General features: G+C 46.8%; 1 long non-coding RNA gene and 2 pseudogenes across 1 annotated transcript; 2 read left to right on the plus strand and 1 right to left on the minus strand.

Annotated features, from left to right (window-relative positions):
* Positions 1-21940: 21940 nt before the first annotated feature.
* On the plus strand, positions 21941-58904 carry LOC139232933 (uncharacterized). Its single transcript, XR_011588115.1, has 3 exons — positions 21941-22296; positions 48579-48639; positions 58543-58904. It is a non-coding gene; the product is annotated as an uncharacterized lncRNA (long non-coding RNA).
* On the plus strand, positions 25219-25980 carry LOC139232932 (exosome complex component RRP42 pseudogene; annotated as a pseudogene).
* On the minus strand, positions 37325-44074 carry LOC139233048 (exosome complex component RRP42 pseudogene; annotated as a pseudogene).
* Positions 58905-72089: the final 13185 nt, after the last annotated feature.

A 72089-nucleotide genomic window follows, 5' to 3' on the forward strand; every position in this document is an offset into this window, starting at 1 on the left:
TCTAGTTGGTTCCTCAACATATTGGTCTAGAAAATCATATCTTATACACTCCAGGAAATCCTCCTCCACCGTATTGCTACCAGTTTGGTTAGCTCAATCGATATGTCGATTAAAGTCACCCATGATAACTGCTGTACCTTTATTGCACGCATTCCAATTTATGTTTGACGCCATCCCCAACCTCACTACCCCTGTTTGACGGTCTGTAGACAAATCCCACTAGCATTTTCTGCCCGTTGGTGTTCTGCAGCTCGACCCATACAGATTCCACATCATCCAAGCTAATGTCCTTCCTTACTATTGCATTAATCTCTTTAACCAGCACCGCTACCCCACCTCCTTTTCCTTTCTGTCAATCCTTCCTGAATATTGAATATCCCTGGATGTTGAGTTCCCAGCCTTGGTCACCCTGGATCCATGTCTCCTCAATTCCAATTACATCATATCCGTTAACAGCTATCTGCGCAGTTAATTCATTCACCATATTGCGAATGCTCCTCGCATTGAGACACAGAGCCTTCAGGCTTGTTTTTTTAACACTCTTTCTCCTTTTAGAATTATGTTGTAAAGTGGCCCTTTTTGATTTTGCCCTTGATTTCTCTACACTCCACCTTTCCTTATCTCTTTTCTACCTTTTGCTTCTGCCCCCATTTTACTTCCATCTGTCCCCCTGCATAGATTCCCATCACCATGTCATATTAGTTTAAACCCTCTCCGACAGCACTAGCAAACACTCCCCCTAGGACATCGGTTCCGGTCCTGCCCAGGTGCAGACCATCTGGTTTGTACTGGTCCCATCTCCCGCAGAATCGGTTCCAATGTCCCAGGAATTTGAATCCCTCCCTCTTGCACCATTCCTTAAGCCACGTATTCATCTTAACTATTTTACTCTGACCAGTATGTGGCACTGATAGCAATCCTGAGATTACTACCTTTGAGGTCCTACTTTTTAATTCAACTCCTAGCTCCCTAAATTCAGCTTGTAAGACCTCATCCCGTTTTTTATTTATATCGTTGGTATCTATGTGCACCATGACAACTGGCTGTTCACCCTCCCACTCCAGAATGTGCTGCAGCCGCTGTGAGACATCCTTCACCCTTGCACCAGGGAGCCAACATATCATCCTGGAGTCTCAATTGCGGCCGCAGAAACACCTTACAATAGAATCCCCTACCACTACAGCTCTCCCACTCTTTTCCCTGCCCTCCTGTGTAGCAGAGCCATCCATCATGCCACGAATTTGGCTGCTGCTGCCTTCCCCTGATGAGTCATTTCTTCCAACAATATTAGAAACATAGAAACTAGGTGCAGGAGTAGGCCATTCGGCCCTTCTAGCCTGCACCGCCATTCAATGAGTTCATGGCTGAACATGCAACTTCAGTACCCCATTCCTGCTTTCTCGCCATACCCCTTGATCCCCCTAGTAGTAAGGACTTCATCTAACTCCTTTTTGAATATATTTAGTGAATTGGCCTCAACAACTTTCTGTGGTAGAGAATTCCACAGGTTCACCACTCTCTGGGTGAAGAAGTTTCTCCTCATCTCGGTCCTAAATGGCTTACCCCTTATCCTTAGACTGTGTCCCCTGGTTCTGGACTTCCCCAACATTGGGAACATTCTTCCTGCATCTAACCTGTCTAAACCCGTCAGAATTTTAAACGTTTCTATGAGGTCCCCTCTCATTCTTCTGAACTCCAGTGAATACAAGCCCAGTTGATCCAGTCTTTCTTGATAGGTCAGTCCCGCCATCCCGGGAATCAGTCTGGTGAACCTTCGCTGCACTCCCTCAATAGCAAGAATGTCCTTCCTCAAGTTAGGAGACCAAAACTGTACACAATACTCCAGGTGTGGCCTCACCAAGGCCCTGTACAATTGTAGCAACACCTCCCTGCCCCTGTACTCAAATCCCCTCGCTATGAAGGCCAACATGCCATTTGCTTTCTTAACCGCCTGCTGTACCTGCATGCCAACCTTCAATAACTGATGTACCATGACACCCAGGTCTCGTTGCACCTCCCCTTTTCCTAATCTGTCACCATTCAGACAATAGTCTGGCTCTCTGTTTTTAACCACCAAAGTGGATAACCTCACATTTATCCACATTATACTTCATCTGCCATGCATTTGCCCACTCACCTAACCTATCCAAGTTACTCTGCAGCCTCATAGCATCCTCCTCGCAGTTCACACTGCCACCCAACTTAGTGTCATCCGCAAATTTGGAGATACTACATTTAATCCCCTCGTCTAAATCATTAATGTACAGTGTAAACAGCTGGGGCACCAGCACAGAACCTTGCGGTACCCCACTAGTCACTGCCTGCCATTCTGAAAAGTCCCCATTTACTCCTACTCTTTGCTTCCTGTCTGACAACAAATTCTCAATCCATGTCAGCACACTACCCCCAATCCCATGTGCTTTAACTTTGCACATTAATCTCTTGTGTGGGACCTTGTCAAAAGCCTTCTGAAAGTCCAAATATACCACATCAACTGGTTCTCCCTTGTCCACTCTACTGGAAACATCCTCAAAAAATTCCAGAAGATTTGTCAAGCATGATTTCCCTTTCACAAATCCATGCTGACTTGGACCTATCATGTCACCTCTTTCCAAATGCACTGCTATGACATCCATAATAATTGATTCCATCATTTTACCCACCACCGATGTCAGGCTGACTGGTCTATAATTCCCTGTTATCTTTCTCTCTCCTTTTTTAAAAAGTGGGGTTACATTGGCTACCCTCCACTCCATAGGAACTGATCCAGAGTCAATGGAAGGTTGGAAAATGACTGTCAATGCATCCACTATTTCCAAGGCCACCTCCTTAAGTACTCTGGGATGCAGTCCATCAGGCCCTGGGGATTTATCGGCCTTCAATCCCATCAATTTCCCAACACAATTTCCCGACTAATAAGGATTTCCCTTAGTTCCTCCTCCTTACTTGACCCTCCGACCCCTTTTATATCCGGAAGGTTGTTTGTGTCCTCCTTAGTGAATACCGAACCAAAGTACTTGTTCAATTGGTCCGCCATTTCTTTGTTCCCCGTTATGACTTCCCCTGATTCTGACTGCAGGGGACCTACGTTTGTCTTTACTAACCTTTTTCTCTTTACATATCTATAGAAACTTTTGCAATCCGTCTTAATGTTCCCTGCAAGCTTCTTCTCGTACTCCAATTTCCCTGCCCTAATCAAACCCTTTGTCCTCTGCTGAGTTCTAAATTTCTCCCAGTCCCCGGGTTCGCTGCTATTTCTGGCCAATTTGTATGCCACTTCCTTGGCTTTAATACTATCCCTGATTTCCCTTGATAGCCACGGTTGATCCACCTTCCCTTTTTTATTTTTACGCCAGACAGGAATGTACAATTGTTGTAGTTCATCCATGCGGTCTCTAAATGTCTGCCATTGCCCATCCACAGTCAACCCCTTAAGAATCATTCGCCAATCTTTCCAAGCCAATTCACGCCTCATACCTTCAAAGTTACCCTTCTTTAAGTTCTGGACCATGGTCTCTGAATTAACTGTTTCATTCTCCATCCTAATGCAGAATTCCGCCATATTATGGTCACTCTTCCCCAAGGGGCCTCGCACAACGAGATTGCTAATTAATCCTCTCTCATTACACAACACCCAGTATATCTGTTTTGGAGGGAGATGACCACAGGAGACCCCTGCACTACCTTCCTTCCACTGCTCTGCCTGATGGTCACACATTCCCTATCTGCCGGAGTAACCTTTACCTGTGGTGTAACCAACTCACTAAACATGCTATTCACGGCATCCTCAGCATCGAGTCCATGCTTAGCTCTAGTACCAAAATGCTGTATGTCAGGAGCTGCAACTGGACACACTTCCTGCACACTTAATAGTCAGGGGCACTGGGAGCATCCCTGACTTCCCACATAGCACAGGAGGAGCATGGCACAGTTCTGGGCTCTCCTGCCATGACTTAACCCTTAAATTAACTTAATTTGGCAACAATGCCAAAGGTTACCTACTGATAAGGAAATAAAAAATATGAGTTCCTATTACTTTCAATGAGAAAACCCCCTAAAACACCCAAACACAACATAATAAATAAATAAAACATTTCATATTTAACATTTATTGAAATTAAATGTAATTAAATGTTTTAGAAAAAAATATTCTTTGGAATTTGTTTTAATGTCTTTTAATAGTGTTAAAAATAAACTTACCTTAATGGACAGGGATTTTACTATAAAAACTAGCAAATAGCCCAATCTCTGCCGCCTGGGTGTCCTTCTCCCGGGGAAGCTGCTTTGCTGCGCATGCACATCGTGTCCCAAAAATCGGCTTCTGCGAGGACTCGCCGGATCCGTGTGCACTTCGTACGGACCTGTCGAGGTCGGAATTTTAGGCCCAGTGTTGTAAAAGAAGAAATCTGTTCACAAACCAAGAGAAAAGAGTATTAAGGACAAAGGATTCAGGACAGAATTAATTCAAAACCATTACCACATAAGAAAATTTAACCCTTTGAGCATAAACTGCTACTTCATTAATTTAGTACAAAGATCTCATTTTGAATCAAAATTATTTCCACACTAAGAACAATTACTCTTTAATTTTTTATTGATCTGATCTCAGTGAGTACTGTAATGATTATGTTTACTGTGATATTAACTAATTATTTTTAATATGTAATTGTGTCTGTTCAATGCTCAATAACTTGGCTATAAGTAAGGTTTAAATGATCTTCAAACATCCATGTATTGTATTCCTATTGTTTTTGAATCAGTTTTAATCCAAATGCCTAAGATGAACAAAATCCAGCAATCTTAATAGCTGGCTGGTATGTGGAGATCATGTGTGTGAGAGAGAAAAGGAGAAATAATTTATATAGCGACTTTCACAATCTCAGTAGGTCTCAAAGTACTTTGCAGCCAATGAATTACTTTTGAAGGCAGTCACTGTTGATTTGCAGGCAGGCATGGCAGCCAATCTATACACAGCAAGGCCCCCAAAACAGAAAAAGAGATAAATCTGTTAGGAGGTGTTGGTTGAGGGAAAATGTTTACCCAGGAACCCAAGTGAATCTCTTCAAGAATGTACCATTGAATCATTTATATTCACCTGAACAGGTAGACGACACCTCAGTTTAACATCTCATCCCTTCTACAACGCAGCATTCCCTCAGCACAGCACTGAAGTGTTAACCAAGAATATACATTCAAGTCCTGAAGTTGGTCTTGAACCCACAGTCTTCTGATTCCAGAGGCGAGGGCGCCAGCACTGAACTGAATATTTCACTGCATTTCAGAATCTGGGACTCTTAAAAACACTTTGACTAGTTATGAAAAGAAAGACTTGCACAACCACAGGACATCCCAAAGCGCTCCACAGGCAATGAAATGTAGTGACTGTTGTATTGTAGGAAATGCAGCAGCCAATTTGTGCACAACAAGCTCCCACAAACAGCAATGTGATAATGACCAGATAATCTGTTTTAGTGATGTTGTTGAGGGATAAATATTGGCCAGGACACCACGGAGAACTCCCCTACTCTTCTTCAAAGTATTGATTTTTTAGATCGACCTGAGAGGGCAGACTGGGCCTTGGTTTGTGTCTCATCTGAAAGAAGGCACCTCTGATAGTGCAAAGCTCCTTTAGTGTGCTCAATATAGATAGAGTTTGTGCTCAAGTCTCAGTAGTGGGACTTGAACCCACAACCTTCTGACTCAGAGGCAAGAGTGCTACCAGCTGAGTCTTGGCTGACAAGTATGGCAATGTAAGCAAAACTGAGAGGACTATAATAATGCAGTGAAATACCTTCCAGTGAGAAAACCTTCTCACACTGGTGGGCGGTTGCAATGTTTATCCCTGTGGCTTACTGCCAGTATGAATTCTGAGCCACTGCAGACACCAAATCAATGAAGTCAATAATTCCACCCCATTCTATCATTGCAGCCATATCAGATGATGCCACCCAGACATAAAATAACATCAGCACTGCCAGATATCTTCCACACCTCACCCCATCTTCACATTTTCAATTTATCTATAACATCTTGGGGGTTATTTTCAGGAAAGGGTGAAAACAGGCGCAAAGTGAGCCAAAAACAATTATAGGGAACATTGATGTCCTGTACCTGCAGGGGGAAAGGAGCTCACCTCGTCCTCCTGTCCCTCTCTCCTGCAGCAGCCGGTGCTGCACGGACTGGCCTCAGCTCCACCCCCCATTCCTCCTCCAGACAAGAAGGACCCCGAGCAAGATCCCCAACACCAAGCACTTCCTTTCTCCTGGTGACTCCTATAAGGTCTCCAATAAGGTAGAGTAGCTCTCTTTAGGTGAAGTTTTCAGAGAATCTCCGGGAAGAGTGTTGGTGATTTCTTGACAAAGTGTCCCAAATAGGCTCCTGATGTTTCTGAACATTCCTTTTCAAACACAGTGTAGTCAGTCAATCTCAATCAGCAAGTGAGCAGTGAAAGCTGGACATGGCTTCCAGTAGCGCTTCCAATTCTCACCAATGACTTCTTTGCTCCTGTTCAGCTGGTCGCTGTTAGAAGTCATTAATTGCAGTGCTAGCCAGCAAAATGGGATACAGTCTCTTCAATGTCCATTAAGAGCCAATTTAATTATCAGAGTCTTAAAGATCCTCGGGATGGCCGTTCCTAGCACACATTTCAACTCCTTTACAAAGATGGAGTCTTGCACTAAAGGTGGGCTAAACCGGCGTTGCAGCTAAGGACCCCATCTTGGCCACCTTGGAAGTTCTTTAGCGCCTAAAATATCGAGGGAAAATCACCCACCCCTTGTTTAGTTCAATCATAGGTAGTCCCTCGGAATCGAGGAAGACTTGCTTCCACTCTAAAAATGAGTCCTTAGGTGGCTGATCAGTCCAATATGAGAATCACAGTCTCTGTCACAGGTGGGACAGATAGTCGTTGAGGGAAAGGAATGGTGGGACTGGTTTTCCGCACATGGCAATGCGAGCTGCGAGGAGGATGCTAGGAGGCTGCAAGAGGACTTGGACAGGTTAGGTGAATAGGCAAATGAATGGCACATTATCCATAATGTGGATAAGTGTGAGGTTATCCACTTTGGTGGAAAAACAGGAAGGCAGATTATTACCTGAATGGTGACAGATTATTAAAAGGGGAGCTGCAACGAGACCTGGGTGTCATGGCACATCAGTCATTGAAGGTAGGCATGCAGGTACAGCAGGCAGTAAAGAAAGCTAATGGTATGCTGGCCTTCATAGCGAGGGGATTTGAGTATAGGAACAGGGAGGTCTTACTGCAGTTGCACAGGGCCTTGGTGTGACCACACTTTGAGTATTGTGTGCAGTTTTGGTCTCCTAATCTGATGAATGATATTCTTGTTATTGAGGGAGTGGAGCGAAGGCTCATCAGACTGACTACTGGGGTGGCAGGACTGGCATACGAAGAAAGAATGGATAGAATAGGCTTATATTCACTTGAATTTATAAAATGAGAGGGGATCTCATAGAAACATATAAGATTCTAATGTAATTGGACAGCTCTCGGCAATGAGAGACTCGAGGTGCTCAGCGCCCTCCCGGATGCACTTCCTCCACTTAGGGCGGTCTTTGGCCAGGGACTCCCCGGTGTCAGTGGGGATGTTCCACTTTATCAGGGAGGCTTTCAGGGTGTCCTTGTAATGTTTCCTCTGCCCACCTTTGGCTCGTTTGCCGTAAAGGAGCTCCAAGTAGAGTGCTTGCTTTGAGAGTCTCATGTCTGGCATGTGAACCATGTGGCCTGCCCAGCGGAGCTGATCAAGTGTGGTCAGTGCTTCAATGCTGGGGATGTTGGCCTGGTCGAGTACACGAGCGTTGGTGCGTCTGTCATCTCAGGGGATTTTTAGGATCTTACGGAGACATAGTTAGTGGTATTTCTCCAGCGACTTGAGGTCTACTATACATGGTCCATGTCTCTGAGCCATACAGGAGGGCGGGTATTACTACAGCCCTATAGATCATGAGCTTTGTGGCAGATTTGAGGGCCTGGTCTTCGAAAACTCTTTTCCTCAGGCAGCCGAAGGCTGTACTGGCGCACTGGAGGCGGTGTTGAATCTCATTGTCAATGTCTGCTCTTATTGATAAGAGTCTTCCGAGGTATGGGAAATGGTCAATGTTGTCCCGGGCCGCATCGTGGAACTTGATGACTGCGGGGCAGTGCTGTGCAGCGGGGACAGGTTGGTGGAGGACCTTTGTCCCACGGATGTTTAACGTAAGGCCCATGCTTTCGTACACCTCAGTGAATACGTTGACGATGACATGAGTTCAGCCTCTGTATGTGCGCAGACGCAGGCATCGTCCACGTACTGTAATTCGACGACAATCCTCCAATCTCTTAGTTCAATATCCTGAATATGTTAGCAATAAAGTTGACTTTACATTTACTGATTGTGGTCATACAGATGGTGTTGTTAAACACGCATTATAATCAGTTTCCACATGATTTGCTCCTGATTTTTAGGAGCAACTGGTGTAGAACGGAGTATCTTAGAAATTGGAATTCTCGTCATTTAGTTTGCTCCAGTTCTAGTCAGTTAGAACAGTTTCACTTTGGAACAGGATTTTTTTTTCAAAAGGGGGCGTGTCCAGCCACTTACGCCTGTTTTCAAAGTTTCGTCAGTGAAAACTTACTCCATTCTAAGTTAGTTTGGAGTAAGTGAAGATTTTTGTACGCTCGATAAAACCTTGTCTACACTTTAGAAAATCAGGCGTAGGTTACAAATCAGACATAGGGAATGCGGGAGGGGGGGTTTAAAGGGAAGTTTACACTTCAATTTTACAAATAAAGAGCCATCATCAATAATAAATGATAAATACATCAATAAATCAACCAATAAATCAATCAAAAAAATTAATAAGAAATAATATTTTTTTTAAAATCAATAAATAAAACATTTTCTACTTACCGACTGCAGCACCGGGAGCCCTCCAACAGTGTGCTAGGATGCCCCCCCCCAGTGTCTCTATCTCTCTGTCTGTCTGTGTCTCTCATTCTCTGTCTGTCAGTGTCTGTGTTTCTGACAGCGAGGGAAGGGGGAGGAGGGGTGTAGAGGGAGAGAGGGGGGAGCAGAGGGAGGGAAGGGGGAGAAGGGGATAAAGGGGAGATGGGGAAGGTGATTGGGGGGGGAAAGGAGATGTGGGGGGAAAGGAGATGAAAGGAGATGTGGGGGGAAAGGAGATGAAAGGAGATGTGGGGGGAAAGGAGATGAAAGGAGATGGGGGGGAAAGGAGATGGGGGGGGAAAGGAGATGGGGGGGGAAAGGAGATGGGGGGGGGGAAAGGAGATGGGGGGGGGGAAAGGAGATGGGGGGGGGGAAAGGAGATGAAAGGAGATGGGGGGGAAAAGGAGATGGGGGGGGAAAAGGAGATGGGGGGGAAAAGGAGATGGGGGGGGAAAAGGAGATGGGGGGGGAAAAGGAGATGGGGGGGAAAAGGAGATGGGGGGGGAAAAGGAGATGGGGGGGAAAAGGAGATGGGGGGGGAAAAGGAGATGGGGGGGAAAAGGAGATGGGGGGGAAAAGGAGATGGGGGGGGAAAAGGAGATGGGGGGGGAAAAGGAGATGGGGGGGGAAAAGGAGATGGGGGGGGAAAAGGAGATGGGGGGGGAAAAGGAGATGGGGGGGGAAAAGGAGATGGGGGGGGAAAAAGGAGATGGGGGGGGAAAGGAGATGGGGGGGGAAAAGGAGATGGGGGGGGAAAAAGGAGATGGGGGGGAAAAAGGAGATGGGGGGGGAAAAAGGAGATGGGGGGGAAAAAGGAGATGGGGGGGGAAAAGGAGATGGGGGGGGAAAAGGAGATGGGGGGGGAAAAGGAGATGGGGGGGGAAAAGGAGATGGGGGGGGAAAAGGAGATGGGGGGGGAAAAGGAGATGGGGGGGGAAAAGGAGATGGGGGGGGAAAAGGAGATGGGGGGGGAAAAGGAGATGGGGGGGGAAAAGGAGATGGGGGGGGAAAAGGAGATGGGGGGGGAAAAGGAGATGGGGGGGAAAAAGGAGATGGGGGGGAAAAGGAGATGGGGGGGAAAAGGAGATGGGGGGGGGGGAAGGAGAAGGGGGAGGGAGGCTGAACGGGCTGTGCCCGAGACTTCGGGCAGGGCCCGTCCCCAGCACCAGATTTACAGGTAGGTGGCGTTGGGTCGGGTCGGGGGGGTGGTGGGAGGGAGGTCGGTTCGGTTCGGGTCGGGGGGAGGGAGGGAGAGGGAGGTCAGGTCGGGGGGGAGGGAGGTCAGGTCGGATCCAGTCCGGGGGGGGCGGGGGGGAAGCGGGAGTTGGGTCGGGTCGGGTCCGGGTGCGGGGGGGGGGGGGTGGGGGGAAGCGGGAGTCGGGTCGGGTCCAGAGGCTGGGGGGCGGTGGGGGGGGAGGGGGAAGCGGGAGTCGGGTCCGGTCCGGGGGCAGGAGGGGAGAAGCGGGAGTCAGATCGGGTCCGGAGGTGGGGGGGGGGGGGGGGTGTGGGGGGGAAACGGGAGTCGGGTCCGGTCCGAGGTTGGAGGGCGGGGGGGAAGCAGGAGTTGGGTCGGGTCCGGGGGCCGGGGCGGGGGGGGGGGGGGGGGGGAAGCGGGAGTCGGGTCCGGTCCGAGGTTGGGGGGCGGGGGGGGAAGCAGGAGTTGGGTCGGGTCCGGGGGCCGGGGCGGGGGGGGGGGGGGGGGAAGCGGGAGTCGGATCGGGTCGGGTCCGGTCTGGAGGCGGGGGGCGGGAAGCGGGAGTCGAGTCGGGTCATTAGGAAGCAGGAGCTGGCTGTGGGAGGAGCCTTATTCACGCAGCCCCAGTGAGGCCATTCGGCCAGGGCTAGGGCCTGCGTGCTTCAGGCCCCTCCCACACAGTTTCGGACGCCTGGAGCTACTGAACATGTGTGCCCACTGTAATGCGCATGTGCAGAGATCCCGGCACTGTTTTCAGCGCAGGGACCTGGCACCGCCCCCTACAGCTCCTGCTGCGCCGCGCCAAGGGCCAGAGGACCTGCAGGAAGGTGGAGAATCTGGAGGTTTTTTTTAGGCGCACTTTGTGGCGTGAAAAACGGGCGTCCAGGTCGGGACTGCGCCGTTCTCGGCGCGGCTCGAAACTTGGGCCCATAATTCTGTTCACATAAACTTGACAATGTAATTATCATGCCAGAGACAGAAAATCATTTTGTAATTACAAGGTTAATCAATTTTAATAATGTTCAGTAATAAATGCAATATTCAGGAATAGGGTAGCTAAAAGCCACAAGAAACAATTTGCACGCAACCGATTCAGCGCTTTTATAACCAGATATTTTTTCAGATTCATATAATGGTTTAACTATAGTTTTACAGCTATGACTGAAAATAATCACACCACCAACTTGAATAATGATGGGCTGTTCAAATTTAGGAGGAGATGTGAAAGATGTCATTGACCTTGATATCTTGTTATTCTGTGGCCTACCAAACAGCGTCTGGACATCAGAAAGCTGAATTATTGCAGACAATCATTGAAACACACCGTTTCACTGAGAAGTAACTGGGTGAATGGACAGCAAAGTGCCACTCAGTACCAACTATCATTGAGCATCACCTAAACAGTGACTGAACAACCTCGCAATCTGAGGAAGAGATTCCAGCATATCTGGCAAAGTTGAGTGAGAAGAGGGAACAAAAGGAGGCATTCAAGGTGTTATGTATGTAAGCCTGTAATTACCATGTCTAAACACTAGAGGGCATATCCCCTATTCAGTAGCTCCAGGCACCTGAAACTGTGTGGGAGGGGCCTGAAGCACACAGCCCCTAGCCATGGCCGAATGGCCTCACTGGGGCTGTGTGAAACTCTTTTGAGTTTACCTGCAAAACATAAAAACATTAAACGGTGCCACCCGACCTGGGTGACACTCCAGACATTTTCAAGGCCCCTTTTTTTTTTTTTTTTTTTTGGGCGCTAAAATCAAATTTTTCCAGTGCCCCCTATAAAAGGGAAGGGGGACACTAAAAGCACCGGCAATTAAAACAAATTAAACTTAAAAAACGTAAAATCAAATTAAAATTTGGTTGCCGGGCGTGATGATGCACTCCAGTCCCTCCGGTGCCCACCTCTCGCGGAAGGCCGCGAGCGTACCGGTGGACACCGCGTGCTCCATCTCCAAGGACACCCTGGACCGGATGTAAGAGCGGAAGAGAGGCAGGCAGGGCTGTGTGAATAAGGCTCCTCCCACAGCCAGCTCCTGCTTCCTAACGACCCGACTCGACTCCCGCTTCCCGCCCCCCGCCTCCAGACCAGACCCGACTCCCGCTTCCCCGCCCCCCCCGGCCCCCGGACCAGACCCGACCCGACTCCCGCTTCCCCCCCGCCCCCCACCCTCGGACCGGACCCGACTTCCGTTTCTCCCCCCCCCCGCCTCTGGACCCGACCTGACTCCCGCTTCCTCCCCCTGCCCCCGGACCGGACCCGACTCCCGCTTCCCCCCCCCACTGCCCCCCAGCCTCCGGACCCTGGGGATCCCACAATCCCTTGGGAGCACCTGTATAGAAGGAGGCCTCACAGGCTGGAGAGGCACCCTGAGGTCTGCAATAAAGGACTTCGGTCACACTTACTTTGAGCTTGCAGTATCTAGTCTGATTCCTTATCCAAGACATAACAACTGGCGAAGATTTACAGATAACGAACCCCAATGCAACAATGCAGAGAACTGTGGGCAGCCTGGAGAACTTTTTGGAGGAAGATGATTGGGAAACCTTTGGGGAGCGACTTGAACAATACTTCGTGGCCAACGAGCTGGAAGCAGAAGTGAATGCTGCAAAACGAAGGGCGATCCTCCTCACTGTTTGTGGGGCATCAACATATGACCTCATGAAAAACCTGCTCGCTCCAGCAAAAAAAAAAACACAGACAAGTCGTACGATGAGTTGTGCACAGTGGTGCAGGAGCATCTAAACCTGAAGGAAAGCATGCTGATGGCGAGGTATCGGTTCTACACGTACAAGAGGTCTGAAGGCCAGGAAGTGAGGAGTTATGCCGCTGAGCTAAGGCGCCTTGCAGGACATTGCGAATTTGAAGGACACTTGGAGCATATGATCAGGGACTTCTTTGTACTTGGCATTGGCCATGAAGTGATACGGCGCAAACTTTTGACTGTAGAGACCCCAACCTTGAGTAAAGCCATAGCGATAGCCCAGTAGTTTATCTCCACCAGTGACAACACCAAACAAATTTCCCAGCACACTAGTGCTGCTGCAAGTATGGTGAACAAAGTAACGTTGTTTTCGAATCGAAATGTACATGGCAGGACTTACACTCCTGTAGCTGCACGTCCGCAGATGACTCAGAGTCCACCATCAAGGGTGGTGAATACAAGGCAATTAACACCTTGTTGGCGCTGCGGGGGTGATCATCGATTCCATTCATGCCGCTTCAAAGAATATGTTTGCAAGCGCTGTGAAACAATGGAACACCGCCAACATATGTGCAGGTGAAATGCAAACCCTGCTAATCATGCAAACCATCATGTTGCAGAGGAGGACAGATCCACGGTGGATCATGATGAACCAGAGCCTCAGACTGAGGAGGCAGAGGTACATGGGGTGCAAATATTTACCACAAAGTGTCCCCCAAAAGGTTGAATTAAATGGACTCCGCGTCCATGGAGCTGGACATGGGCGTAAGCCAGTCCATAATGAGTAAAAAGACTTTCGATAAGTTGTGGGGTAACAAGGCTTCAAGGCCTGTCCTGACTCCCATTCGTACGAAACTTAGAACATACATCATCGGCACTCCCTTGGGATCGAGGAAGACTTGCTTCCACTCTTCGCATGAGTCCTTAGGTGGCTGTACAGTCCAATACGAAAATCACAGTTTCTGTCACAGGTTGGACAGATAGTCGTTGAGGGAAGGGGTGGGCAGGGAGCCTGGTTTGCCGCATGCTACTTCCACTCCTGCGCTTGATTTCTGCATGCTCTCGGTGACGATACTCGAGGAGCTCAGCGCCCTCCAGAATGCACTTCCTCCACTTAGGGCGGTCTATGGCCAAGGACTCCCAGGTGTCATTGGGGATGTTGCACTTTATCAGGGAGGCATTGAGGGTGTCCTTTTAACGTTTCCTCTTCCCGCCTTGTCCACGGCAAACGAGTCAGAGTTTCGAGTTAGAGCGCTTGCTTTGGGAGTCGCGTGTCTGGCATGTGAACTATGTGGTCTGCTCAGTGGAGCTGATCAAGTGTGGTCAGTGCTTCAATGCTGGGGATGTTGGCCTGGACGAGGACGCTAATGTTTGTGTGTCTGTCCTCCCAGGGGATTTGCAGAATCTTGCGGAAACATCGCTGGTGGTATTTCTCCAGTGACTTGAGGTGTCTACTGTACATGGTTCACGTCTGAGCCATACAGGAGGGCGGGTATTATTACGGTCCTGTAGACCATGAGCTTGGTGACAGTGTTGAGGGACTGATCTTCAAACACTTTTCCTCAGGCGGCCGAAGGCTGCACTGGTGCACTGGAGGCGGTGTTGGATCTCATCATCAATGCCTGCTCTTGTTGATCGGAGGCTCCCGAGATAGGGGAAGTGGTCCACGTTGTCCAGGACCACGCCGTGGATCTTAATGTTTGGGGGGCAATGCTGTGTGGTGAGGACAGGCTGATGTAGGACATTTGTCTTACTAATGTTTAGCGTAAGGCCCATGCTTTCCTATGCCTCGGTAAATAAGTCGACTATGTCCTGGAGTTCAGCCTCTGTGTGCACAGATGCAGGTGTCGTCCACGTACTGTAGCTCGACGACAGAGGTTGGAGTGGTCTTGGACCTGGCCTGGAGATGGCGAAGGTTGAACAGCTTCCCACTGATTCTGTAGTTTAGCTCCACTCTAGCGGGTAGCTTATCAACTGTGAGGTGGAACATGGCAGCGAGAAAGATTGAGAAGAGGGTTGGAGCGATGACACAGCCCTGCTTGACCCCGGTCCGGACATGAATTGGGTCTGTGATGGATCCATTGGTAAGGATCATGGCTTGCATGTCGTCGTGGAGCAGGCGGACTATGGTGACATACTTTTGGGGGCATCCGAAACGGAGGAGGACGTTCCATAGACCCTCGCAGTTGACAGTGTCAGAGGCCTTTGTGAGCTCGAAGAAGGCCATCTATAAGGGCTGGCGCTGTTCCCTGCATTTTTCCTACAGCTGTCGCGCTGCAAAAATCATGTCCGTTGTGCCCCGGTGGGGACGAAATCCGCACTGCGACTCCGGGAGGAGCTCCTCGGCCACGGGGAGAAGACAATTGAGGAGGACTCTAGCGACGACTTTCCCAGTGGTTGATAGCAGGGAGATTCCTCTGTAGTTGCCGCAGTCAGACTTGTCCCCTTTTTTAAAGATGGTCATGATCACTGCATCTCTAAGATCTCCCGGCGTGCTCTCCTCCCTCCAGATGAGAGCGATGAGGTGGTGTATTCACGTCAGTATTGCCTCTCCGCCATACTTCAATGCCTCAGCAGGGATTCCATCCGCTCCCATAGCCTTGTTGTTTTTTAGCTGTCTTATGGCCTTTTCTACCTTAATGTAGTGTTGGGATCTCACTGAGCTGGTGGCAGGTAGCATGCTGCGGAATGGAGTCGAGAACACTCGAGGCAAAGGCAGAGTCTCAGTTGAGGAGATCTTCGAAGTGTTCCTTCCAGCGGGCCCTGACTGCCTCAGTGTCCTTGATGACTGTTTCGCTGTTCATACACAAAGGAACTGATTCCCGTAACTGGCAGTGCTACCATAAGGGTCTCCTACGATGGAGCAGTGCACGATTTACCACTCTGGGTGGTACCGGGCGATGGCCCCACGCTGTTTGGCAGAAGCTGGGTGAGAAAGATACGCTGGAACTGGGACGACATCTGAGCGCTTTCGTCCCTCGACGACACCTCATGTGCCCAGGTCCTAAGCAAGTTCCCCTCGCTGTTCGTACCTGGAATCGGGAAGTTCCAAAGAGCAAAAGTGCAGATCCATTTGATTCCGGGGACGTGACCCATCCATCACAAGGTGAGAGCGGTACCTTACATGATGAGAGAGAGGGTGGAGATCAAGCTGGACATGCTGCAACATGAGGGCATCATTTCTCCGATCGAATTCAATGCGTGGGCTAGTCCGATTGTTCCAGACCCCAAGGGAGACAGCACCGTCAGAATCTATGGTGATTACAAAGTAACTATCAATCGTTTCTCGCTGCAGGATCAATACCCGCTACCAAAGGCAGACAACCAATTTGCGACGCTGGCGGGAGGGAAAACTTTCACGAAGCTGGATTTGACCTTGGCCTACATGATGCAGGAGCTGGAGGAATCTTTGAAAGTCCTCACCTGCATCAACACGCACAAAAGTCTTTTCGTTTACAACAGATGACTGTTTGGGATTCGATCGGCCGCGGCGATATTCCAGAGGAACATGGAAAGCTTGCTGAAGTCGGTCCCGCGCACCGTGGTCTTCCAGGGCGACATCTTGTTTACAGGTCGGGACACCGTCGAGCACCTGCAGAACCTGGAGGAGGTTCTTAGTCGGCTTAATCGTGTGGGCCTCAGGCTAAAATGTTCGAAGTGCGTTTTCCTGGTGCCTGAATCGGAGTTTCTGGAGAGAAGAATCACGGCGGACGGCATCAGACCCACCGATTCGAAGACGGAAACAATCAAGAATGCACCGAGACCACAGAACGTGACGGAGCTGCGGTCGTTTCTAGGACTCCTGAACTATTTTGGTAACATCTTACCGGGTCTTAGCACATTGTTAAAACTCCTGCATTCTTTACTGTGCAAGGAAGATGAATGGGTATGAGTAAAAAGCCAAGAAAATGCCTTTGAGAAAGCTAGGAAGCTGATACGTTCAAACAAATTGCTTGTGTTGTATGATCCATGTAAACGTTTGTTACTAGCTTGTGATCGTCATCATACGGGGTCGGGTGTGTATTGCAACAAGCTAATGAATTTGGGAAATTGCAACCGGTTGCTTATGCATCCAGAAGTCTGTCTAAGGCCGAGAGGGCCTACAGTATGATCGAAAAAGAAGCGTTAACGTGTGTTTATGGGGTAAAGAAAATGCATCAATATCTTTTTGGGCTCAAATTTGAATTGGAAACCGAACATAAGCCGCTTATATCCCTCTTTTCTGAAAATAAGGGGATAAATACAAATGCATCGGCCCGCATCCAGAGATGGACGCTCACATTGTCTGCATACAACTACGCCATCCGCCACAGGCTAGGCACAGAAAACTGTGTCGATGCTCTCAGTAGGCTACCATTCCCACCACAGCGGTGGAGATAGTACAGCCTGCAGATTTAGTTATGGTAATAGAAGCATGCGAGAGTGAGCAATCACCTGTTACCGCCTGACAGATTAGAACCTGGACGAGCCAGGATCCCTTACTGTCCTTGGTCCAAAAAAACTGTGTGCTCCACGGGAGTTGGTCTATTGTCCTGTTAGAGATGTAAGAAGAAATAAAGCCGTACCAATGGCGCAAAGATGAAATGTCTATACAGATAGACTGCCTCCTATGGGGTAATCGGGTAGTTGTGCCAAAACATGGCAGGGACACTTTCATTTGTGATCTCCACAGTACCAACCCAGGCATTGTAATGATGAAAGTGATAGCCAGATCCCATGTGTGGTGGCCCGGTATCGATGCAGACTTAGAGTCCTGTGTGCACAAATGCAATACATGTTCCTAGTTAAGCAACGCACCTAGGGAGGTGCCACTAAGTTTATGGTCTTGGCCCTCCAAACTGTGGTCTAGGGTTCATGTTGACTATGCAGGCTCATTCTTGGGAAAAATGTTTAGTGGTTGTAAATGCATATTCCAAATAGATTGAATGTGCCATAATGTCGGCAAGCATATCTGCTGCCACCACTGAAAGCCTACGGGACATGTTTGCTACCCACGGCCTGCGTGGTGTCCTTGTAAGTGACAATGTGCCATGCTTTACCAGTGCCGAATTCAAGGAATTCATGACCATCAAATGGGGTCAAAAATGTCACGTCTGGCCCATTTAAGCCAGCATCCAACGGTCAGGCAGAACGAGCAGTTCAAACAATCAAGCAGAGCTTGAAAAGGGTAACTGAAGGCTCACTGCAGACTCGCTTATCCCGAGTCCTGCTTAGTTAGTGCACAAGACCCCACTCATTCATCGCGTTTCCTCCCGCTGAACTGCTCATGAAAAGGGCACTTAAGACAAGGCTCTCGTTAGTCCACCCTGATCTACACGAACAGGTAGAGAGCAGGCGGCTTCAACAGAATACATATCATGATCGTGCAAATGCGTCACGCAAAATTGAAGTAAATGTTCCTGTATTTGTGTTCAACTATGGACAAGGTTCCAAGTGGATTGCTGGCACTGTTTTGCCAAAGTGGGGAGTAGGGTGTTTGTGGTCAAACTCGCAAATGGACTCACCTGTAGAAAACACTTGGACCGAATCAAACTCAGATTTACGGACTATCCAGAACAACCCACAATAGACTCTACCTTTTTTGACCTTCCAACACACACACACACGTGGCAACCAACCCAGCGGTTGACCATGAAGCAGAACCCATCACCCGCAGCAGCCCAGCAAGGCTCACCACCCCCAGCAGTCCAGCATGGCCAGCTGCGCAGCAGCCCAGTGAAGGCCCAACAAACGACCCACCAACACCAGCATTTGCACCGAGATGATCAACCAGGGAAAGGAAGGCCCCAGGTCGACTCACATTGTAAATAGTTACACTACTGACTTTGCGGGGGAGTGTTGTTATATATGTAAACCTGTAATTACCATGTATATCCACCAGAGGGCTTATCCCCTGGAGTCCCAAGGGATCCATAATCCCTTGGGAGCACCTGTATATAAGGAGGCCTCACAGGCTGGAGAGGCACTCTGAGATTTGCAATAAAGGGCTTCGGTCACACTTACTTTGAGCTTGCAGTATCTCGTCTGACTCCTTATCCAAGACATAACACAAGGTAAGTTTTTAAAACTGTCCTTTGTGGGGCCAGGAGGAGCAGGAATGCTCCCACAGGCCCTACAATGAAAATCTAGGCAGCTGCTACTTCACACTCCTCTCCTCCCCCCCATCCCCCACCTCCCAGAATTCTGGCCCTGTGTAGTGACAGGTGATCAATGGCCACCCGAATTTTTACCAATAATAGGAATGTTAATGAGGTCCAGGTATTAAAATCGTCATGATCTCATGGGCGGGCAGAAATCAAACTGAACCCAATTACAATCATCTTTCCCAGAGCTGGAACCACAAATGTTCACCTGTCTCTTAGAGCCAAAACCACAACCATTCCCCTGTCTCAAAGTCCGAACCACAAACATTCACCTGTCTCAGAGCCAGACCCACAAACATTCACCTGTCCCACACACAGAACCACAAACATTCACCTGTCTCTCAGTTAGAACCACAAATATTCATCTGCCTCCCAGCTAGGCTTCCACGGGTGATGTTGAAACAATACAGGATTTGCAGTGGGAGGGAGTGCATAGAAAGATAATCACAGCCATTTGGAAGATGTATTTTGAGCGTGTCTCATCAATCTCAGTAAACGTGGCTGTTGTAAGTGCAGCCAAGCTGACGTGCAGTTGAGTTTTAGCATTACTCTTCACAGTATTACTCACGGCAGCTGTTGTCATAAGAACACAAGAAATATGAGCAGGAGTAGGCCATTCAGCCTCTCGAGCCTACTCTGCCATTCAATAGGATCATGGCTGATGGAGAATAGACGGTGTTCCAGTTGACAGTTTATTTCAATTAAATAGGTTAGTCAGGACCAGGGGTCACAAAATTAAGTTGGATAGGGCTAGATCTAGGCTAGATGTCAGGAGGTGGTTCTTTTCCCAGAGAATAGAAGACTTCTAGCACAAGCTGCCGTTTCATGTGGTGGATGCAGACTCGCTGAATTCCTTCAAGCGAAAGCTGGATTTGTTTCTGGCTGCGAGAGAGATTGCCTCTGCAGAAGGTAGGTACTGCAGGGAATTCAAGGCCAGAGTGATCTCCTAGACTAGTTTTGATTGGCTGGATGGGTCGGAGAGGAATTTCCCAGATTTTTTTTTCCCAGCCTGCCACGGACCAGCTTGGAAAAGGCGGGCGACCACATGGAAATAGGTACATGCCTGTTGAAAGATCCTTAGCATCATTTTATCATCAGGTTTTGGCTTTAACTTCTTTAACACAGGATTCACGCACCTCGGGAACCTCCCTGTGAAGGGGAGGCAGAAGCTCAGTGGCCATTGTGCCATTAAGTCTATTAAGTGACAGCTGAAGAAAACACAAATACTCCCACATTACTGCTGCTTGCTTGCCTAATGGAAAGGCTCTTAGTGACTCCATTTTGTGGAGCGATTTAATTGTCAGGGGTTTGCAGGTCTTCAAATACCTCAGTAGCCATTCTCACCACATTGCTAGCCACTATCAAAACATTGAGGATTGTGCCTCTGATCTCCTCTTTACCTCTAATCTATTAGATCAGCAAGCATGGGTGCCATTTATACTGGCTCATCTTGGACCTAAGAATCAGACCAAGATGAGCCACAGCACCGAAAGCACAAGCCACGCCAGCAGCAGCAACCACAACACCCTTTTTTTCCTTAACGACCTGATGCTCCACAGGAGACAGGGGGTCAGCATAGACCTGCACCACACCAGAGGCGATACCCCCCAACACACGGTATACAGGCAGAGGATGAACTTCCTGGACATGACTGAGCAGCAGTGTTACAGGGGGCTCAGGCTATTGCACCAGGTCATCACAGATATTTGTAGCTTGCTGGAACAAGACCTGTTGCCCAGAGGACATGGTGGACACGCATTACCAATGGCTATCACAGTCGCAATCACCCTCAACCTCTTTGCCTCTGGCTCCTTCTAGGGATCTGCAGCAGACATTTGCAGGATCTCGCAGTCGGTTGCCCACAGATGCATCACCAGGTGACCGATGTCATATTTGGCAAGTCAGGCTCTCATGTAAACTTTGCCACTGATAAAGCCAAAGTTGCTGAGAGGGCTGTCAGCTGTGCGGCTCTGGGTGGCTTCCCACAGGTGCAAGGCGTCATTGACTGCACACATGTGGCCATCAAGATAGGCCCTCATAACCCAGGAGTGTTTGTGAACCGCACGGACTTCCACTCCCTCAACGTGACGCTCGTCTGCAACCATAAAAGGATCATCATGCATGTGTGCACCAGATTCCCTCGCAGGTTTCATACTGCGTCAGTCCACCCTCCCTCAGCTCTTCGCACCGGCTGGCTGTCTGGAGACATGGACTATCCACTGAAGACGTGGTTCATGACACCCTGAGGAGGATGGGTTACATCTGCAGAGGATGACTATGAGGGAGTGGCGTGACATTGCCAAAATGGCCTCCTTCTGTGGCATTACTTGCTATGATTGCACTAGGATGAGGGTGAGTGTCAGTGGTGGTTAGTCAGATGGGGATGTGAGTGGGTACAGAGATAGAAAGGGATGGGTGCACCTTGCAAGGTTTGTTGGTGTGAGGAATGATGTGCAGGAGTAGGCATGGGAAGGCAGAATGATGGTTGGGGTGACACACACATCAGGATATTGGAGTGTGGCATTGCACTCACCTTTCCTGACCTGACAAGATCATTAAATCTTTTGATGCATTGTATCCACGTCCTCCTCACGACATCTCTGCTACTGACTTCATTTACGATCTCTAACCATGCCCTTTTAGTCTCTTTGGCTGGTCGTTTTCATCCATCCCCAGGGAAGAAGACCTCCCAGCATGTTTTTACTGCCATCACCATCCCTTCCATGGAAGGATCTGTGAATCTTGGTGCTGCCCTCTGCCTTGTCTCCATGGCCCACAGATTTGTCAGTTTTATTCCGTAATTTAGAGCTCTTGAAACCACCTTCAACACGCTGACACCAACCTTCAAATGAGATGTGTGCAAGGCTGCTTTAAATAGCCATGCTGAAAACAAGTCATCAGTGACATCATCAGACCTGCACCATTTAAATGGGCCGGGAAACGCACATGAGTCTTTCAATTGAGTTTAACGCGCAGTGCAAATCTTCGGGTTGCCGACCCACTGCGCGGCCCACACGTACCCTACCCGACTCCAAGGTAAAGATTCCAGTCCCTCAGTACTGCAATGAATTTCGGCCCTGATTTTACCTCCAAGGGGATTCCCCACCAGAGGCGATAACAGGGTGCTAAGCACTTATTGATGGACACGGCGAGAAGATCAACTCCCGCCCGATTCGGCAGGAGCTTTGCGGCGGTGTTGCTTCCCGATCTCCTTCGCTCGGTAGCGCCCCGGACCCGAACTTGAGGTTCACATCGCCGGGCGAAAACATCGGCAGCTGCAGGAGGCGATACTTAAAGGCGAGGTGGCCGAGGTAGTTGAAAAATGATTTTAATTGATTCTTTTTTCTTGTTTTTCACCCGCGGTCAATCAGCCCGGCACTCTGATGCCGTGCATCGGGCTGATCGGGCCGGATTGCAGCGGCTGACGGGGAGCCCTTGCAGAGCCTGCAGTGATGGCCCTTCCCTCTAAGGGAGGGAAGGAGCCTTCCAACGCGGCAGTGCTGCAGGGCCCAGTTTGCAGTGCTGCACACCTACCGCCCTGCCTGCGTCCTGTTGCGCTCCAGGAAGGAAGTGGAGTGCTTGATTTAGTGACCCAGTACCTTCCTGAAGCGCAAACGGCAACTTTTTTTGAAGCTAAAAAAACTTTAGCCCCTGGCGCTACTTTTTTCAACTTTTAAAAGTGAACACCCCGAACGGATCGCTCCCGAATTTCTCCCCTTACGGTTCACACTAAGCTGTCACAAATGATCGAAAACCCTGCTCTTCTTGTACGTAGTGAAAACGTGAAGGACCCCAGCATAAAGCTGTGCTATTGTGAAGATCGTCACTTTGAATCTGTTGCCGGCTCTGATACACGGGCCATCTGCTATTTTATTTAAATGATCAACAAATTGATTCCCCAAAGTGTCACTTGTGTCTGCTGAAAATGGCCGACATTGCATTTGTGAGAGGCAGTGGCACACACAGGGAGGCTGGTCCCAATGCTGCATCACAGGTGCAGCAGAATAACACGGCATGATCGAGCATCAGAGGTTCATAATCGGCAGAGTTTCAAGTCACACAATATGTGGTGCGATGAGATAATTGATAGATCATTTTCAGAAACAACAGGCGCTGAAGCAGAATCTTCATTAAAATGCATGCAGCTTCCATTGCTTCATTTAAGATGATTGAAAACGAAAGTGCAAAGTACTGAAATGCGCCAGGATGTTGTGACAGACTTGGAAAAGCCCTCTGGAATTTGCAGAACAATAGTTGCCTGCCAGGGTCACAATCAGGAACTATGAAAGCTGGAATTACAACATGGCAGAAATACACAGCATCTGAGAGAGAAAAGTGTCTTTTCTGGGCCTACCTGAACTGGTAACCTAAATTACTCTTTGAAATGCTGACCAACCTGTTGTGGATCTTCAACAGTTTCTATGTCAAGAGCCAACTTGTTTCAGGCATGCCTTAACAATGCACTACAGCAGTCTTAATTGGTAAGGTCACCAAAGATGCTCCTTATTAGAACATGATCAAAATAGAGACAATAAGAACATAAGAAATAGGAGCAGAAATAGACCATTTGGCCCTTCGAGCCTGCTCCGCCATTCAATAAGATCATGGCTGATCTGATTATGGACTCAGCTCCACTTCCCTGCCCGCTCCCCATATCCCTTCACTCCCTTATCGTTCAAAAACTTGTCTATCTCCACCTTAAATATATTCAATGATCCAGCCTCCACAGCTCTCTGGGGTAGAGAATGCCAAAGATTCACGACTCTGAGAAGAAATTCCTCCTCATTTCTGTTTTAACTGGGCGACCCCTTATTCTGAAACTATGCCCCCTAGTTCTAGATTCCCCCATGAGAGGAAACATCCTCTCTGCATCTACCCTGTCAATCCCCCTCAGAATCTTATTGTAATATCTGTAAGTTTGTAATGGTTGTAGCTCCACACGATGGATGTATTGCAATTACAGAGTTAATAATAAACAGAACCAGGCATGTTCCGGAGGCTTCCGACAGAGCTGCCTGCCATGTTAGAAAGCTGTGTGCGCTGTGCTCTGTGAATATATCACATTTGGCAGCGAGATGGGATTTTTAGGATGATTTAAAGCTGAAATTTTATTGGTGAAAGATTCAGCCAGCCAACAGAGAGACTTTGAAAGCTTCTCTGTCTTTGGAATAAGCTACAAAATCCAAGGTAAAATACGTCACATTGAGAACAGCTAGAAATTAAAAATGGCAGCACCCGCAGGTGTAATGGGACATTTGGGTGAATATAGACATGACCAGGAATGTTTTAAAGCATATGTGGATCGGCTAGAAATGTATTTCACTGCAAATAACATAATCGAAGTTCCAGACAATGCAGTCCAGAATCAGGCAAGATTGGAACGGTAGCAAGCTATCTTCTTATTGGAGGCAGGTCCGGCATTATACGAAACCCTTATAAATCTGCTTGTGCCTGACGAGCCAAAGGACACAACGCTTAAGAGATTTTAACGAAGCTGGAGCAGCACTATAATCCCAAACCATTAGAAATTGCTGAAAGCTATCGTTTCTGGATTCGGAATCAAAAGACTGATGTAGGTATTAGTGATTATATCATAGCATTAAATAAAGCTATCGATTCATTGTAATTTCGGAAACTTTCAAAACCAAGCATTACAGGTCGTTTTGTTTGTAGGATGAAAAATGATGCGATCAGAAGAAAGTTATTGATGACAGATGACTTGACTTTTGAGATTGCTTGTCAGACATCGACGTCGATGGGCATGGCCGAACAATATTCCTGAGAATTTCATCATAATTACAGTCATCAGTCAACCAAGGTAAATCGCCTGCAGATTAAATTAAAAGGCAGTGGGGGCCCAAAGTCGAAGAAACTGGAAATTCTAACAGAGCATCGAAGTCGTGCTATAGATGCCTGGGACAACACATTGTTCAAAGTTGTCCATACGTGAAGCCAGAGTGTTTCTTCTGCAAAAAGACTGGGCATCTTGCAAAGGCATGCTGACTGAAGGGTAAACCAGCTTTTAAAGCTATGAATCCAGCATTCAAAGCTATGAGTAGAAATCCCAAGAGACTACAGAGCATGGAAGAACAACAACAGGATGAGGCGATGTTAGAGTTATCAGGAGCACGAGGTTAACGCACAGCGATTCGGAAAGCATCAAAATCCACATAGATGTTGCGGGATTCAAGATACCAAGGTGGGGAAGGTTTATGTGATGCACGGGGTGCAGGATGATCTGCGAATTGATGGCCATGGCTGTGAAGGTTACAGACATTGAAATAGAGATGGATTTGGTGTCAATCACAAGTGGATCTGCGAGAGTGAAGATTGGTCACACAGGTATTCTTGTTGGCGTCAAAGCTGAAATGAAAATGCCCAAACTGAAGAAGCCCAACGAAGGCTTTTTGGAATTCTTTGTGGACTGTTCTGCCAATGCAACCCCTGAGTTTGAAGGACGTGGAGGAGATGACCTTGGCACCGAAATTGCCAACACCCTGTACCAATTGTTCGATAATAGCAGTAGTTTGGAGCTAAAGGCACTGTGTATCACTCCCAGAGACCACTGCTGGATCCTCTATGTAGATGTACTGTTGCTGGAATGTGGTGGGAACCTTTTTGATGCAATCTCCATCGCAGTTAAAGTCGCAATTCATAATACCAGAATTCCAAAGGTCAGAGTTCTCGCAGGTGATGAAGGTTCCAAGGAAATTGAGCTGTTAGATGATCCCACTGACTGCATTCGGCTCAAGATTGGTCACGGGCATGTGGTCAATGCCACCTCGCAGGAGGAAGCATGCTGCATGGCCAGCCTGTTGGTCTCTGTCACCAGCAAAGGGACCATGACTTGCTTCAGGAAGCTGGGCGGCGGCAGCTTGGATCCAGCCAGTGTCTTTGAAATGTTTAAGACAGGAAAATGAGTTGGAAAAGATTTGCATAAATCATTACAGACTACTTTGGAGAAAGAAAAGTTTAGGAAACAAACGGCAAAAAGTTGGATTTCTTGGTTGAAGATGTTGAGGATTTCCAGAACCAGGGGTCACAGTCTAAGGATAAGGGGTAAGCCATTTAGGACCGAGATGAGGAGAAACTTCTTCACTCAGAGAGTTGTTAACCTGTGGAATTCTCTACCGCAGAGAGTTGTTGATGCCAGTTCGTTAGATGTATTCAAGAGGGAATTAGATATGGCCCTAATGGCTGAAGGGATCAAAGGGTATGGAGAGAAAGCAGGAAAGGGGTACTGAGGTGAATGATCAGCCATGATCTTATTGAATGGTGGTGCAGGCTTGAAGGGCCGAATGGCTTACTCCTGCACCTATTTTCTATGTTTCTATGAATTCCCTCCTAAAACCTCACTGCCGTTCCTACTTAAAGATGCTCCTTACAACCTACCTCTTCTGCCGTAATTTCTCCTTCTGTGGCTCGCTGCTAATTTTTTGTCATGATACTCCTGTGAAGCACCTTGGAACGTTTTACTACGTTAAAGGCACTAAACGCGCTATATAAATACAAGTTGCTGTTGTTGATTTGCTAGCAAGTTTATGTTGCTATATTTCCAAAAAAAAGTCTACTCTGCAATAAAAGTACTGGTTTTCTGTGGGTAGTTGACCCTGTTTTTTCGGAAGTTAGGACATGGAGATTTGTACAGTGGGGCCAGGATTGTTGATATTTACCTGAAAGCGGGGGGGTGGGACATGAGGGGGGGGAAGCAGAGTGATATTTGCATGAGGGAATACCCCTGAAGTATGGCAAAAATTGCAGGTGTCACTGGGACTGTATCAATATTTTGCAGCCATCAATGGTTGGCAGATGGCCCCCAGGACTGCATCATTATTTACTCTGGGGTCCCGTAATTCCATCAATGCTTGGCTTGGGGTCCCCGGAATCATGCCATTATTCACAGGGGACCCTGGAACTATGATGATATTTATAGGGTGTCTCCAGGAGGATATCAATATTGGTATGGGAAAGGTTCCCTGGTAGTGTGTTGATATTTTCAGGGAGTCCTTGGAATACAATGTCGGAAAGTATGAGGTCATCCACCTTGGGGGAAAAAAAACAGTAAAAGGGAATATTATTTGAATGGGGAGAAATTACAACATGCTGAGATACAGAGGGACCTGGGGGTCCTTGTGCATGAAACTCTTTTAGGGAGTTAACGGAAAAAACATTAAACCGTGCCCCCCGATCTGGGGGAAACACCAACATTTACAATGCCATTTTTTTTTTGGCACAGAATTGAATTTTTCTCCAAGTGCCCCCTATAAAAGGGGAGGGGGACACTAAAAGCACCGGCAATTAAAACAAATTAAACTTTAAAACGTAAAATCAAATAAAAATTTGGTTGCCGGGCGTGATGATGCACTCCAGTCCCTTCGGTGCCCACCTCTCGCGGAAGGCCGCGAGCGTACCGGTGGACACTGCGTGCTCCATCTCCAAGGACACCCTGGACCGGATGTAAGAGCGGAAGAGAGGCAGGCAGTCAGGTTGAACGACCCCCTCGACCGCCCGCTGCCTGGACCGGCTGATGGCACCCTTGGCCGTGCCCAGGAGCAGTCCTACGAGGAGGCCCTCGGACCTACCCGCTCCCCTCCGCACAGGGTGCCCAAAGATCAGGAGAGTGGGACTGAAGTGCAGCCAGAATTTCAGGAGCAGCCCCTTTAAATAATGAAACAGGGGCTGCAACCTCGTGCACTCAATAAAAACATGGAACACGGACTCCTCCAGACCGCAGAAATTGCAGGCGGCCTGGGAGTCCGTGAACCGGCTTAAAAAGTTGTTGCACGGCACTGCTCCGTGCACCACCCTCCAGGCCAAGTCCCCGATGAATAGTGGGAGGACTCCCGCATAGAGTGCCCTCCATCGGGGACCCCCGCCTCCTCCGGACGACAAGATGGTACGCCATGGCGTGTCCGAACGGCTGGCGAGGATGGAAAAGTTGAGTGTGCAGGAGCAGCCCGTACAGGAAACCCATCCGCGCGGAACTGAAAGGCACAATCCCAAAAAGTTAGTTTGCAGGTGCAGCAGGTAATCAGGAAGGCGAATGGAATGTTGGCCTTCATTGCGAGAGGGATGGAGTACAAAAGCAGGGAGGTCCTGCTGCAACTGTATAGGGTATTGGTAAGGCCGCACCTGGAGTACTGCGTGCAGTTTTGGTCACCTTACTTAAGGAAGGGTATACTGGCTTTGGAGGGGGTACAGAGATGATTCACTAGGCTGATTCCGGAGATGAGGGGGTTACCTTATGATGATAGATTGAGTAGACTGGGTCTTTACTCGTTGGAGTTCAGAAGGATGAGGGGTGATCTTAAATAAACATTTAAAATCATGAAAGGGATAGACAAGATAGAGGCAGAGAGGTTGTTTCCACTGGTCGGGGAGACTAGAACTAGGGGGCACAGCCTCAAAATACGGGGAAGCCAATTTAAAACCTAGTTGAGAAGGAATTTCTTCTCCCAGAGGGTTGTGAATCTGTGGAATTCTCTGCCCAAGAAAGCAGTTGAGGCTAGCTCATTGAATGTATTCAAGTCACAGATGGATAGATTTTTAACCAATAAGGGAATTAACGGTTACGGGGAGTGGGCGGGTAAGTGGAGCTGAGTCCACGGCCAGATCAGCCATGATCATGTTGAATGGCGGAGCAGGCTCGAAGGGCTAGATGGCCTACTCCTGTTCCTAATTCTTATGTTCTTATGTTCTATTTACAGGGCGTGTTGTGAGTGTGTCGATATCTGTATCGAGATCATGAGGAATATGTTGATATTTGCAGGGGCTCCCTGACCGTTTGTGGATGTTTACTGTGGGTGTCCCGGGAGTATACCGATATTTGCGTGAGGGGGAGGTCTCGTTCATGTGTCAAAATTTGCTGTAAGGTCTCAGGAGTGTGCATGGAATAATCTGGAATCTGTCAACATTTGCATTGGGGTCACTGGGAAGGTTGTACCTCTCCAGTCCGGGACTCTTTGATCCGGCATCATTCCTGGCGGAGGAGGGGGGGGTTGCGACCCATGCTGTGTCTTGGAGCTGGCTGCTCCTCATCTCTCCGCTGCCTCCGGGGTTCCCTCCTTGATCCGGTTGGCACCGAGAGGGAGCGAGGAGTGTGGTGGTTGACTGGGGCGCCAAAGCTGGGCCTGAGAAATGCTGCGCAGTTGACTTCTGCCGGGTCGTTGTCAGTAGCGTCCTGGAAGGTAATGTCCCCAATTCGTTGCCAAATATAGAAGATTTATTCACAACACTGACAGGTGGTCAGATCTTCTCAAAACTGGATCTTATGAATGCCTACTTACAGCTTGAACTAGATGAGGAGTCCAAGTCATGTTTGACTATAAATACTCATCTAGGCCTATATCAATTTAATAGGCTTCTGCTTGGAGTGTCTTCCGCCCCTGCCATATTCCAAGGGGTAATGAACCAGATTTTGCAAGGTATTGAAGGGGTAGTATGTTAGTGAGATGACATATTAATTTCAGCACCAAATAGGCAAATTCATAATAACATATTGAATAAAGCCCTCAAACGACTAGAGAAGCACAGAGTACGAGTGTCTGCTCATAAGTGTGAGTTATTTAAAAACTCAGTGGAGTACAGAGGGTACAGAGTAGACAAAGATGGTTTACATCCAACCATGGAAAAATTGGATGCAATTAGAAATGCATCCACTCCCAGGAATGTCACTGAACTTCGTTCATTCTTGGTCTTTTGAACTATTATGGGAATTTCCTACCAAATTTGGCTACAGTATTACATCCACTGAATGAACTATTGAAAAAACAAGTTCATTGGAAGTGGTCAAAAGAATGCGATACAGCATTCAAGGAGTGTAAAAGCAAATTGGTAGAGAGCACCATGTTAGTTCACTATGCCATATCTAAGGAGATTAAGGTAGCATGTGATGCCTCGCCATATGGAGTTGGGGCAGTAATCTCTCATGTATCACGTAGTGGGGAGGAGAGACCAATTGATTTTGCTTCACGCACTCTCAGTGCCAGTGAGAATAATTATGCGCAAATTGAAAGGGAAGCCTTGGCATTAATTTTTGGGATTAAGAAGTTTCACAAATACTTGATTGGTCATAAGTTTAACATCGTTACAAACCATAAGCCCCTAACAGCAATCCTGCATCCAAAGTCCCCAGTTCCAACATTAGCTGCAGCAGAGATGGGCTTTGATTTTGTCAGCATATACATATGATATTGAATAGAGACGATCAGCTGATCACAATAATGCTGTGCAATGTCTGGATTTTCTGTTACATTGGATAGGGAAGAAGTGTTTTATTTTTCATACATTGATGAACTGCCAGTCACAGCTGAAAAGATTGGTAGAGCAACCAAAGGTGTATGTCAAAGGTGTATGATTATATTGCTAATGGATGGCCAAACCAGGTAACAGACAAAGATACACATCCTTTCTTCATTCGTAGGAATGAATTATCAGTCGATGAAGATTGTATCATGTGGGGTGCAAGAGTGGTTAAACCAAATATATTCAGGTCCAAATTATTAGTAGACTTCCATGACCAGCATCTGGGAATGTGCTTGACCATGAGTTTTGCACGCAGTTACTTATGATGGCCAGGTCTTGATAAAGATATAGAGTACATTGTGAATCAGTGTACGACATGTCGATCGGTAAGCAAGCAACCACCACCAGTACCATTACAGCCATGGAAGTGGCCTCCCAGGGTGTGGCAAAGGCTACATATCGATTTTGCTGAGTTAGAAGGACAACAATTATTCATGGTGATTGATAGCCATTCAAAGTGGGTTGAGGTGTTCCCAATGTGGAAAATAACAACAAGTAAAACATTGGACATTTTACGAAGATTATTTTCTTCATTTGGCCCCCGCAGAAGAAATTGTTTTGGATAATGGACCACAATTTCGTTCTGAAGAATTTGCACTGTTCACGAGCAAAAATGGTGTGAAACATACCAAGGTTCCACCATACCACCCTGCTTCGAATGATGCAGCAGAGCACACTGTACAAATTGTAAAAACGTGGCCTCATAAAACAAATGTTAAATCCAAATCCAAGGAAATGACAGTTGTCATTTGATCACAAATTGGCTAATTTTTTGATTACATATCGTAATACTCCTCATACAACTACTGGTAGAACTCCAGCAGAGTTGTTTCTCAAACGACAGCCATGAACAAGATTTTCTTGATAAAACCAAATTTGGCACAGTCCGTAGAAGAAACACAATTAAGACAGAAAGAGAATCTTGATAGAGGTAGAGTAAAAGAAAGAAGTGTGAAATTAAACCAGAAGGTGAGAGTGAAGAACCATCACCATAAATGGTTAAAGTGGTTACTAGGAAGAGTGGTGAAGATATGGTGGTCCTCGCACATATTTGGTTAAGATGTTTGATAATGGACAGGTTAGGTTTGTTCATATTGATCATATTTTACCGACAGACATGGAAGGAGTTGAAGGTGGGAATGATTCAATTATTTCTGACATCAGATAGTTTTGATACACCAGTAGCAAATCCTAAATCCAATGTACTGGAAACAATTCCAGGAGAGAATCAGAATGAAAATCTGAGTCCGAGTCAAGAAAATAAAGAGCCTGAAGTTGGAGTGAGTTCAAATGAAAATCAAGGAAATTCGGTGGAGGAAAACGTCCCTCAAGATGAGCCTCGAATGAGTTTAGATTCGACATCTTGTTTGGAAGGTTCTGTTCGAGAGCGAAGGTATCCTCTTTGAAACAGAAAACAAGTGGTAAAGTTACATTTGTAATTATGGAAAAAAATAAGTCTATATACTGTTATGTATAAAAATGAAAGTTATGTATGATAAAATAACTTCTTCATTAAGGAGAGAGAAGTGTAATGTCTGTAAGCTTGTAATGTTTGTAGCTCCACACTGGATGTGGAAGTATTGTGTACTGCAACTACAGAGTTAATAATAAACAGAACCAGGCATGTTCCGGAGGCTTCCGACAGAGCTGCCTGCCTTGTTAGGAGCTGTGTGTGCTGTGCTCTGTGAATATATCACACTTACACATTTCAATAAGATCACCTCTCATTCTTCGAAACTCCAATGAGTACAGTCCAACCTGCTGAACCCTTCATCTCAGGATGTCTTTGAGTAAACACATCAACACCTCCATTAAAACTGCGGACAAGGGAATTTAACACGCTTGCCTTCCCTCATTGTCACACAGCTGACTCTGAAGGCCAATCATTCTTCATTTGATTCAAGGCACATTTCTCCACATCATTCACCTTAACTGTGATTTCACCAAGCAACCCAGAAGAATGTTAATATTAATATTCACTAATAGTCAGATAATCGAATGTGAAAAAGAAAATCAACTTTTAATTAATGGCGAGGGCCATAATCTTTGTTAACAAGCGCAGCGTCTAGTAATGAACATTCATAATCATAAATTTCTTATTTATTCAATAACCCAGCTGCTCTTTCTAATTATGTACTTGCATTGACTGAGTAAAAAATTGCTAACTTCTGCAGCCAAGGTTTAAATTGCTTACCAGTTTATTTCTCCGTGCATTAATCTCCGAAGTAGCCGAGCAGCAATTTGCAGAGAGTTTGCAGGTGTTACTCAGCGGGTACTGGAGAGGATTCCGTGCTGTGTCTAGCATATGTTGCCTGAGGTAATTTCGAGCACAAAAATGAGATTTGAGGCAACTGTTTGTAATGATGGCAATTTATATAATGTGCTTAGCTCCTCGTGCACATCTCAGAGAAACTGCGGGAAAAACGACTCTGTATTCAGGCTCGTTTTCAGAAAATGATTGCGAGTCTGCAATTCCAGCCAGTTAGAGTCTTGTGACCACAAGCGGTCAGATGATTTAAAGCACTGTATCCTTTGTATCATTTGTTTTTCTTACAGTTAAACAGACATTTTAGCATTCAATCAAATTACAATTGCCAAGTACTCCCAGCCTTTGGTTACCCGCTTGGAGGAAAATACAAGAAATAGCCATGAAGATTTCTGACATTCAAGTCCACATCTTGGCCAGCTCGGAGACTCTATAGCGTCTGAAGTATCTTTACTACAGCTAAGTGAAAAAAGCTATCTTATGTACAGAACATAACAGGCAGAGAGGCTTTTGATATAATAATGCGATTGAAGAGGTCAGGTCTCATCGGAAGTCAAATAGCAAAGTTTGAATAATGTAACAAAAGCAAAAGGAGGCTGGAACTATGAAATAGAAACAGAAAATGCTGGATAACACGCAGCAGATCAGGCACCATCAGTGGAGAGAGAAACATAGTTAACAATTCAGGTCGATGGCCTTTCATCAGAACTGGAAGAAGTTAGAGATTAAGGGGATGAATTTGCCCCGCGCCCCAATTGGAGGCAGTAATCTTCCAAGGCCGGGACTTTTATCGCCAGGCTGTTTCTCTCTCCACAGAGGCTGCCTGACCTGCTGAGTATTTCCAACATTTTCTGTTCTTATTTTTGAGTTAGTTAATCTAATTTCCCAACAGGTATAAAATATCAGCCAGGATTTTCAGTTTATGTGTTCAATGGCCCCGACAATTTCAATGGCCAGGAAAATCATGGACTAGTGAATGCACAGCAGAAAACTCCAGCCAATATATTCAAACCTGTTTTTCAAAATAAAACAGAAAGCAGCCCCCTTCCGCAAGCTTTTGCTTCTAAGTTATTACTGAAGTAATGAGATTATGAAACGAGTTGAAAAATAATTCACCCTTCAACACCGGGATTAGAGGGTTACATTATGAGGGCAGGTTGCATAAACGTGGCTTGTATTCCCTCCAGTTTAGAAGATTGAAGGGTGATCTAATCAAGGCTTTTAAAATTATAAAGGGATTTTATAACATAGATGCAGAGAAACTATTTCCTCTGATGGAGGAGATTTCAGTTGCCTTGGCCCTAAGCTTTGTAATTCCTTCCCTCAAACTCTCCACGTCTCTACCTCTTTCTCCTCCTTTAAGATGTTCCTTAAAATCTAGCTCTTTGACCAAGTTTTTGGTCACCTGTCCTGATATCATCTTACGTGGCTTGGTGTCAAATTTTGTTTGATCCCGCTCCTGTGAAGCATCTTGGGACATTTTACCACTTTAAAGGCGCCATATAAAAGCAAGCCATTATTATTGTTGTTGGTGGAGGGATCAAGAATGAGGGGACCTAATCTTAAAATTAGAGATAGGCCATTTAGGAGGGAATTCAGGAAGCACTTTTTTGCACAAAGGGTATTAGAAATTTGGAACCCTCGCCTCTGAAAGGCTGTGCATCCTGGGACAACTGGAGCTTTCGAGATGAGATTGATAAGGCCAGCCTTTCAGTTTCATTGTTGCCGATTTTCTTGGCGTTATTGCTGGTTTTTTGCCCGGCGAGAGATTCCACGTTAGTTTTTGAATGTTATTGGCCACATCTGAAGTCGCCCTCTGGGACCAAACCGCCCATGTGCAACGCCGAGAACAACCGCCAGGCCTCAACCGCTGACGTCCAGATCATCGAGAGACTCGCCCTGTAAAAGCTGCTTTTACAGGTCGGTAAGGGGAGACCCTGCAAAGAAAGGTAAGTTAAAGGTCCTTTAATGATTTAAAAAAAAATTTAACACAGCGATTAGGGTTAAAACGGTCTTGCTAATGGTTTGTACATGTTTAATTTTTTTTTTAATGAAAATTTTTGTTTTAAATTTTTCCCCCCTCCCTAGGCCCAACCACAGCCTCAGATGAAATTTTACTACTTACCATCCATTCTGATAACGAACGTCCATTTGTCTAACTTTGCACTTACCCGCCGAGAAAACTGCCGAGAATAAGTGTGCAATGCCCATTTTCTCGCCGGGCGATTAGTTTTACCTTTAAAATGGAAATTCTCGCCAGCTTTTTTCGCCGAATGTTAGCGGTCCTTCTTAGCAGGCAATAGGGCCTTTATGGAAAGTCTGGCCCATAGAATTTTGTTAGGTCAGTGTATCAAGGGATTATCAAGATAGAGGCAGAGAGGATGTTTCCACTGGTCGGGGAGACTAGAACTAGGGGGCACAGCCTCAAAATATGGGGGAGCCAATTTAAAACCGAGTTGAGAAGGAATTTCTTCTCCCAGAGGGTTGTGAATCTGTGGAATTCTCTGCCCAGGGAAGCAGTTGAGGCTAGCTCATTGAATGTATTCAAGTCACAGATAGATAGATTTTTAACCAATAATGGTTACGGGGAGCGGGCGGGTAAGTGGAGCTGAGTCCACGACCAGATCAGCCATGATCTTGTTGAATGGCGGAGCAGGCTCGAGGGGCTAGATGGCCTACTCCTGTTCCTAATTCTTATGTTCTTATTTTCTTATGACCTAAAATGGGTAACTGGAGCTGAGGTACAGATCAACCAGGATCTAATTGGTTGACAGTGCAGGCTCGAGGAACTGAAAGGCTTACTCCTGTTCGTATGTAACATATACTTTAAGCGTCTGGAACAATCCCGATATTAGTCAACAATAGCTATAATTTGGGCCAAACAAAATATAAACTAGTTGCAAAATTTAAGGGCTGCTACCATACTGATAAAGAGAAAAGGAGTTTTGAATCTTGCCTCTGAAAGTTCACCAAAGTAATATTGCTCTAACAAAAATACCCTCTACATAGTTCCAAGAGAATGGCTTTAAAAATAAAACAGTAAGTCTGTTTTCAAATCTTATTGGTCAGTTTAAACCAAGGGTTTGTCTGCATTGGGGAATCTCCTGCAAATATCAAGCATTCCAGGGACCCGCTGCAAAAATCAAGTACAGTTGTACCTCTCTAGTCTGGCACATTTGGGACCTGATCAGTGCCGGACAAGAGAATTTTCTGGACCATGGGAGGTCATGCCGACCCTAGCGGTCAGTGTATCAAAGGATATGGACCTAAGATGGGTAACTGGATTGCTGACTGCTGACAACGCTGCTGACAACGACCCGGCCATTATCTGCGCATGCATTGCGCAGAAGCCAACTGCGCGGCATTTCTCAGGCCCAGCTTTGGCGCCCCAGTCAACCGCCACATTCCTCACTCCCTCTCAGCGCCCACCGGATCAAGGAGGGAACACCGCAGGCAGTGGAGAGAAGAGGAGCAGCCAACCCCAGGACACAGCGTGAGTCGCGACCCCCCCCCCCCTGCCGGGAATGATGCCGGACCAGGGACTGGAGAGGTACAACCTTCCCAGTGACCCCAATGCAAATGTTGACAGATTCCAGATTATTCCATGCACACTCCTGAGACCTTACAGCAAATTTTGACACAGGAACGAGACCTCCCCCTCACGCAAATATCGGTATACTCCCGGGACACCCACAGTAAACATCCACAAATGGTCAGGGAGTCCCTACAAATATCAACATCTTCCTCATGATCTCGATACAGATATCGACACTCACGGCACGCCCTGTAAATATCCCAAGGGCTCCCTGAAAATATCCACACACTACCAGGGTACCTTGCCCATACCAATATTGATATCCTCCTGGAGACACCCTATAAATATCATCATAGTTCCAGGGTCCCCTGTGAATAATGGCATGGTTCCGGGGACCCCAAGCCAAGCATTGATGGAATTATGGGACCCCAGAGTAAATAATGATGCAGTCTTGGGGGCCATCTGCCAACTATAGGGACACCTGCACTTATTGCCATACTCCAGGGGTATTCCCTCATGCAAATATCATTCTACTTCCCCCCTCATACCCCACCCCACCCCCCGCTTTCAGGTAAATATCAACAATCCTGGCCCCACGGTACAAATCTCCATGTCCTAACTTCCGAAAAAGCAGGGTCAACTCCCCACAGAAAACCAGTACTTTTATTGCAGAGTAGACTTTTTTTTGGAAATATAGCAACATAAACTTGCTAGCAAATCAACAACAACAACTTGTATTTATATAGCGCCTTTAGTGCCTTTAACGTAGTAAAATGTCCCAAGATGCTTCACAGGAGTATCATGACAAAAAAATAGCAGTGAGCCACAGAAGGAGAAATTACGGCAGATGACCAAGAGGTAGGTTGTAAGGAACATCTCTAAGTAGGAAAGAGAGGTAGAAAGGCAGTGAGGTTTCAGGAGGGAATTCATAGAAAAATAGAAAATAGGTGCAGGAGTAGGCCATTCGGCCCTTCAAGCCTGCACCACCATTCAATAAGATCATGGCTGATCATTCACCTCAGTACTCCTTTTGTGCTTTCTCTCCATACCCTTTGATCCCTTTAGCCGTAAGGGCCATATCTAATTCCCTATTGAATACATCTAATGAACTGGCATCAACAACTCTCTGTGGTAAACAATTCCACAGGTTAACAACTATCTGAGTTTCTCCTCATCTCGGTCCTCAATGGCTTACCCCTTATCCTTAGACTGTGACCTCTGCTTCTGGAATTCCTCAAACAAGAAATCCAACTTTTTGCCGTTTGTTTCCTAAACTTTCTTCTTGCTCCAAAGTGGTCTGTAATGATTTATGCAAATCTTTTCCAACACATTTTCCTGTCTTTAACATTTCAAAGACACTGGCTGGATCCAAGCTGCCGCCGCCCAGCTTCCTGAAGCAAGTCATGGTCCCTTTGCTGGTGACAGAGACCAACAGGCTGGCCATGCAGCATGCTTCCTCCTGCGAGGTGGCATCGACCACATGCCTGTGACCAATCTTGAGCCGAATGCAGTCAGAGGGATCATCTAACAACTCAATTTCCTTGGAATCTTCATCACCTTCGAGAACTCTGACCTTTGGAATTCTGGTATTATGAAGTGCGACTTTAACTGCGATGGAGATTGCATCCAAAAGGTTCCCACCACATTCCAGCAACAGTACATCTACATAGAGGATCCAGCAGTGGTCTCTGGGAGTGATACACAGTGCCTTTAGCATCGAACAATTGGTACAGGGTGTTGGCGATTTTGGTGCCAAGGTTATCCCCTCCAATTTCTTCAAACTCGGGTTGCATTGGCAGAACAGTCCACAAAGAATTCCAAAAAGCCTTCGCTGGGCCTCTCCAGTTTGGGCATTCCCATTTCAGCTTTGACACCAACGAGAATACCTGTGTGACCAATCTTCACTCTCGCAGATCCACTTGTGATTGACACCACATCCGTCTCTATTTCAATATATCTGTAACCTTCACAGCCACGGCCATCAATTCGCAGATCATCCTGCACCCCGTGCATCACATAAACCTTCCCCGCCTTGGGCCCAGGCAACAGAATATTGAGGGATAAATATTGGCCAGGACACCGGGGATAACTCCTTTGCTCTTCTTCAAAATACTACCATGGGGATTTTTTACATTCACCTGAGGGAGCAGACGGGGCCTTGGTTTAATATCTCATCCGAATGATGGCACCTTTGACAGTGGACTGTCAGCATAGATTTTTGTACTCAAGTCTCTGGAGTGGGACTTAAACTCATGACCTGCTGACTCAGAGACGAGTGGGTTACCACTGAGCCAAGGCTGACAGGTGACCAAAAACTTGGTTAAAGAGGTAGATTTTAAGGACCATCTTAAAAGAGGAGAGGGAGGCTGAGATGTTTGTGGAGGGAATTCCAGAGCTTAAGGCTTAGGCAACTGGGGGCAAAGTTGCCAATGGAGGATTAATTAAAAGGCACTCCTTGGAGGCTGGGGTCAAAACACGTGGTTGCTGGAGAGTACAAGCATTTTTATTCGGTGGGCAGCCTGCACTGTGCCCAGCCTCAGTGTGCCAGATCCTGGAGCTAGGTACAAGAGGTGGAAAAGAATTCCAATTTCCAGCAATGTCATCTGCCATTTTGAGGTCAGAAATACAGAATTAAAAAAGTAAAAATTAGGAATTAGGCATCAAAGTTAAATTAAATGTAGTGAATTTCACCCACTGTTGTGGATATACAGGAGATTTATTGAAGGAACGAGTAATCAACAAGCTATCAGTGACAGGAAAAATATTAGAGACCATAATATGAAAACAACACAGCATCATTAATAAAGATTTGAAAAGGTTAATGATTGGCAACACGGAAACACCTTATGGTCATTTTTTAAAACGATGTCACGGCATTGGTGAACTAAAGTATTGATTTATGTGTAGGCTTTTGCAAACTACTGTACATCGAATCTTCCAGAAAAGACTTGAGCTCAAAAGACTAGAAGCAAAATTAAGGGGAGAGTTACTGAGCTTGAACACTAGAATTCCCCCACTGGAAAAATAAATTAAATAAATGAGGGGTTAATCACCAAGTGAGCAATTACAGAAGTGTTGGCAGAGGCCTAGGAACAGATCACCTTAATATCCTCTTGGTTTGGGAATGGTGCTGCCATACGTGGGCCAAATGAGGCCAAAAAAACACTGAAGATGGATATCTAAGCAAGAAGAAAAACTGATCACCAATCACAGCAGGATAGAAAGTCTGCACCCATCCCTTACCCACATCTCGGAGAAAGTGCACTTCCTCATAGGGTCGGTGATGGTGGTGGGGGGTTTGGGAGCCCGGCTTGGGTCTGACCGGTGGCTGGTGCATGGAGTGAAGTGGAAGTGAAATTTGAGTCTCCGACCTTTGTGCCCTTATTGCAGAAGCCAGCTCCCTCATGGCATCTGCCATCGTCTGCACACCCTCTGCAATGCCCACCCTCAGTTCCCATCTTAGTGCAGAGATTTCACCCGATAGTGTGGCAATCTCATCACGCACCCCAGTGACGGCCAACACGAGTGCTCTTGTGAGGGCATTGGTTTCCTCACCCAATGAAAAAACCTGATTTACTTCTGCTCATGGCTGCCTCTCAGGAGAGACTGGTCGGCTTCTCCTTCCCTTTGCTATGGGTCTATTTAGTGGCAACTCTCCAGTGCGAGGCACAGGCTGGGATGGTGGGGCACTGGGTGTCCCAAAATGCACTTCCCGACCACCACTCGGACCCGCGACCTCGGAAGGTGTGAACCAATGGAAGGATGCCAAGGAGCTAATGGAGGATTCTGGCTGTGTGATGCCTTGTGATATGTCATGATCGATATCGCTGTCAGCATTCTCCTGAGCACACATTTCCATGGACCCCTCCTCCCCCCCACCCACCTTGGTCATGCATCTGGATCGTCAGGATCTTGAGGAGTGTCGTCTTCTTCTGCAAAAGACAACACAACAGTCAAATGGTTAGCAGCACAGGAGGGGGCAGGATGGGTGGCATGAGTAGTCTCACGCGTAGTAAACCAGTCAGCAGGATGATTTGAAGGGCTACTATGCATTTTAATGACTCACCCTCACCCTCGCGTGTGGGTCCAGCTTGTGCAGAGCTGATTCTTTTTCTGCCGGTGCGAGTCAGCAAGGCAACAACCCTCTGTTCCAGGGGTGATAGTTGGTGCAGATTTGGCGGACCTCCTCCTGTTCTAGTTCTCTCCCTCTTGTTGTGGGCCAATTTCTTCTGCAAAGATGAAAATATAAATTGTCAGACATGGTGCGCTTCTGATGGGTGGGACACATACAGATGGTCACATTTTCCACTGCAATTCAATTTAAAGATGAAGATATTACACTCACTACTTGACCAATGTCCTGCCATTTATTCTTGCACTGGCTTCCAGATCTTGCAGTGTTGACCCCAGCAGAGAATTCTTCGGCAACGAGGTTCCACCTTTTCTTCATTTCCTTGGAGGAGACCTTTGATGGACCACTCTTGCTGATATCCAGCTCTAGCCATTTCTCCTCAAAAACTGTTACTAAGTTCTCCACTTCCTCATGGAGGAAATTCTTGGTTCTTCTCGCATGCTCTTGCACCATTCGTCTATTGGACTCAAACGCAGGTAATGTTCAAAGATCACACTTACACCTCTCTTACACCTATCCAGCACTACTTTCCACTCTTGCAACACAAAAATCAATATTCAGACCTCACCTTTATATATGCTCATAGTCACTTATTCTGAGGATGCTCACCCTTTAATTGGCTGATTGCCAAGCTTCCTGTTACACAGCATATGCGCGCAGACTGGAGCGCCCATTGCGCATGTGCACACACTGAAACAGTCTTGCGTGCCCCCTGCCGGCAATGCACCACACGCTGGGCATAAGCCTCGCTCCTCTGCCAGCCGACTGAGCAAGCACGGCCAAAGTTCCGCCCCCTCCCCCCACACTCTGCTGCGCGACGCCGATGGATACGGACAACGAGGGAGCGGCCAAATTCACAGGTAGATTTTTGGCGCTTTTTCTCCTGCAGGAAGTTGGCGCACCACATCGAGATATGCCGCTCTAAGCGGCTGGGGAAATTTGGGGCCTAGAAGTTCAGAACAAGGCAGCACGATTGTAAACCTGGAAAGTCATTTTGGCAACGCACAAGCTACTCCTCACAAAATGATTGCAGATTTATTAAATAAACTATCACTGGAGTTTGGAGGAGGGAATGCTGAAATGAAAAATATATTCAGAAATTAGCATGGCATAATTTTTGGGTTAGGACGAACCTGTTGAGTAGAAGGTTGGATTTTGAGCAAAGTGGTGATGAGGTTGAGATTAAGGAAACAAACCCCGAGGAACAGACTTAGAAAGTGTCAAACTGAACAGTAAGGCTAGGAATTTCACAATATTGTCGCTGTTCGTTAAACCATTTGATAATCTCATTGCTTTCAAAAAAGATTAGTAATCTTCAATCCTTTGTGCAATGAGTATGGTTGACTGGTTAGATTCCTCACCTTGTGTGATACCAGTCCTCACAGGCCAAAAGGTTTCCAAGTTTGATCTCTGGATTGCGCTGGGCTAGCTATTCTCCATTGATGTGTATGTATGTATGTTTCTATGTGGCAGAGGAGGTTATAGGCTCAGGCTCTCTGGGTTGGGGAAAGGGATATTAGGCATGGCTCCCGCTCCTGATTACTATCCAGTGATCCCTGCTACAAAGTGCGGGTGTGTTTCGAGAGCATTACGCTTGACTACAATTTCTGCGGGATCAAATAGAAAACTCTTGTCAATGTATTTACCAACTAGTTACATTTCCTTCCTTGACTTCAGAAGCAGTAGTCAAAACACATCACTGGACTGTGGCTTAGATTATCTGTAGCTAAACAAATTTATTACCCTTTAACCAGATAAATGACACACTGTAGATTTACAGTAGTTACAGTAGTTGCCTCTGCTGTAAACTGGACCAGATACCTTGGCTGGAATTTTCTGGGGTCCGAGCGGGGTTGATCGGAGATGGATCAGGTGAGAAATTCAAAATAAGTTGGAACGGGTCGGGAATGCGCCATCATCCCACCCCCACGTGCCTTTCCATTGGGATCGTTTGCCGGTGAGGCAGCTTCCCGACCGGTAGAGGCGGACGACCAAATTCAAATCATTAACAGATAGTTGTCAGACCCTTAAGAGCATTTTTCAGCCTAACTTTTGAATTTCCCTGGCTGCCCACGGGATTATCGCAGCTCGGGGACCAGGCCTGTCAGCATGAGGTGGGAGTTGAGTGGCCATTGCTCCAGCTGATTAGATGGCAGCATGAAATGTACGAGAAAAGCTCCCACCACAGCTGGTCACGTTCCTCAGGCAGAAGCTGCTGCTGACTGCATTCCCAGCATACATTTAGACTGCGATTTCGCCCACCGAGGCGGGCTAAGTGCGGCCGAGGTAAGTGGCGGACTTACACCCCGCTCCCGGTTCCATCGCGCATTGTGGAAGTGATTTTGCCCTGATTGGGCTTGTTAAGCCTGTCCAGCGAGGTGCCCGGCCAATTAAAAGGAAGTGGGTCTGATGAAGTCATTTGATGAGGTATCATCAGTCAGTTTCGTTAAAGGGAGCATGCTCACATTCATTTTGACAGTTGTGCTGTCAGTGTTCTGCAGTATTGAGGTGCTGCAAACACTGACGAGTACTGCACAGAGGTGCACAACTGCACTCAGGCTCTCCCATGACGCCCTCCATATGCTTATGGAGAGAGTGACAACATGCAGGGTGGTTCTCTTCCCTTCCAATGGGTGAAAGAAACCTCTCCAACAGGCCAAAGCAGCCTGGCTGCATATTGTACAGGAGGGCACAAACAGGGATGTCGTCAGGAGGATTTGGCTGCAGTGGGGCAAACATTTCAATGATCTCAGTAGATCACAAAATGTTACTGCAAATCCACACTCAACCTCCTCCTGCTGTGCCACTCATCACATCCCCATCACTCTGCCTTCCCTAACCTACCACTACACACTCTTATTCACATCAACTTACCTATATAGATAATATGATAATCTACATTATCACATTCCCATCTCACTAGCCACCCCTCACACTCACCTTCATCTTTGTGTAATCATACCAACAAACAACACACAAGGATAGGCACATGGATGTTATCGCCAATGTTCATGTCAAGTTTCTGTTGATTTGATGTCAAACATTGAAATCTTTGTTTTCAACACTTCGTCTTCTTTATTTTCAACACTTCACCTTCTGTGTGCACCTTTGGAAGTGGCTAGTAAGTTGCAGTGAATGGTGAGACATAATAATATCCCCCGCAAGGGTGATGCGTGTGAAAGGAATGACTTGGGCATTATAGGGGTGCTTTATGGTGTTGTTGTGGGGTGGTGCCAATCTGGCGCATCATGTGGCAGCCAGGATATACAGAATCAAGTGAAGTAAATGTGGCCATGGGGAGGCCATTCCTGGCGTCCCGGGCAGCAATGTGGTCGGGTGCTGATGCCCTGTAACCTGTCCAGCATCAGGTGATTGCAGAGCAGTTTGGTGTTGATGTTGGTGATGCTGGTGTGCCTGGTGCTGCTGATGTTGGGGCTGATCATGGTGGGATTCTGAGGACTAAGGTGAGATTTTTTTCAACGGCACTGATGCTGATGGAATAGATGGCAGCTGAAGTTGAAATGACAGAAGCGATCTGTCAATGGTGAGAGAGGTTGCTCCAAGATAGTGACAGTGAATAGAGAGTTTACTCCAAACATTTCCAAACTGCATAATGCTGGGAAGTGTCTTCCAAATCCTGAAGGCTGCGGCTTCTACCATTGGAAAGTGAACAGCTGTGAAATGGTGGCATTTATACCATTTTTGCAGCTGTCACCTATTCAAAGCAATGGAGAGTCAGTGAAAACCCGACATACTTACCTGACGTGGTTTCCGAGTGATGGGAACCTCTAATAAAGTTGGGAAAATGGTTAGTAGCTGGTAAAATGCTGCTAAAATACCTTTAAGCACCATCTTAAGTATTTCAATTGGCTGACCCGTCGCTTAGTGTTAGGTCCACAAAGTCGCGCTTGGGAAACTTACACGGAGGCGGGTTCAGAGCGGGGTTCTGCCCCGCTGTCAATCTTTTAAATTTTGACAGTTGACCTGCCTCCGAACCTGCCCTCTGAGCGCAGGCAAAATAAAGCCCTTAGTTTTCTCCAGGCTGCAAGTGTTTCAAACAAAGTCACCATCCAGTCGCAACTCATTGTTACAACCCATCACACCAGTGACATCTTGCTCCTCTGATCTCTACTTGGCCTGCCATCTATTCCATCAGCATGGGTGCCATTTATACTGTGTCACCTTGGTCCTCAGAATCAGACCACAATGAGCCCCAACACTAGCAACACCGGGCACACCATCAGCACATACAACAACGCCACCAAACTTCTCCTCAACCATCTGATGCTGCACCAGACAGAGGGCACCAGCGCAGGGCTGTCCCACCTGTGACAGAGACTGTGACTCTCGTATTGGACTGTACAACCATCTAAGAACTCATGCTAAGAGTGGAAGCAAGTCTTCCTCGAATCCGAGGGACTGCCTATGACGATGACCCCCAACACAGGGTATAAAGGCAGGGGTTGAGCTTTCCCAACATGACAAAGCAGCAGTGCCAAAGGAGGCTCAGGCGATCACGCCAGGTCATCGCAGACATTTGCAGCTTGCTGGAGGAAGACCTGCAGCTCAAAAGAGCGGATGGACATGCCTTACCAATAGCTGTCAAAGTCACCAGTGTCCTCAACTTTTTTGCCTCAGGCTCCTACCAGAGAGCTGCAACAGACATTTGCAGGATCTCACAGTTGGCCATCCCCATATGCATAACACAGGTCACCGATGCCTTCTGTGACAAGTCAGCCAATTATATCAACTTTGCCACTGATGAAGCCAGTGTTATTGAGCGGGTGCTCGGCTTTGCCACTCTGGCTGGTTTCCCATGGGTGCAGGGTAACATAGACTGCACACATGTGGCTATTGGGTCATCCCATCATAAACTAGGAGTCTTTGTCAACTGCAAAGGCTTCCACTCCCTCAATGTGCAGCTGGTCTGCAACCATAGGAAGATCATCATGCATGTGTGTGCCAAATTCCCAGTGACCATGACTCTTTCGTCCTTAGCCAGTCCACTCTCCCTCAGCTATTGGCTTTTCCAAACAGACTTTCCGGCTGGCTGCTTGGAGACAATGGCTATCCACTGAAGACATGGCTCATGACACCTTTGAGGAGGCCATGTATTGAGGCCCAGGAGAGATATAATGAAAGCCACATTCCCACCAGATGTGTCATAGAGCAGACAATAGGCATGCTCAAAATGCACTTCCAAAGCCTGGACAGATCTAGAGGAGCCCTTTAGTAGCCCTACCAGCTAGGGTATCCAGAATCATCATGATCTGCTGCAACCTCCACAACATAGCGCAGCAGCAAAGATTAGTGCTGCATGAGAAGCAAGGCACCAAGCACACAGCGTTTTAATAGGAGGAGGATCAGGAGGAGGAGCATCAGTTGGAAGATGAGGAGGAGCAGGAGTTGGACTAATCTGCGGGCCAGATCCCACCAACACCCGAGCACGTTGTTGCCCGGGAGCCAGGGATGGCCTCATCATGTCCAGATTTAGTCAACTTTACGCAGTACACACATATGGCTGCCACAGGCTGCGCCAGATTGGCACTACCCCACAACAATACCATAAAGGATCGCTACAATGACCAAGCCATTCCTTTCACACTCACCACCATTGCTGGAGGTAACGATGTGTCTCACCATTCACTGCAACTCACTAAGCCACTTTCAAAGGTGCACACAAATGTGCCCAAGATAGCAAAGTGATGAACATAAAGATTTTTATGGTTGACAATACATTAACGGAAACTTGACATTAACTTTGAATAAAACACCCAAGCGGCTCCCCTTGTGAATCTAATGGTGTATCAGCTTTCTCTTCAGCGTGCTTCTATGAGGTGCAACTCCTGTGGCTTCAGCAGAGGTAGAGGCAGCACGCTCACTTCCCTGGTGTGACTGCTTTGACTCTGGGTGGATGTCCTCTGGGTGTTGGAGCCTGTGAGGGCCCTGCCAAAGTCTGTTCGCCCTGCCACTGTTCAGTGGCCAACTCGGCCATCGCTTTCCGAGGAGTCATCTGGGGCTCTGACTGAGGGTGTGGCAACGGGGGAGAAATGTGAGAACTTAGAGAGGAACCCACACTCCCATGGCCCCTCTCACCTTCATCCCTCTCATGGGCCACCCACACTTTGCTGCTAGCAAAGAGCTGGAAAGCACCTTGCTGCACAGCAGTGGGACCATGAGGACCCATGTCTATGCTGATATCCCTCCTAGAGAGGAGGTCTATGAGCAACTGCCATCTATGCTCCATAGACAGCTGCTCTATACAGGTGGCCATCCTTTCCAAGAGCCTACAATTGCCATCACCTGCGACAGGGTGGTGCTTGTGTTGGAGATGGGCTCCTCCATTCTCTGCACATTTGTACACATCGTGGTCGCAAAACCTGTCAGAGTCTCCTGCACTTCTTGCTCCCCCTCCAGGATCACCCTCTTTCTCGATGGCCCCGAGACTCATCGTCTGCATGCAGCTGAGCAGAGCTGGGAGTGTCCTGCGCCCTCCGGCGAGGAGTCTCCACCATTGTCCCTGTTTCCACCATCTGTTCTTGCTCACTTGTGACCTGTGACGGACCCAGTGACAACACTACTGTGTGACTTTGCACTGGTTCTGGGTGCACTCATCTCTGGTGATGGTGCACCCTCAGAAGCTGCCGGCTCCTCTGAGGAATCGTCTTCCTCTTCCTCCTGGTCAATAGTGTGGGGAGGGCGGAGACTCTTGATGGACCTGTGGGAAAGTAAAGAAATGGGTACGCATACCATTATGCACATTCAGTGGCTGATGATATCAGTCCCCATGTGAGTGACTGATGTATGCCATATGGCTGTATGAGATGTAATTCTGTCACCAGGTTGCTGAGATGTCCCCCTCTCTCCGTCACCCACCACCAGCTGCTCCCCACATTTCAAATGCAGCGTCCTCTGTATGTTGTGTGGGTGGCAAATAATAGAGGCCCACCTCCAGTTCTCTCCCTCTCCCTCTTATTGTGTGCTCTGTTCTCCTGCAAGGAGAGAAAGAAAAGAAGGTTGAGTGAGAGTGATGGAATGAGTGTAAGGAATGCATGAGTTATATCTTTAGAGGGAGACTATGATGGATTGGGATGGTAATGCCAAGTGTCCTCCTTGGAAGTTGTTAGTTGGTATGATTGGACTAGGATGAAGGTGAGTGTGAGGGGTGGCTACTAAGATGGGGATGTGTTAATGTAGAACGAGCGAGAGGGATGGTTTGACGTGCAAGGTATGTTGGTATGAGTAAGGATGTGCAGGAGTAGGGTTGGGAAGGCAGCGTGATGGGGATGTAATGACAGGCACATCAGGATGAAGTTTAGAATGGCTATGCACTCACCTTTCCTGATCTAATGAGATAATTGAAACGTTTCCGGCACTGCACCCGGGTCCTCCTCACCACATCCCTACTGTTGACATCCCCTGCAATTTGGAGCCAGGCTCTTTTCTCTCTTGGGGAGATCGCTTTCGCCCATTTGAAGGATCAGGACCTCCCTGCATGCTCTGACTCCCTCCACAAGCATAGGGAGGGAGTCATCGGAGAATCTGGGTGCAGCCCTCTGTCTCTGTGCAGTCATCTCTCCAACTGTTTGTAGCAATCAACACCTCCAGTGTACTGCCAACCCACTCCTAGATGAACCTTCAAATGCAATGTAGCCATGGCACCTTTAAATATCCCAGCTGAAAACATGCCATGGATGATGTCATCAGACCCGCACCATTTAATAGGGCTGGGTAACATGCAGGGCAGGCTTAATCGACCCCATTAACGCAAAGTCGATCTCAGCAGCCTGACGGAAGCAACAAAGGGTTCATGACCTGCCACACCGACCGCCCGCACCCGACCCGCCCAGGTACAGAACATTTCGGCCCAGGGTCTTGAATATTAACTTTTATGTGGTGGTTTGTTTCTGACCACCAATGGAGCCTCTGTGGCCTATATCGCTATAATAGCTTCAGGTCATGACTTAATTTGAGCAAGACAAGCTGAGAAGTAATTTTTATAAAAAATGATTAGCCGCATTTTTTTAATGGTTCCTCAAACTCAGAAAGAGCTGTCAATTAAACGTCTGTACAAATTAAATGCACAAGCTGCATGGTGCATCCACCAGACACCTGTCCAGACACAATGTGGGTAATTTTAACACCAAAAATGTGTTGGGTGAGAAGTTAAAATGTTAAAAACCTAAAACAGGAACCCAACCCACTTTGATCACGACCACTTCTGATTTTAATGGAGGCGGGATGAAGGGCAGGCGACCAATCCACTCTCAGAAGGCGGGACACTTGTTCAAATTTTTTAAGGCAACTGTGTGCCTCCATTTTAACAGGATTTCTAATTTTACCCCATGTTAATCAGGTTTTCCAGGCCTCAGGAAACCCGGCAGGTAAAAGGAGACGAGAAGGGCTGAATCCATGAGGTAAGCGGTTTTACAGCCCTGCTTTTGGGCCAGGAGGAGCAGTAATGTTTGCTCTAGGCCCAACAATCTTACCCAGTAAACCTCCTCCCCTCCACCACCACGATCTCCACCTGACACCCTCACCATCACTGCTTCCCCCCACACATCACTGACCCCCACTCCCTGATCACCGACCCCTGTGTCACCGAACTCACCCTGACTCCCCCCACCTCGTGCTCTCTGACCCCCCCCCTCCGAATTCTCCCTGACCCCACACGATTTTCAACAACCCCGCAATCAAATCCTGACCCTCCCAACCATGCTCTACCTACCCATGATCTCTGCCCCCAACAATCACTAAACCTACCTTCTCCTGGGCTGCAGCCTAGCCTGGAGCATTCCCCACCTGACAGGCATCCAAGCCCGTCAATCGGGCTTGCTTCTGGGCAGGGAATCTTTTTTTTTAAAACACGCACGCCATTGAGTTAAAATTCCATGCCGTTGCCTTTCCCCTCACCCCGTTCCAAAACCCCACCGCAATAAATATCGGGGCCAATGCCTATGTTTTTGTGGCTATTTTATTAAAAAACAAGTTAACCTATTTTAACTGCATGTTTGTTGTAGCAGCAAGAAACAATAAATGCCATGATATATGATCGACAAAAATGCTGCGTTTTTGTCACATCATGGCATACATTTAATGCAAAGCTCTTAACATTTAAACTGATCCATTTGTTGACATGTAATGTTAGCACTACCCTAGTACCTTACGTGTTACCATTGTTTATAATAGATAACAAACTTCTGCTTCCAAACAAATTCGAATGGAACTTACAAATGTATGTGAAAAGGGCAAGCAAGTGACTTACTGTGCACCGTGTGTTGGCAATGTTGCACTTGCATCACCAGTGTGGCAAAAGCAGTTCCACCTATTTCAATGGACAGAAGAGGAATACCAATTGTAAACCTGCCAGGATTCAATAACGTAAAACTGCAACAAAGAATCCAAATTAAAACCATTAAAATTAAAAGAAAAATACAGAGAGAAAGAATCTCTAAGCACAAAACAATTGTCAACAAGCGCTTCCAAGTTGAAAGCTGTGTGATGTGGTGCGTCGAGACTTCTACAAAGCCGTGATCAGGTTCTGCATGAAAAGCTGCCAGAGAAGCTAAAACTGTGAGGATTCGAGATATAATTGGAATAACAAAAAAAGGGAAACGGTTCAGCCAATTTCATAGCCATTCCTATTTTACAGAGTAATTATTTGCAACAGATTTTTGTCTGTCCTTCTGCGCATGCGCATTCTTCACTCCACCCACAACGTGCTATGCATGCGCAAACACCTCGAACCCAAAACCGGAAGTGGGGCCTGTTTCGTGAGGATCTAGACGGACCCCAGAACTGCTGCCGACGGCGTTGCTTTGCTAGTCTGAGTGTTGTGCCAATAAATTTCGTTACATTTTTTACATTATTTCCATGTCATGTGTTTGATTTACCCTACAACATTTGGGTCAGTGACTATTGGCAGCTGCTGGGGCTTTTGGTTTAGAATTTGAAAAGCAATGAACTTGGGCTGCGATGGGGCAGGAACTTGAGCTGGGATGGAGCATGAACTTGGGCTGGGATGGGGCAGGAACTTGGGCTGGGATGGGGCAGGAACTTGAGCTGGGAGGGGCAGTAACTTGAGCTGGGAGGGGGCAGGAGGCAGGAACTGGGACTGGGAGGGGCAGGAACTTGGGCTGGGAGGGGGCAGGAGGCAGGAACTTGGGCTGGGAAGGGCCAGGAACTTGAGCTGGGGGTGGGGCATGAACTTGGGCTTGGGGGAATCAGAAAGTTGGGCGGGGAGGGTCAAGAACTTGGTCTGGGATGGGGCATGAACTTGGGCTGGGGGTTGTCCGGAACTTGGGCTGGGGATCAGGAACTTGGGCTGGGATGGGGCAGGAACTTGGGCTGGGATGGGGGAGCTCCCTCTTGTCTGGAGTCAGCAGTCACAATGGATCGTATTAAACTGTGCAAAGTCACTGAGAACTTGGGCTGGGCGGTTCTAATTACACAATCCAAAGAAATTGCTGGGTATGTCTTATCCTCCAAGGGGACCAATCAGCAATCAGATCATATGACCAAGGGGACCCAATCAAAGCATTTTTCTGCTGCAAATAAGCAGATCCACTATTTTGTTGGGGTGTGATGAGGGCGGGGGTGACGCATTCAGTGTATGGCCCCAGGTATAAGTGTTGCGACTCTAACTATTTCTAACACACTGGGGACTAGAAATTTGTTGCATTTCGGGTGCATATGAATGCCGCCCGGGTGCAAGGCTGGCAACAACTCCCGCCATAATGAGCAGGAGTTTAGCGGCGGCACTACAGCGTAGCGCCCCGATGTCCTGCGCCCAGTGACCATGGCATCATCGCCGTGCATCGCCCCATCAGCAGCCTGGCCCTGAAATACACTTTCGCCCCCCCTGCAGCAGCGCTGGGTGAAAGCCCCGAAAACTGCAGGGGACGCATCTGAGGCGGCCGGCCGCTACCGGAGTAAAGATTAAAGACGAGGTGGCTGAGTCAAATGTTTTTTATAATTACCTTGGTTTTCCCGCTGCTGCTCCGTTCTCTTTGCAAATTCCTGGCCGCAATCTGTCCAGGTAGGTGCTTTTTTCATTTGTAGCGTCGGGAGCGTGGGCCCTTCCTTTTAATTGGGGGAAGAGTCCCTCAGACGCGGCAATGCTGCACAGCCAGTGCTGTGGTCCACTTCCTTACAGGGGCGCTAATGGTGTGGGCACCTCAGCAGCGCTCACTTCCTTCCGGGGCCGGTAACCCAAATTTCTTCAGAGTCTCGCACCTCCCGGATGTTACTGCCCCAAAGCGGGGCGATAAAGAATTTCACATCCAAAAGCTTTTGGATTCAGAAGCTCAGCTGCAAATTGGTTAAAACAGGTGACAATGTCAAAATTGGCAGAACAATTGAACAAATACTTTGGTTTTGTCTTCACTAAGGAAGACACAAATAACCTCCCAAAAATACTAGGGGACCGAGGGTCTAGCAAGAAGGAGGAACTGTGGGAAGTGAGCGAAATCCTTATTAGCCAGGAAATGGTGTTAGGGAAATTGATGGGATCGAAGGCCGATAAATCCCCAGGGCCTGATAGTTTGCGTCCCAGAGTAATTAAGGAAGTGACCCTCGAAATAGTAGATGCATTAGTGGTCACTTTCCAATATTCCATGGACTCTGGATCAGTTCCTATGGATTGGAGGGTAGCTAATGTAACCCCACTTTTTAAAAAAGGAGGGAGAGAGAAAACAGGGAGTTATAGACCGGTTAGCCTGACATCGGTAGTGGGGAAAATGCTGGAATCAATTATTAAAGATTTAATTGGATGGCATTTAGAAAGCAGTGACAGGATCGGTCCAAGTCAGCATGGATTTATGAAAGGGAAATCATGCTTGACAAATCTTCTAGAATTTTTTGAGGATGTAACTAGTAGAGTGGATAAGGGAGAACCAGTGGATGGGGTGTATTTGGACTTTCAAAAGGCTCTTAACAAGGTCACATACAAGAGATTAGTGTGCAAAATTAAGGCACATGGGACTGGGGGTAATGTACTGACGTGGATAGAGAACTGGTTGGCAGACAGGAAGCAAAGAGTGGGAATAAACAGGTCCATTTCAGAATGACAGGCAGTGACGAGTGGGACACGGTAAGGTTCAGTGCTGGGACTCCAGCTATTTACAATATATATTAATGATTCAGACGAAGGAATTGAATGTAATATCTCCAAGTTTGCAGATGGCACTAAGCTGGGTGGCAGTGTGAGCTGTGAGGAGGATGCTAAGAGGCTGCAGGGTGACTTGGACAGATTAGGTGAGTGGGCAAATGCATGGCAGATGCAGTATAGTGTGGATAAGTATGAGGTTCACCACTTTGGTGGCAAAAACAGGAAGGCAGATTATTATCTGAATGGTGACAGATTAGTAAAAGGGGAGGTGCAATGAGACCTGAGTACATCAATCATTGAAAATAGGCATGCAGGTACAGTAGGCAGTTAAGAAAGCAAATGGCATGTTGGCCTTCAAAGCAAGAGGATTTGAGTATAGGAGCAGGAAGGTATTGCTGCAGAGGCACAGGGCCTTGGTGAGACCACACCTTGAGTATTGTGGGCAGTTTTGGTCTTCTAATCTGAGGAAGGACATTCTTGCTATTGAGAGAGTGCAGCGAAGGTTCAGCAGACTGATTCCTGGAATGGCAGAACTGACATATGAAGAAAGACTGGATTGACTCGGCTTATATTCACTGGAATTTAGAAGAATGAGAGGGGTTCTCATAGAAGCATATAAAATTCTGATAGGATTGGACAGGTTAGATGCAGGAAGAATGTTACGATGTTGGGAAGTCCAGAACCAGGGGTCACATTCTAAGGATATGGGGTAAACATAGAAACACAGAAACAGAGAAAATAGGTGAAGGAGTAGGCCATTCGGCCCTTCGAGTCTGCACCACCATTCAATAAGATCATGGCCAATCAATCCCTCAGTACCCCTTTCCTGCTTTCTCTCCATACCTCTTGATCCCTTTAGATGTAAGGGCCATATCTAACTCCCTCTTCAATATATCCAATGAACCGGCATCAACAACTCTCTGCGGCAGGGAATTCCACAGATTAACAACTCTCTGAGTGAAGAAGTTTCTCCTCATCTCAGTCCTAAATGGCCTACCCCTTATCCTAAGACTGTGTCCCCTGGTTCTGGACTTCCCCATCATTGGGAACATTCTTCTCATATCTAACCTGTCCAGTCCCGTCAGAATCTTTTAAGTTTCTGTGAGATCCCCTCTCATCCTTCTAAACTCCAGTGTATAAAGGCCCAGTTGATCCAGTCTCTCCTCATATGTCAGTCCCGCCATTCCAGGAATCAGTCTGGTGAACCTTCGCTGCACTCCCTCAATAGCAAGAACGTCCTTCCTCAGATTAGGAGAACAAAACTGAATGCAATATTCCAGGTGAAGCCTCACCAAGGCCCTGTACAACTGCAGTAGGACCTCCCTGCTCCTATACTTAAATGTCCTAGCTATGAAGGCCAACATACCATTTGCCTTCTTCACCGCCTGCTGTACCTGCATGTCAACTTTCAATGACTGATGAGCCATGACACCCAGGTCTCGTTGCACCTCCCCCTTTCCTAATCTGCCGCCATTCACATAATATTCTACCTTCGTGTTTTTGCCCCCAAAATGGATAACCTCACATTTATCCACATTATACTGCATCTGCCATGCATTTGCCCACTCACCTCACCTGTCCAAGTCACCGTGCAACCTTTTAGCATCCTCCTCACAGCTCACGCCGCCACCCAGTTTAGTGTCATCTGCAAACTTGGAGATATTACACTCAATTCCTTCATCTAAATCATTAATGTACATTGTAAAGAGCTGGGGTCCCAGCACTGAGCCCTGCGGTACTCCACTAGTCACTGCTTGCCATTCTGAAAAGGACCCGTTTATCCCGCCTCTCTGCTTCCTGTCTGCCAACCAGTTCTCTATCCACATCAGTACATTACCCCCAACACCATATGCTTTGATTTTGCACACCAATCTCTTGTGTGGGACCTTGTCAAAAGCCTTTTGAAAGTTCAAATACACCACATCCACTGGTTCTCCCTTGTCCACTCTACTAGTTACAAAAAATTCCAGAAGATTTGTCAAGCTTGATTTCCCTTTCTTAAATCCATGCTGACTTGGACCAATCCTGCCACTGCTTTCCAAATGCGCTGCTATTTCATCTTTAATAATTGATTCCAACATTTTCCCCTCTACTGATGTCAGGCTAACCGGTCTATAATTACCCATTTTCTCTCTCCCTCCTTTTTTAAACAGTATTGTTATTTTAGCTACCCTCCAGTCCATAGGAACTGATCCAGAATCGATAGACTGTTGGAAAATGATCACCAATACATCCACTATTTCTATTGCTACTTCCTTAAGTACTCTGGGATGCAGACTATCAAGTCCCGGGGATTAATCGGCCTTCAATTCCATCAATTTCCCTAACACAATTTCCCGCTTTATAAGGATATTCTTCAGTTCCTCCTTCTCACTAGACCCTCGGTCCCCTTGTATTTCCGGAAGGTTATTTGTGTCTTCCTTCGTGAAAACAGAACCATAGTATTTGTTTAACTGGTCCGCCATTTCTTTGTTCCCCATTATAAATTGACTGCAAGGGACCTACTGTTGTTTTCACTAATCTTATTCTCTTCATATATCTGTAGAAGCTTTTGCAGTCAGTTTTTATGTTCCCAGCAAGCTTCCTCTCATACTCTGTTTTCCTCCTCCTAATTAAACCCTTTGTTCCCCTCTGCTGTATTACAAAATTCTCCCAGTCCTCAGGTTTGCTGCTTTTTCTGGACAATTTATATGCCTCTTCCTTGGATTTAACACTATCCTTAATTTCCCTTGTTAGCCACGGTTGAGCCAGCTTCCCCATTTTATTTTTGCTCCAGACAGGGATGTACAATTGTTGAAGTTCATCCATGTGATCTTTAAATTTTTGCCATTGCCTATCCACTGTCAACTCTTTTAGTTTCATTTGCCAGTCTATTCTAGCCAATTAATGCCTCGTACCATCGAAGTTACCATTCCTTAAGTTCAGGACCCTCGTCTCTGAATTAACTGTGTCACTCTGCATCTTCATAAAGAATTCTACCATATTATGATCACTCTTTCCCAAGGGGTCTCGCACAACAAGATTGTTAATTAGTCCTTTCTCATTACACATCACCTAGTCGAGGATGGCCAGCCCTCTAGTTGATTCCTCGACATATTGATCTAAAAAAAACATCCCGAATACACTCCAGGAAATCCTCCTCCACCGCATTGCTACCAGTTTGGTTAGCCCAGTCAATATGTAGATTAAAGTTGCCCATGATAACTGCTGTACTTTTATTGCACGCATCCCTAATTTCTTCTTTGATGCTGTCCCTATCCTCATTACTACTGTTTGGTGGTCTGTACACAACTCCCACTAGCGTTTTCTGTCCTTTGGTATTCCGTAGCTCCACCCATACAGATTCCACATCATCCAAGCTAATGTCCTTGCTTACTATTGCATTAATTTCCTCTTTAACCAGCAACGCCGCCTCACCACCTTTTCCTTTCTTTCTATCCTTCCTAAATGTTGAATACTCCTGGATGTTGAGTTCCCAGCCTTGGTCACCCTGGAGCCATGTCTCCGTGATGCCAATTACATCATATCCGTTAACTGCTATCTGCACAGTTAAATCGTCCACTTTATTCCAAATACTCCTCGCATTGAGGCACAGAGCCTTCAGGCTTTTCTTTTTAACACCCTTTGTCCCTTTAGGATTTTGCTGTAATGTGGCCCTTTTTGCTTTTTGCCTTGGGTTTCTCTGCCCTCCACTTTTACTTTTCTTTTTTCTATCTTTTGCTTCTGCCCACATTCTACTTCCCCCTGTCTCCCTGCATAGTTTTCTATCCTCCTGCCATATTAGTTTAACCCCTCCCCAGCAGCACTAGCAAACTCTCCCCCTAAAACATTGGTTCCGGTCCTGTCCAGGTGCAGACCGTCCGGTTTGTACTGGTCCAACCTCCCCCAGAACCGGTTCCAATGTCCCAGGAATTTGAATCCCTCCCTTCTGCACCACTCCTAAAGCCACGTATTCATCTGAGCTATCCTGCGATTTCTACTCTGACTAGTACGTGGTACTGGTAGCAATCCTGAGATTACTACTTTTGAGGTCCTACTTTTTAATTTAACTCCTAGTTCCCTAAATTTGTCTTGTAGGACCTCATCCCGTTTTTTATCTATATCATTGGTACCTATATACACCACGACAACTGGCTGTTTACCATCCCCCTTCAAAATGTCCTGCACCCGCTCCGAGATATCCTTGATGCTTGCACCAGGGAGGCAACATACCATCCTGGAGTCTCGGTTGCGGCCACAGAAACATCTATCTATTCCCCTTATAATAGAACCTCCTATCACTATAGCTCTCCCACTCTTTTTCCTGCCCTCCTATGCAGCAGAGCCACCCACGGTGGCATTGACATGGCTGCTGCTGCCCTCCCCTGATGAGTCATCCCCCTCAACAGTACCCAAAGTGGTGTATCTGTTTTGCAGGGGGATGACCGGAGGGGACCTTCCTTCTACTGCTCTTCCTGTTGGTCACCCATCCCCTATCTGGCTGTCTAACCTTTACCTGCAGTAAGACCAACTCATTAAACGTGCTATTTACGTCATTGTCAGCATCGTGCATGCTCCAGAGTGAATCCACCCACAGCTCCAGTTCTGCAATGCGGTCTATCAGGATCTGCAGGCGGATGCACTTCCCGCACACATAGTACAGGAGGAGCATAACACGTGTCTGAGCTCTCCTGCCATGACTTAACCCCTAGATTAACTTGGCAACAATAATGCTAAATGTTACTTACTGATAAAGAAAAGAAAAAGAAAAATCTACTCACCAATCACCAGCCAATCACTTACCCCCTTGACTGTGACGTCACCTTTCGATTTCTTTCGACTTCTTTTTTGCCTTCTCTCCCTGCTGCAGTTGCACGAGCTGGCCTTTATAGGCCACTCCGATGTCCCCGAACCTCTTGTGACATCACACTTTGTTTTTTTTTCCTCCCAGGTCAGGGAGTCAGCACTGGTGGGGAAAACAAGAAAAAGCATCACCTCCTGCTCCCACTTGCCCAAACTCTCCCACTTACCAAACTCTTACCTTTGCACTCTGACCTGCCGCTGCACTCCGAGATGAGGAGAAACTTTTTCACCCGAAGAATTGTGAACCTATGGAATTCTCTACCACAGAAAGTTGTTGAGTCCAGATGGTTGGATATATTCAAAAGGGAATTAGATGTGGCCCTTACAGCTAAAAGGATCAGGGTATATGGAGAGAAGACAGGAATGGAGTACTGAAGTTGCATAATCAGCCATGATCTTATTGAATGGTGGTGCAGGCTCGAAGGGCCGAATGGCCTGCTCCTGCACCTATTTTCTATGTTTCTATGTTTCTATGTTTCTATGTTTAAAGAGGGCAGTCTGATCTGAGGAAGCAGGCTAGGAAAAGAGGTGGATAAGGTATGTATTTGGACAGAACAGTGACAAATGAAATTGATTTGTATGTATGTGTACAGAGATAAAATGGCAGCATACATATTTTCTGGTGTTGGAATAGCTGAGGATGAATTTAAAGGAGACCCATGGTATCAATAATTTCACAACTTAATAGGTCCCATCACATAAAGCAGCAATCAACAAGCCAATTTAACTGCTTATTTATATAGCCAAAACAAGTGAGCACAAGTTATAAGAAGCAAGGCTAAAACTTTACAGTGCTTTGAATTGCTTTCAGCTTAAGCATTCAATTTTTGTTGTTGAGGTAGAAGTGGGACATTCCTGCCCTGGAGATGTTGCGGAGAAAAGCCAGAAGACTGATCTCCAACATCAGAGAACTGAGTTATCATGCAGTGCTGGAAAATCCTGAGCTCTTCTGCCTTGAAAGTGGATGAGTGAAAGGGACCTTGCAAAGAGTTATATTAACAGAGTAAAAGTCGATCCAAACACGACTTGAAATTAAACTGTGATAGTTGAACAAAGTGCACAGGACTGATACCAGGCAGCAGGATGATGAGTCTGTCACAATTCAAACCATAAGTTTATTTCCAGTATCTGTGAGATTTGGCTGAGGTATTTGAAATTTGCGTTATTGTCGGTGCAGATCTCTAAATGAGGCAGTCCATACTCTGAAGGTATGGCTAGAAATTGCACTGAGAGGAAAACTAGGCCCACGATAACACTGCTGCAATAGGCTTTCATGACCGAGTTGCTCTTGATAGCCTAATTTTCCAGATTAACTGCATGCATAGTCTATTAAATCTGTCTGATTGTTGCCTGTGTTCACCGGAGACAGGTTTGTGAAGGGAAGGAACCTGACGATGTCTCATCGACTGGATGGACAGCTTAGCAGCCAAAAAATGCTGCTTCTGACAGAGAAATGGAGCAGCCTTCCCCAGTTCATTAGTCCTTCTGGGCTCATCAAGATAGAGACGTGTACTCTCAGACTTTGTGGTAGTAAGTCAAAACTTCAAGTCTAATTTATTTTATGGGTGCTGGTCGAGGTTTAGTATTCAGCAAGTTGGTGAAGTGTTGCATTTTGTGTTGTTATTGTATTTACAGAGGCATAGATTAGAAATTCTGTAAGCAAGTGTATTGACTTTATGCTGTCGCTGAACTGTTACCTCCAATAAAACTGATTTGTAGGTCATAGCCAAAGTCACATGGTTTGATAGAGTGTTTCTTCTTCTGCAATCTGATGACTCGGAAACCACAAGAGAGCTGATGCCAATTCCGTGAGCGAATTACTCTAATACGGGTTTCTGTTTGACCTCTGGACAACAATAGATTAACTTATATAAACAAACAGAAAATGCGGAGAACACTCAGCAGATCAGGCAGCATCTGTGGGGAGAGGAAGGTAGGGTTAATTTTTCAGGTCTTGTGACCCTTTCACTAATTACTACATCACAGTAAAAATGTGCAACAACTAGAAAAAAACACAGCGGATATATCACAAGAGAACATCGTCGATCAAGCCCAGGGGAGCTTAGAAGGTGGTTAGCTCAGCCACACAGAACAGCAGCAAGGTCCAAGCTTTGATCGCTAGTGCTGAGTGAGCTGATCTCACCTGGTGTGGTCACAGGGTTGCCACAGTTGACTTTAGTGCCCAGTTAGGGAGAGGATATTCGATTGGGATTACCATGTCCGAGTGCTATCTGGCAACCCCTGCTCAAAACGTACATGTGTTGATATTCGGTAAGGACAGATCACGCTCGGCTGTGATGTCACATGTGGCCAAATAGTCTGCTGACACGCAGTTGAGATTGGCACATAAAATGGACAGTTGGGCAAGGCACAAGAGGGAAATTGGGCCAAAAGAACCTTACACAGCAATTGTCAGAGAAGAATTAGCGAAAGGAAAATCACTATTTAAAATGAACCAACATCAGAAATCAAGGTGACTGATCAACAGGTATAATCAGTGCACTAGATTGTGAGCAGTAGTTCGTTAATGTACCTGAGCTGGAATACTGACAAAGGACAGAGAGCAATGGTTAGTGAATATATCCGAGTCAAAGGTCAGTGAACAGTGGTTATTAAATGTACCTGGGTCAAAGGATAGTGAGCAGTGATTAATGAATGTACCTGAATGAGAGCACACACAGCACTGCTTTCCCCCTCAAAATGAGATGAACAGGCATTGAAATCGAGACTCCCCACTCCTACCCTTGCTGAAATAAAGGAAAGACATCCAGAATAGATCATCACAGCAAGTGCCCAGTACAAGTGCTTTACAGCATCTATGCCCTTCCAATCACTCACAGAATAGATTGATGGGCCAGCAAAACAAATCAGACATGCTGCCAAGCCATGAAAACATAAAAAAAGTTCAGGCTCACAGAGATTGGATGAGTATTAAATAGCGTCAAAAAGCACACGGGACTAGAAGGAATTATGCCCATCGTGACAATAACGTGGTGAAATACTGACAATGAGAGGAGCACATGCTGGAGCTGTAAAAAGCAGGCAGAGCAAGGTTCGATCATTGATGCCCTTGCCTGATTACCAAGCCCTGAGATAACCATGGGATGAAAATTCTTAAACATCCTTTCTACTGTGGAAGTCTCTTAAAATTGGAACAACTTTGTGACGAGCAAAATTTTTGATTTTATCCAGATACTCTGGCTGATCCTGACAGTGATGTTTTATGAAAGAAAGTAGAAACACATTTAAAAGGTTCTGAATTTCCTGAAAAGTTACGCCAAAAAAGCAGCATAAGTACAATGTAATGCCTAATTAGCGCAAAATATTGAGGACATTTGGGACATGAGAGTTATGCCCAATTTTCGAGACAAGGATAGTTTTTTTTCGAGAAGCAAATTAAAAGTTACTTTTGTCAGATTAAACTCGCAATCTTCAATACCATCTCAATACTTGTCCAGCCCTCCCTCAACCATTACCAGTGAGTTATATCATGGCAGGTTCAAGACTCTCATCCTGGCTATTCTGCAGCGATAAGGCACCAAGCAGAAGGCAGGCCCAATCTTTGTGGAGTGAAGACAAACAGAGGGACAGTCCTGTGAGAACTCATCCGCCAGGAGAAGTTCACATAGGAAACTGTGGAAGACCTGGGAGCAAGGCGTGGAGCTCGGAAGAAAGCAGCATTGTCACACTATGAACAAAAAATAAAACCGCAAATAGGGCTGAACAGCAGCAACTCATCTGTGGCAGCTGTTCCACAAATTCTAGCACCATTTCCCTATCAGTATGCAGGGTTATAGCATCAGTGAACATTCCCTTTAAAACAAACATTCCTGCAGATTAAAGACATCGGGCCCGAGTTTGGTGAAAACTAAGTTGCACTCAATATCGTCCAAAGGACCGCTAAGATCCTGACGGTGCTTTGGGCGGAAGTTTCGTGAAAAAATGTGGGAAAGACTGCCCGGTGGCAAAAATGGGCCTTGCACGCCGATTCTGGGTGGCAGCAGGCAGTAAGACCCATTCGGCGCAAATGCGATCCTCGGCAAAGTACCGGCGAGGATAGAGTTGGGGCTCAGGGAGGGGGAACGGAAAAAATATAAAGTTTTCAAAACAATAAATAAAACACCAGAAATCCTTCAGGGGACCCCGCCCACCTAAATCCCTGCAAAATAAATGAAGAAAACAAATGCACAAACCTTTTTTGCAGGTCTTCATACTTACCGTTCAGGTAAGACCTGCCTTCATGCGGGGGTCTCTTCTGCTGCTGGAGTGGGGGACCGCCCGGACCAATCTGGGGACACAGAGGGCGGGAGGATTCTTGTGGGCGTTGCATGCCGGCGAAGCCAACAGGCGCTCCCCAGCAGTCTTCTCTCCACGCCGGCGTGAGGACCTGACCAACTCGCTCGGAGGGGAGAGCGTCCAAAAAATATCGAGACCGCCGAGTGCAGCCGACTGTAAGTCGACCAAACTCGGGCCCACCGTGACTGGAGTGCTAAAAAGTACCTTCTCCCCATTTGCTAATGAGCTCCCCATGCTAATAAGCATTCGACAGCAGTTTATACTTCATCTGCACTTTCTTTCTGCTATATTATCCCACTGGCACAGCAGAATACGTGCAGTACAGCACAATTATGTTGATGGCTAGAAGTTGGAAAATTGTGATAAATGTGCCTATTAGCTTTCCTTCACACTTGTTTACTTTGGTGAGATAGCCGTGCTTAAGAAATACCTCGAGGCATTTTGGCAGGGAGATGAGAATGTTTGCCATTAGTTTGAACAGTAGTCAAGCTTCAACTGTATTTATCACAATCGATCGAATCAGAAATGTGTGTCTTCAGTATCATGGCAAGACAAAGGCAGCACTTGTATAGTGCCATTCATGGAATAAGACACTCCAAGCCACGTTACTGGAGAAATCGTGGCCACCAAGGCAGGAAATGAGAGAGAAGTTAAGTGGGTTGCTGAAATGCATGGTCAAAGAGGAAGGTTTTGAGGAGGCTTTTGAAGGTTAGCAAGGAGGTATATAGGGGTGTAGGGAGAGAATTAAAGAGTATAGAAGCACAATGAGTAAGGTGTGCTCCAATGTTGCAACAAGGGAGAGGGTCTGAGGAGAATGTGTGTTGCAACAAGGGTGGTGGGGAAGAAGTGATGCCATGGAGGGACTTGAAGTGCAAAAGTCTCAAGTAATATATTACAGGCTGAATTTTCGGCCACTCTGTTTTCGGGGCAATAATGGCGGCGGGGCGGGAAAGTTAGCGGCCAGGAATAGTTTGCGCTTTAGTATTTAACTTTGGGCATCTGGGCCCTGCCTCAAGGGATGCAGTGCTAAGGGAGGCGTTGTATACCTCTCTTGGTGCAAGGGAGGGAAACACCTGAGCTAAAGAGCCGGGCCACGAGTTCTCCGAGAGATGCCTGACAGAGGGGATTGGGGGGAAACCTAAAAAAAAACACAAAAGCATTCCTAAAACATTGTCCACGCCACCACAACACAACTCACACAAACATTTAAAACAAAAAACACTCGCCCTTACTTTAGTAGTCTTATTCTTCTTCGGCAGTCCCTCGGAGTCGAGGATGACTTTAATAGTATTTCACCTCTCTCTCAGCCGCCTTCATGGCTGGACCACTCTGTTTTCCCAGGCGGTCATTGTGGGTGCACTTCCAGGCAGACGGATCGGGCAAGAGTCAAAACTCACGGCGGTGTTGCAACCAGAGGTGTTGGACACCCATGCAGCTCTTCCCGGTGGTGCTGCTCAGCGCTGCCCCCAAAACCCGACCAGAGGGTTGCTTCAGGGTGCTGGAGACCTCACCGCTGCCTTTCATGCCGCTCTGGGATGAAACCCGGAGCTCAAAGGACCAGAAAATCCAGCCCTGTAAGTTTAGCTTCTTGCCTTCGATATTCTCTTATGAACAGCAGTGCTAGTCACTTCCCCCAAGTGGTCAATGCATCTTACGTTTAGGGGTGTCCCCATAGTGCCAAAATTCTAACGATACGATAGCATAACTCACGGGTGTAACAGTAGGAATCCCTTGTGAATTGAACCAGATATTTGTGTCTTTGGCATATGTGCTTCTTCACTCTTTTTTAAAGGTGGTCCAGGAAAACACCTGGTGAGATGATGCCAGAAACTATCTGTTATGATTTATTTCACAGCAAGTGAACATACGTAACAACAGTTATGGTCAGACTTATTTAATTGAATCAGCAGCACTTTTTTTCATGTAATAATACAAAAATAACGAGAATGCTGTGTCTTCCCACATCTGTGGGCCATCTTGCTTGCCTTCAGCAGAATAATTCCAAACTATTCTCCTGTACTCTTCTTCTGAGCCCTGCCGAAACTTGTCTTCACACCATTCTGTTTAAAACCTGACTGACTTTACCCATTGCTCGATCAGACTGATTGCCTGCTGGTGCCATTGGCTTGTTAACTAACTCCTTCTGTCCGTAACCTGAAATGAGGGCCTATGCCAGACATTCCCTGCAAGCAATGGGCACCAGGGACCAGGGACAATGGATGTGAGGTGTTTATGGTCAGGACAAGCCAGTGAATTGCTTATCATTTGGAGTCTTTGAGGAACCAACATCAAAGTATATCACATCAGTATTTTAATCACCTTTCATCTCAGTGCCTTTTTAAAACACTTGTGTGAATCCATGTTGCATTAAACAACAACAATTTGCATGTATCATCATCATCATAGGCAGTCCCTCGGAATCGAGGAAGACTTGCTTCCATTCTTAGCATGAGTTCTTAGGTGGCTGTACAGTCCAATACGAGAACCACAGTCTCTGTCCCAGGTGGGACAGATAGTGGTTGAAGGGAAGTGTGGGTGGGGAGTCTGGTTTGCCGCATGCTCCTTCTGCCGCCTGCGCTTGATTTCTCAAGACTCGAGGAGCTCAGGGCCCTCCCGGATGCGCTTCCTCCACTTAGGGCGGTCTTTGGCCAGGGACTCCCAGGTGTCAGTGGGGATGTCGCACTTTATCAGGGAGGCTTTTAGGGTGTCCTTGTAACATTTCCACTGCCCACCTATGGCTCGTTTGCCACGAAGGAGTACCGAGTAGAGCGCTTGCTTTGGGATTCTCGTGTCTGGCATGCGAACTATGTGGCCTGCCCAGCAGAGCTGATCAAGTGTAGTCAGTGCTTCAATGCTGGGGATGTTGGCCTGGTCGAGGACGCTCATGTTGGTGCGTCTGTCCTCCCAGGGGATTTGCGGAGACATCGTTGGTGGTATTTCTCCAGCAACCTGAGGTGCCTACTGTACATGGTCCATGTCTCTGAGCCATACAGGAGGGCGGGTATTACTACGGCCTTGTAGACTATGAGCTTGGTGACAGTTTTGAGGGGCTGGTCTTTAAACACTCTTTTCCACAGGCGTCCAAAGGCTGCACTGGCGCAGTGGAGGCGGTGTTGGATCCTGTTGCCAATGCCTGCTCTTGTTGATAGGAGACTCCCGAGATAAGGGACGTGGGCCACATTGTCCAGGGCCGCGTCGTGGATCTTGATGTCTGGGGGGGCAGTGCTGTGCGGCGAGGACAGGCTGGTGGAGGACCTTTGTCTTGCTGATGTTTAGTGTAAGCACCATGCTTTCGTACGCCTCGGTAAATAGGTCGACTATGTCCTGGAGTTCAGCCTCTGTGTGTGCACAGATGCAGGCGTCATCCATGTACTGTAGCTCGGTGACAGAGGTTGGAGTGGTCTTCGACCTGGCCTGCAGAGTCGACGGTTGAACAGCTTCCCACTGGTTCTGTAGTTTAGTTCCACTCCAGCGGGGAGCTTGTCAACTGTGAGCTTTGTCGCATTAAACAACAACAACTTGTATTTATATAGCACCTTTGACAGGAGCATTATCAGATAAAATTTGACACCGAACCCCATAAGGAGATATTAGGGCAGATGACCAAAAAGCTTGATCAAAGAGATAGGTTTTAAGGAGCGCCTTCAAGAAGGAGTGAAAGGTAGAGAAGCGGAGAGGTTTGGGGAGGGAATTCCAAGGCTTAGGTCCTCAGGAGCTGAAGGTACGGCTGTTAATGGTGGAGTGATTAAAATTGGGGATGCAAAATACAACCCTTAAATGTAACGTTAGTTTTAATCCAAACCTTTTCTGTGACAATAAAAAATACTCCCAAAACCTGACCTAAAATAATACAGAATGTGAATGCAAATTTCCTATGTTCATTGGAGTACTACTAAGAACATAAGAACATAAGAATTAGGAACAGGAGTAGGCCATCTAGCCCCTCGAGCCTGCTCCGCCATTCAACAAGATCATGGCTGATCTGGCCATGGACTCAGCTCCACTTACCCGCCCGCTCCCCGTAACCCTTAATTCCCTTATTGGTTAAAAATCTACACCAAAGATTACGAACCTTTTAAGACCATCTCCATATGAGAGAAACATTTCATTTATAATTTCTTTCAAGACAGCTAGAAACCTTTGTATTAATTATCAAAAAAGAACTGTGTGATTTGACACAAAATATTCAAGGTGCTTCAACAAATTTGATCCAGCGACCTTGTTCACTGTAGCAAACAATTTAAATGCTAATGCTAGTTAATAGGAACTTACAAATAAAATAATAGTTGGAACTTTTCCACATTTATAATTATTTGGGTGAAATAAGTTATATCATAAATGGATTTATGAGGCTATATGCCTTGAAAGTAATTATAAATGAAATGTTTCTCGAATATGGAGATGGCCTTAAAAGGTTAGTAATTTTTGGCGTGGTAGTACTCCAATAAACATAGGAAATTTTCATTCGCATTCTGTGTTAGGGGGCTGAAATTGCCCCAAGCCTCGATTGGGTGCGGTTAACTTCCAGGCCGGGGCATTTATCCTCCGAAATGGAATTGGATACGTGTGCACCTCCAAGGACACGGGTGCTGTCTCTGGCACTCCGCATGCTTGGAGGGACGGGAGCAGGGCGAGAGCACGTGCTGAGTGCAGCTCAGGAGCGCAGTGCTACACGGATGTTCCACGTGCTATAACGCCCTTCCCCTTCATTTAAATTGAAGGGCAGCTGCGCACTCTGCAGGCCCTTTGTTGGCCAGCCACTGGGCCACAAGGGAGGCAATCGACTGAGCCAGCAGCCGGCACCCATAACGGAGTGCTGGGCTGCATGATGGCGGGCCAGTCGCTGCGAGGGATGCCATTGTCGGGCCGGCGGAAGAGTCAGCCGAAAATAAAACATGGCGGCCTGTGGCGCAAAAGGCCTCCCCTTTAAGGGGCGCCCAAGTGGCAGATGTCCGCCAAATTTGCACCCCATGAAGCTGGCGATGACATCCACCGGTGCGATCCTCGCGGCCCGTGGGGCAATTTTCCCCACGGAGCGCAAAGGGGTCAGCACGGGGCAGTAACGGGTCGGTGCGCATGGCGATGACATCATCGCTGGACGTGTGGCAGGCCTGGGGCGCAAATCGCGGGGCGCGGCGCTACTGGCACAATGCCCCCCAAACCTCCGGGGCAATTTCCCGGGATTTCCCGCAATTACCCCCCCTCGCCTGGGCAAAAACGTAATTGTGCCCCTTTAGCCCCCACCCCCCGGAGGCGCTAACTGGGCTATAAAAAGGGCCAATTTCAGCCCTTAGGTTCTTGAGAGAAAAAGATATTCAGGGATATAGTTAGAAGTGCGGAAACCTAGATTGGCAATTCATTGCAGTACTGAGGGAGTGCTACATTGTCTTTTGGATGAGACGTTAAACCAAGGCCCTCTCAGGTGGACATAAAAGATCCCACGGCACTATTCAAAGAAGAGCAGGGGAGCAACATTTCTTGCTTTACCAACATCTAAAGCAGGTTATCTGATCATTTATTTAAATGCTGTTTATGGGTCCTTGCTTTGCACAAATTGGATGTCGTGTTTTGTAAATTACAACAGTAACTACATTTTAAAAGTGCTTCATTGGCTATAAAGCGCCTTGTGGAATCTTGAGGTGATGAAAGGTGCTGTATAACTGAGGGTACTTTCTTTCATTAAAAATGACTCAATCAGCAATCTTGCTCACTAGTTCCTGGTGACTGTACAAAGAATATGTCAAAGAAAATCCAACCTTCAGCATTTTTGCAAAGGCACCTTTCTTTTCAGCAGCGAAAAATAGTTTATGTCAATTTTGCTAAATTATCTTTAAGGTTGTTTCCAGCAGAAATAAGGATAATAAAAGCACAATATCTGCAAAGAAAACCCTCCTCAAAGAAATTTATAGAGACATGTGGCAATTCAGTTTTTAGCCAGCAAGAGTTATATCCTTACAGACAGCAGCTGAGGCTGCTTTATTTGAGTAAATTGTAGGTGTAAATATAAATAGCATTGTCTTCTACGGATTTCATTTCACTACTTGTCAGCAACATGCCAAAACCGATCCCATTCCACTTGGAATTTGCAAAGCAAAGCTCCTAGTTTGTGGTGGCAGGATGCAAATTCCCAATTTGCCAATAATTGGGTCCATTCCCCATCGAAAATGATGGGAGAGTGGAGGGTCTTGAGCATGCTGAGAATGAGAGTATGTTGCTATGTATAAGGTGATGCGATGCAAGAGTCCAGGCAATGTGTCAACAGTTGTGTTGCTATCACAATAGGAGGCTTTGAGGGTGTCCTTTAAACGTTTCCTCTGCCCACCTGGGGCTCGCTTGCCGTGTCGGAGCTCCAAGTAGAGCACTTGCTTAGGGAGTCTCGTGTCAGGCAGCTGATGATGTGGCCCACCCAACGGAGCTGGTCGACTGTGGTCAGTGCCTCGATGCTGGGGATGTTGGTCTGATCGAGAATACTGACGTTGGTGCGTCTATCCTCCCAGTGGATTTGCAGGATCTTGCGGAGGCAAAACCTCCTTGATAAAGTGCGACATCCCCACCGGTACCTGGGAGTCCCTGGCCCAAGACTGCCCAAAGTGGAGGAAGAGCATCCGTGAGGGCGCTGAGCATGCAGAAATCAAGCGCAGGCAGCGGAAGGAGCGTACAGCAAACCCAGCTCCTTACCCACCCTTTCCTTCAACCACTGTCTGCCCTACCTGTGACAGAGACTGTAATTCCTGCATTGGACTGTACAGCCACCTGAGAACTCGCTTTTAAAGTGGAAGCAAGTCTTCCTCGATTGCGAGAGACTGCCTATGATGATGATGATGATGATGATGAGATATAAGTTAATATTGTTATTTTTACATTATTACCTCATTGTATTGCTAGGAGTTTCCGCTTTGTTTATTTTTTTGAAAGTTTAAAATGGCGCATTTTCTTGCCTTCTCTCTTGTCTTCATAATGCTGGAGGAGGAGGAGAAGGAGGCCTGGAGAGAGCAGAGAGAGCTCTGAGGGCTCAAAGCCCGTAGACTCAAAGCACATCAAGCGCGGTTGCACAAGTGAAGAGCTCCCCCAGCAAAAGTTACTCCATTTGTATTTACGGGCTTCGCTTGAGTGATGAGGAGATGTCGGAGGAGCTCGCTTTACACCGTCTGTGCTTCACCAAGGCTGCCTCTGATGATGATGATGATATCACAATAATACTGCATTTTCATGTGATACAGCTAGTAGTGAACATAACTAATTTGTCATATATTTCTCTCCTTGCCCTCAATGTGTGATAACAGATTTGAATCTTATCTCTATCTGACTTGCTTTTGGGAGTAGTGTCATTGGGAAGCAATCATTACTGACTGTAATGGCTTCCATTTTTCTTCCAGCTCATTATTTATGAGGAAGATACAGCACAAAGTGCTGGACTGATTGGCAATTCATAGAAGCGGAACCCCGCGACGAAGGTGATCAGCACACAGAAAAAGGGCCCGTGGTTATTGTTGCACGATCTTCAGTGGCCAATTAATATATAATAAAAGTTGCAGCATTTTTACACGATCTGTGTTTTCTCCAAAATACAAATCTATTTTAGATTGAATCACAAGCTACAAAAGCAAGAGTCAGCAGTATGAATAGAGGCTGATGCCCACTATGTACAATATCAGTCTGACTCAGCCAGGAACAAATGCTGCAACATAATTATAACTGCACTCCGTGTAGCTCAATAAATGGAACAAAAAATGACAACAGAAAAGGGGGCCTCTGCTCCATCCATAGACCGGCCGAATACAGACCCCTCTCCTCCAAGCCCCACTCACCATCACTTCCGCCAACAAAACCGGGTGTTGAAGTCTAAGGTCTGGAGTTTCTGCATGGTCTTTGCCCAGATATCAGCCTAATCTGGGCAGCGTTGAATCAAATAGAGTTAAAGGTTGTTGAATTTTAAGCGCAAGTGACTTGCGCCCATAACTACTTTGCATTGGCATATCCACATATTTTATGCTAGCTCAAAAGTCCATTCACCCAAAGCAGTCCCCGCCCACAAAACTGTCCATGCCACCAGGTCTGAATGGCGAGTCTCCGCTGATTGCGTCCGTGCGTGGGTCTTCATCACATTGCGCCCAGTACGTTAGGTGCACAGGCAGTTGCGATCCCACAAATCCAACGTTAATCACCTGACCTGCAGTGGCTTGCAGTCACTCGAAACCTGTCCCAAGTTTGTTTCTCCTGCTGGTGCTGAAAATACAATTCAGTTTAAAGTCGTCTAATTTCAGTCAATTGATCTGCCCTTGGTACACAAGACCTGTGACCAGCTGTCAATTGAAGCCAATTGAAGCAACGTAAGAGCACGAGTATTTAGTCAGTCAGTTGAAGAATGGCTCATGTTTTGGCAATTCTATTCCTCTTTGTGATGGTGTTCCAGTCACGAATTGATAATGATCGATTGTGCTGTTTGATTGCGCTGGTTCATGGGAGATTTTACATTCGATCTTATTCTAAAAGGTTTGTACGGAAACTATAGCGTAACTTCAACGACGACAAGGAACACAGAGCGAATTAAAAGGGACAAAAATGATTGTTTTGGACAAAAATAAAGGATTTTGAAAAAAAACACAATGGTGCAGGAAGTGAAGGCAGGAATGTAAGTTTGTGGGATAATGATGGAATGGTGGAGCATTTAAATCCCCCTGTTTGATGGCTAGCAAAGTGCAGCCTGCGGATGAGGCTGCACAGGTGAGGTTGGTGTGAAAGCTCTACAGGAACCCTCTGAAGAAGACAGAAGGACAGCATGCCTGGCATGTGGTGGCAGCCAAGTTCAATGTCACACACATCAGCAGCAAGAACTGGGAACAGAAGTGAAGCAGATAGAACAGATTAAGCAAGCTACCCAAGTTAACCCTACTCAGTGGTTTCATTGATCGGGTAGATGTTCCACATGTACATGCCACAAAATGTTGCTGAGCAACCTGTTGCATGCTTAATGCTGACCCTTGCCAAGCCTTCGCCCAACCTTAAAGCTCTTGTATTATTGACGATGCATACCATTGAAGCAGTTACTTACAATTGAAAGCCTTGGTACGCTCGCATTTTCAAAGAGCTTCACACATCAAAGTGTTGTGTTCATACTCGATTTGTTTGTTACAGGACACTTGACACGCATTAGGACCCTGCGGGAGCTATTCCCACACTGCTGTAAACATGCTGGTTCATGCTGGTTTTAGGACACCATTTTTGGGAGTTGCTATAAAGGACACAGTTAAGTTACTTTACTCTTGGTTCAGTTAGTCTGTTATTTACATACACAACATAAAGCACTGTAACTCAACCTAGCTACACGAACCACCGTCACTGAATGGCACTCAGTATGGGCTGCAGCTTCAGCTCCCGTCTGTCTTTGTGCCTATGTTTCTTCAAGTTACAACATCGAGAGCATTTATCTGCTTGCACAACAAGGTGGCACCTGGCACAGGGAATAGACACAAACTGGAAAAGAACTCAGAAATGACAAACTCTCGACTTCCTTGGAAGATGCCACCTTGATCAATTTTGCCAAGCTGAACAAAGGACCAAACAGATGGTTTACAGGACTCCCCAAGCCAAGGGTAAGACTCATTAAATCTTTCTCTCTTATTCCCCTTCTCAATTACGTATATACATCCACACATACCATGTATATAATTAGTATCTTGTTCTGCAAATTCTGTTGGGCGGTGCCTCTTGGAGAGCACACCCAAACTTTAGGCATCCATCATCGTAGGCCAAGAACAGTGGCCTGCCAGTGGGACAGGACAAGGCAAGACAGCATGCTGCATCTTTGCAGGCACCAGCACAGTGACGTACATGCCACAGGATGCAGGTAATGAGTTTGAAGAGGTAGCGATGGGCAAGTCACAAGGTGCAGGCTCAGATGGAGCAAGTGGTGAAGCCAGAGTTGGAGCAGAAACCTATTGGCCATGAGTTGGAGAGCCCTTGTATTGTGGGCAATATAGAAATGCCAATACATTGGACATGTTGATCCATTCCTTTTACTGGTCAGTAGGAAAGGAGATTAAATAGCTGGTTAATGAGATTGATCTATTGGCTATTTGTTGTACACAACTTTTGGCAGCATTTTGGCAGATAGTGTGAAGATTGTCTCAATGAAAGACCGGAAGGAAACGGAATCAAACACGTTGAGTATGCTGGTAACCTTGCCTGCTATTGACAATGCCAATCCTACGGTGCAGGTTGGCTGCAGGTATCTTGGCAGCAGATGGCACGCCTCATAACCTGGCACCCTGCTGCCCTGCAGTCTGTGGAGCCAGTTCCCCACAGCTATTGCCAAGTAGGTGTGCTAGTCTCGCAAATAGGATTAGTGACATCATGGCAGGTGCCGCCAATTCGCCTAGGCCCGCTGATCTCCCTCTCATGCCTTCTTTCATCTTTTATCACAAATCATGAAATACGATCCTCTCAAAGCACTCTCAGCAACAAGATAACAGCAACCAGCCAAATGTCACTGCACTACATGCAGCTCATAGTTGGATGCCATGGCTCAGTTGGTAGCACACTTGCCCACTCCAGAGACTTGTGCACAAAATCTAGGCTGATACGTCAATACTAGAGGAGTGCTGCACTGTCAGAGGTGCT

The sequence above is a fragment of the Pristiophorus japonicus genome, chromosome 20, assembly GCF_044704955.1.
Source record: "Pristiophorus japonicus isolate sPriJap1 chromosome 20, sPriJap1.hap1, whole genome shotgun sequence".
NCBI classification, from domain to species: domain Eukaryota; kingdom Metazoa; phylum Chordata; class Chondrichthyes; family Pristiophoridae; genus Pristiophorus; species Pristiophorus japonicus.